At 34.6% G+C, this 60,976-nt stretch overlaps 2 protein-coding genes across 2 annotated transcripts in view; both read right to left on the bottom strand.

The window, feature by feature from the left end:
• Nucleotides 1-6,125: 6,125 nt before the first annotated feature.
• LOC110106824 (la-related protein 1C) lies at nucleotides 6,126-50,484 on the bottom strand. Its single transcript, XM_020836860.2, has 6 exons — nucleotides 49,829-50,484; nucleotides 49,185-49,761; nucleotides 48,933-49,101; nucleotides 48,766-48,856; nucleotides 7,175-7,246; nucleotides 6,126-6,862 (listed from the first exon to the last, which is right to left on the bottom strand). The coding sequence occupies exons 1-6, from the start codon at nucleotides 50,234-50,236 to the stop codon at nucleotides 6,614-6,616; spliced, it is 1,566 nt and encodes a 521-aa protein (XP_020692519.1). The 5' UTR covers nucleotides 50,237-50,484; the 3' UTR covers nucleotides 6,126-6,613.
• Nucleotides 50,485-56,162: 5,678 nt separating this feature from the next.
• Nucleotides 56,163-60,976, bottom strand: part of LOC110106830 (mitochondrial phosphate carrier protein 1, mitochondrial) — a 15,197-nt gene continuing 10,383 nt past the window's right edge. Inside the window, exons 2-6 of the mRNA XM_020836866.2 lie at nucleotides 59,397-59,746; nucleotides 59,099-59,142; nucleotides 58,523-58,737; nucleotides 58,309-58,433; nucleotides 56,163-56,579 (exon numbers count right to left, since the gene is read on the bottom strand). Coding sequence (XP_020692525.1) covers nucleotides 56,543-56,579; nucleotides 58,309-58,433; nucleotides 58,523-58,737; nucleotides 59,099-59,142; nucleotides 59,397-59,746 — 771 coding nt within the window. The 3' untranslated portion in view covers nucleotides 56,163-56,542. The remainder of the gene's footprint in view (nucleotides 56,580-58,308; nucleotides 58,434-58,522; nucleotides 58,738-59,098; nucleotides 59,143-59,396; nucleotides 59,747-60,976) is intronic.

The following is a 60,976-nucleotide window of genomic DNA, read 5'->3' as shown; positions in this document are numbered from 1 at the left end:
AAAAAAAACTGTGTAAGGGCCACTGCGTCGGTGCCCAAATGCAATGCTAAATAGGTAAGGATTCCCACATCATCCGACCCCAAATAGAAGAATAAAAGCTTGATGATGATGATGTTGTTGTATAGAATATTCTCATTCATATTTCTCTTCTCTCTCTTAAGACATTGCAAAAATGATAAATGTAAAAGTTAATTTATTATTTTGTTTTAAAATTTAATATAAAAAAATTTTAGCTATGTTATATGCATTATAAAATTAATTTAATAATATTGAATTGTTATCGAAACATCATTGTCTGCTCTCTAACATTCAGAACTGAGCTGTCGTTGTTGAATCGGCCTTTCTAATGTCTATTTTGAATAAGAGAAGAAAAGAGACGTGCAGATTTGGATTTAATAAGATGAGGAAATTTGGTAGCTTATGCTGGAAAAAATCCCTGTTAGAGTATTATAATCAACATTTTGATCATCTTGGGATGTATTTAAAAGCGTATAATCCATAAATAAATTATCTAATAACGAATAAGTTGGTGGCTGGACAGAAGTCCGGCGTCTGTCAGTGACCGGGCGATGGTCGGTGGTCTAACGGTGGTCGAGAAGGAATTTGGTGGCAAGAGAATTCTAATTTCTCTCTTTTCCTTTTCTTATTTATTTTTCTTGCTTCCCCACTTTCCGTAAGGAATGATGGGTATATTTATAGCTTTTTGAGAGTCATGCTAGTAAATATCAAGGAGGTCAAAGGTTTGTTGGGAGTGGTTTGAGTGGACAGCTGATACTGATCCCCTTGATCTTGGACCGTTAACTGGGCATTTGAATGCCTTAATGATGGTAGAATTCAAAGATCTTGGGCTCGTTGGATTCGCCATGTCGAGCCGCTCAATTCAACTTTAAGCATGTTACATTTAGAAACCATTTGGTCATCGAATTTATGGTTTAAACCTTCCAAAGGCGCTTCGGGTCTTTGATTTAGACTCATTTTGGGTTCAGATTGGATCGAATTTGGTGTCGTTGGGTTCGTCTTTTTGAGACATACAGTTATAAGTTTGCTGAAATTGGAGTTCATATGGCCTCTAATTTAATTTCTGAAGTTTCCAACTCAAATTACCTCGAGATTCATACCTGATCAAGATAACTTTTTTATGATTGGTGAATTATAAAGTTTAAATTACTTTGAAACCATTAAACAATTATTATTTAGGGTTTTATATTTATGGATTGATTATTAGGAAAATTTTGAATCACAATATTCAGATCAAAATTTATTTGTAATAAAATTTTGTAATTTTAATTTATTTTAAGAAGAATATAATTTATGAATAATTAATTATTTTTTTTATGTTATATTCATATTCACATAGAAATTTTTTTTAAAAAAATTATTAGAATATTCTCAGAACTGAGCTGTCGTTGTTGAATCGGCCTGGCTGGCTTCCGCGCGTTTCTAAAGTCTATCTTGAATAAGAGACCTGTTTACCCAAAACAGAAAAAAAAAAAAAAAAAAAAGGGCTGGGTTTACCCAAAACAAAAAAAAAAAAAAAAAAAACGTGCTGGTTTGGATTTAATAAGATGAGGAAATTTGGGAGCTTATGCTAAAAAAATTTGGTTAGAAAATATTAAAAATAATATTTTTTTATTATATTTAAATAAAAAATTGACTTTTAACGGAACATGATAGAGAAAAAGTATTTATATAGTCGACCCCACGTAGTAAGACAAAGGCTTAATGTTGTTGTTGACAACAGGCGCTAGTGGGGCGATTATGGGTGAGGCAACGATAGTGACAACAATCCTTGGATGATCATTATTGATCATTACTGTGATAGTTGCCGACAAGAGGTTGACGAAGAACGACAATTATGATTGCCATGGGCAGATCCCTCTTAAGCTCGGAGACCAATTGTAGAGAAAAAGTATTTATGTAGCCGATCCCACGTAGTAAGAGAAAGGCTTGATGTTGTTGTTGACAACAGTTGCCAGTGGGAAGATTACGGGTGAGGCAACGATAGCGACAACAATCCTTGGATGATCATTATTGATTATTACAGTGATAGTTGTCGGCAAGAGGTTGACGAAGAACGACAATTATGCTTGCCATGACAGATCCCTCTTAAGCTCGGGGGCTAATCCTCCCGAGATAAATAGTAAAGAGAATTAATCATTTTATATAAAAGTTTGAATTCCAAAAATATCCTTACAACCAAAATTTGTTCTGGGAGAGCTGCCTCCGAAAACCCCCGCAAGGGGGCGCTACCCCCTTGAACCCCGACATATATGCGAAGCATACAATGATCAAGGATATGAACAAATAAGGATCGAGTCAAATTCAAGACAACTTCAACATACATTTTGTAGAAATTGAATGCTTAATCATATTTAGCAACCAGTTTATTTTTATCTCTATTTTTTAGTCGCTATTGACCATTTTTCTTGTAGCAAGGGGTCAAGCCAAATTTGAGGCAACACCAATAGCTACACCAATAGTATTTATGTAGCCGATCCCACGTAGTAAGAGAAATGCTTAATGTTGTTGTTGACAGCTGGCGCGGTGGCGCCAGTGGGGAGATTATGGGTGAAGCAACGATAGCGACAACAATCCTTGGATGATCATTATTGATTATTACAGTGATAGTTGTCGGCAAGAGGTTGACGAAGAACGACAATTATGTTTGCCATGACAGATCCCTCTTAAGCTCGGAGGCTAATCCGTGCCCCCCCCCCCCCCCCCCCCCCCCCCCCCCCCCCCGAAAATTAAGGTCGGGCCTACCCCTGATATGTTCTTAGGGATTTAAGCGAACCAAACGTTTGTCGAGCTACTTGTTGCTCGGTTTAATTAAAGCTTGTTTGTTATCGATTAACTAACTAAACAAACAAACTTGAACAACATTTTTAATACTCGGTCCTTAAATAAACAAGCTTGAACACTAATGTGTTAGGTTCGTTTATGTTCACGGACAACATCATTTGAAGCTCGTGAACAAGCTCAACATTAAGCTCAATTCGTGATCGTTTTAGAACTAGTGAATAAGCTCGATAAAAATATTCATATAGATTAATCATATTTTCATTTTAAATAGACAACTGCTTTTATTATAAATTTCATTTCATTTTATTTTATACCTTTAATAGAACGATTTTGTTCAAGAACAAAAGACATTTCACATATGTCAATGATTGCTAAATTGTTTGTTTAAGACGTTCATAAGCAAATTTAGGATGAATCATAGATCGTTTGTTCGTGAACAAGCTCATTTAGTAGTTAGAAAATACTAGTTATTTATATATTCAAGATATTGCTCATTTAATAACTCAAGAATACTCATTAGATTTGTTCATGAACATGCTTGTTTGATAGTGTAAAAAAAATCGCTAAATATATTCACGAACATAGCTCGTTAATTAAAGCTTGTTTATTTAAAGCTCGATAAGAACTAAACAAATCGAACATGAACCAGACATGAACTCCATTAATTTAAACAAATAAAATACACACAAACAATAAAACCCGAATCAAACGGTTATTTTAGAAACCCTTGAAGTTCTGCAAATGGTGGACCCAAAGACCATTAGCAAGTCATTTATTGTATATTTTGATATGTCTAAATAGTATTCATTTTATTATTGGTTCTCATAACAGTAAAATAGTATACACGGAATCAATAAATGCTAAATTTGCTGACAACAACATAATAAAATATACAATATTTTAAATATATTTTTATTTTTGGGAAAATATTTTAATTTTAATATTTAAAGATTGATTTATTGGTTTACTTATGTTAATGATTCCTTCATAATTAGTTAACCAATAAATTTTATAAAAAATTTAGTAGACATATTAGCATGAAAAAAAATATTGAGTAAATAACTAGATGAATAAATGAAATTTATTTTTACTTTTGAAAAATATTTAATATTAAGAATATTAAAAATAATGAATTTATACATAACAATTTGGCTTTTTTACTCTGTATTAATATTTGATAATTAAAAACTTAACAAATTAGTAGATTAATAGAAAAGGTTCTAATTTAACTACATATAAAATAAGTAAAAAAAACAATGGAGTAAATTTTTATTTTTTAATAAAAAATATCAATTCTTCGAAAAGCAATTATAGTTTTTATTTTTTAAGTTACAAAATCCTACTTAAAATTAATTAAATTCAAATAATAAGAATAAGAATATTAAACAAATATTTTGTTTATTTATTAATATTAATAATAAATTATACCAAACCAAGCCTTGGCTTCGTTTGGGACAACTCTTCTTCCTGCTTCTTAAAGCAACTTCCTGTACTAAAAAGCTGTTTTAAAAAATAATAAGAAAGTTGCAAAAGTTTTGTATTCGATAGCTGCTTTAAGAAATAGTAAAAATTCTTCCATTCAAACAGCTTTCTTATTAGTTCTTAAAACAACTTTTTAGTATTAAAATTTTATTTGTTATACTACAAATCTGTTTTACGAATCACTACCAAAACACATGAACTCAAGAATTTTGACAAAAAACACAGCGTAGACATTGAAACTACATCATAATTCAATACCTTAAAACACTTTTAAAACCAAAACATAATCAATGACATGGTAGAAATTGAAATACATACCACAATTCACCCCTTAATCTCTATGGCATGACCTTACTCATTTCGTACTTCCAAAGTTTGAACAACAACAACAACATCATCATGATCAAGTCTTTATCACATTATGTGGGGTCTACTACATTAATCCTTTTTTTTCTATATTGTGCCCTGTTAAAAGTTAAATTCCCATTTAAATTTAATAAAGAAATGTCATTTTTAATATTTTCTAACCAATTTTTTTAAGTTCTACCTCTATCTTTCTTAACATTAATTAAATCTAATATAACTATTTTCCTAATCAAGCCATCAGAAGGCTGTCGTTTTATATGACCAAACCGTCTAAGGTGACTCTATCTAATCTTATCTTCCACTGGAGCTACTCCACTCTTTTCACGTATATGTTCATTTCGTATCATGTCTTTAAGAATAAAGTCACTCATCCACATGAGCATCCTCAACACTGCAACACTTATCTTAATATTATGCTTCTCTTTTAATGGAACATTCTACATCATAAAGCGCTGTAGGTCTAACCACCATCTTATACAATTTTTTCTGAAGTTTGAGGAAGACTTTTCTATCACACAATAAGCTCAATGCATTCCTCCACTTTAATCATCTAACTTAAATTCTATTAATAATATGCCCATTGATTTCACAATTACTCTAAACAATAGACCTATGATATTTAAAATATTTACTCTTATTAATGATTTGATCACTCAAAGTCACAATCACCTCACAAGAACTAATATTACTAACATTATACTTAATATATTCAATTTTAGATCTAATCAACCGAAAGCTTTTAGACTCTAAGATTGCCCTCCATAATTCCCACTAAGAGTAAAACCACCCATAATATAAGCATATCCTTAATGACTTGAATATAAGCATTATTAACCTCTTTCTTTTCTAAAACTCTTCATTGCACTTCTCTTGAAACTTTATAATATGCTTTCTCTAAATTAATAAATATCATATGCATAAACTCATTCTCTTCGAACTTTTTTTGAAAAAATAATAAAGAAATTAACTAATTTACATAAAATAATTGTAAATAACAACAACAGAAATAGTAATAATAATAATAATAAATGCTTCCCGTTAAGAGTAAAGCTTCATTTAAGACGACTTTCTTAATGTATTTTAAAACAATTTTATAATAAAAAACTACTTTAAGAAAGAATAAAAAAGCCGTCCCAAATGAAATCTTTCGTAACCATATTTGAAATTTTTTTGCGTGAAACAAACTAGAAAATAAAATAAAATATATCATTCTTTGAAATTCATACAATAGAAAAATTCAAAATAATATATTAACAATAACAAAACACCGAAACCAATAGATAGTATCTAGTCTTTCCAATTTAACATGCTCAAAATTATTAAACATAAAATGCAGATTCAATATTTATTTTCCATCACCACATAATCCCTATAATTATAGTTTAGGGTATCTCTCAAAATAAACAAAAAATAATCACATACAAAATCCATCCATAAAATTAATCATATAAATCTACAAAAAATACAAAACTATATTAACAAATATTGCATAATAATATTAATTTAATTGATTATGCACTTTGCTAATAAGATTAGTTTTTGCTATTACAGCCTCCAAAGCACACATACGTAATTTCTAAATAAGAATGGTGAGAAAAAAAATTGTAATATAGGCGCAAAATAAATGTCAATGTACTCAGCTCGAACAAAAATTGCAATAAACTCCCCAAAATTCATCCCTGATTCTAACGATATAAAACTTAGTAGAAATGCATATACTAACAATTCAATACCATCTGCTGAGCCAAATCTATACAAATTCAAAACCATTTACTTTCTTTTTAGATTTTATTTTTTTTTAATTTTTTTTTTAATTTTGTAAACGGAAGAAAATCTAGCAGAAACTTTTTTTTTTCTTTTTTTTTTTAATAAACTGATTGAAAATATACCCTCAGCTCCATTATAGCTCTTCGAACCAAAAAAAAAAAAAACAGATCCGCCAAAATCAAAATTTATGTCACCTCTAGCTCTGACCGTCCACTGATTGTTGGCTATTAAAATCCCCAGATGCTGATCCGGCAATAACTGGGTCTGCTGATCCTCTCATACTATTGTGTTTAGAACTATTCTCCAATCCAAAGTTTTGAAACTGGCTTGTCATGGCATCATAAGTGGTGGTGGTGGTAGTCGGAGATCGAGCACCAGAAGAACCAAATTGATTGGCTGCATTCAACCACTTCGACCAATCATTCCGCCGCCTTATTTTCTCACCCTACATAAAAAATAGATGCAAATTATTATTATTATTATTATTAAAAAGTAAATGCCGACTGACAATTTATTCTTCGGTTGTGACAGCTTTTTTTTTGCTTTCTAAAACTGTTTTCTAGTACATAAATATCTTAAATTTGAAATATTTACAGTAGAAAGCCGTTTTAAAAAGCAATACGAAAGATGTCCCAAACAAAGCCTTTGGCTTCTTTTAGGATGGCTTTCTTACTGCTTCTTAAAGCTGGAAAATTTTATTTTAAGAAGAAATAAAAAAGCTGTCTCAAACGAAGCCTTAATCCTCCTTTCCTCATACCTGAACTTCCACAACACTGGACAAGCGCAATGTGTCAATAATATACTGAATGTTGTTAGTTAACTGCTTGACCTGCTCAACATTGCAGGAGAAAATTTTGTGCACGTTAGTAAATAGATAGATTGTGACTTCTTAAAGTTCAAAGAGATATGAACTGATAGGCAAAGCACAATTATAAGTTATAATTGGCGTCAGCATTTAAAAAAATTCGTGAGGGTACTCATCATCATCATTAAAACACGTTACCTCCTTGCTCCAACTCCATAGCATTCTTTGTATTTGATGTGAAAGATACACGTACACAAGAATTGATTTGGAAATTAATAACAATTTGAACCTTACTTCGCTAGTGGAAAACTTATGCTTCACCAAGTAATGATTTTGGAATTTGTCGTTACAAGATTAAGTAAAAGTAAACGATTACAACGGAGATTAATGAAGTACTTGCAAGAGATTAGCAAAAGTAAGTAGATAAACTAATGACGATGAAACAATAATCCACGGTGCAAAATCAAGATGTTTCACCTTGAGTTCCTTCTCTCTTACTTGTAGCGGGTTTAGCGGAGAAAGAGTATAAGCAAACCAAGTGATGTTATCACAAGACAAGTGAAGCGTAAGGCCTTATCCGCCGGAGAAGTAGCCGAGGGTGGAGAATGGGTGGATCTCCCAATGAGAAGCCAAGGCGTCTTGGGTTTTTGAAGATCAATCCTTCTCCGCTAAGCAATAGAGAATACGGTTGACGTTGTCTTCCACCGATTCGTCGTACTCCCAGTCGAGCTCGTAGAAGGGGGGAGGGGAGAATGTCGATTTCTCCTAGGGCGTTGTAAGCGAAGCCGTGATCGACCTCAGGATCGACCATGCACCAATGATGAGAGGAGTTGTCTTCTTCTCTTGTCTTCCAATGCCATGATAGGCACTGGTTTCAAGAAGGAGAGGAGCAAAGGAAGGGGGTGGGGGATGGAAAATAAATCTGAAATTAATTTCACATTTTGAGAGGTTTGGGAGGGAATTAAATTTGAAATTCAATTTCAAATTTAATGTGGTGAGGGCTCAATGAGGGAACAACAAGAGCCAAGCCCAATGAGGGGACCGGCAGCATGAAGAGGAGGGAGGGGATTGTGAGGAGAGTTTTATGAGTTTCCAAAACAACACATAGGAATTAGGAAAGATATTATGAAATCCAATTTAATTTGAATTTCAAATAGATTTGAATTTATGCACTTTCCTAATTCTCATTTAAATCTAATAAAAAAGGTCATTCCTAATATTTTCTAACCAAGTCTTTTTAGGTCTACCCCTACCTTTCTTAACACAAGTCAAATCTAATACCTCTACTCTCCTAACCGGGTCATCAGAAGGTCGCCTTTTTATGTGACCAAACCATTTAAGGCGACTCTCTCTAATCTTACCTTCTACTGGAGCTAATCCAACCTTTTCACGTATATGCTCATTTCGTATCCTATCTCTAAGGGTAAAGCCACTCATCCACCTGAGCATCCTCATCTCTGCCACACTTAACTTAGGATTATGCTTCTCTTTTAATGGCCAACATTCAGCACCATAAAACATTGCATGCCTCACCACCATCTTATAGAGTTTTCCCTTAAATTTGAGGGGTACTTTTTTATCACAAAACAAGCCCGATGCATTTAAAAAAAAAATTGAGGAACCAATTCACTTGCTACGAGAGAAATGGAGAAAAGATGCTTCATTTTTATTCACAAGCAAGCTTCTTAGTCCCAAAAATGCTTATGTTCCTGCAAGATAAACAAACATGGAAAGGACAACCGGAATTCGTCCAAAAATCTAATTTCTGGAAATTCCTTTGGTTTTCTTATTGATTTTGTTTCTCCTTCTTGAAATTCGCAGATATTTTCTATCATTTCAGTATCAATTGGCCTTAAATTATAGCATTACCTATTTCATTCAAAGTGAATGGCTGGTTATTGTGACTTGTGACCTAAGCATTCTTAATTTTCCTTTGCATGAAGATATATTATGCATCATACTGATGATATATTGGAAAACCTCAAACAACAGTCACATCTCGCATCACAAAGACAAGCCTGAAGTGGTATAAGCATAGAATCTATCCTTAAATATGTCAAATCGTATGCATTCAAAAGATAACCTGTTGAAACATATCCTGATGAATAGCATTTTATTAGGAAACACTTGTAGATCTCAAGTATTTCCTATCAATCTTCGGAAAATAGTGAGAATTCTTCAAAAAAATCCGCACAAAACCACGAAAATTATTTGAAGAAAGGGAAACAGAAAATAGCAAGATACAATTGATCATCTATTCGAGAGGAGGATCGATCTCTCCCAAATCTCTAGACGCTGCTAGAGCCCAAAAGAAAACCAAAATCTAAGAGATCTCGAATTTCAGCCAAATTCAAGAGCAATAATCCTAGGAAAACAAATTATTTAGTGCATACAATCAAAAAGGAATTCTCTAAACAGTCCCTACATTCAAATTTCCCTCCCAACTCCCTCAAAAAACATTCCAAATCTACTCTACTGGCTTCTGCGGCTGGATCGGCGTACAGGAGAAGTGGAGAAATCCCACCTTTGTTCGCGTGAACCGGTCCCTATGGGACCAGCTGGACCGGTCTAACAATAAAGATCCACCTGGTCCGCAAGGTGGAAAGACAACACCTTCCTCCATACCCTTGTCATCACAAACGATAAGAACCTGAAGAGTTCGATCCTTACACCGGTGCACTGAAGTATACTTTTCGTCGCATCTAAAACAGAGCCCCTTTACCCTCTTCTCATGTAATTTTGTTTCTGTGAGCTTCTTGATGTTGCCCCAGATCTTCCACCTGTAGTCTTTTCCTTTGAAGTTCCCCGAATAGCATCCAGTGTTGGCTCCTTGGATATCAATAAGGTGGTGATCATCTTGTACGAGCCTACTGAGCTACTGCCTCCAGTTTCTCTCTCCAGTTGCCTCTGATCCTCCACCCACTGAGCTAATTTCATAGCCTCTCCCAAGTCACGAGGCCTCGTTACTCAAACCGCTACCCGGATTTCTAGTATTAGTCCATTCACGAAATTTTCCTCTAGAACTGTCTTAGGAAGGCGGTCCAATCGGCTAGCAAGGTACTCGAATCTCTCCTGATACTCCGTCACTGAATCCTCCTGTGTCAAGGAGAAAAACTGATAGTAGAAGTCTCCTCCCCTGCCAATTCGAAAATGTTCTACCAAATAATATCCTTGAACTCTCTCCAACTATGTATGAGTCGTCGCATGTCCATCCATTGATAACAAGACAAAGTCTTCCCTTCCAAATAAAGGCCCGGTGTTGTCAGTCTATCCTCTGTCAACCCATTAATGACAAAATATTTTTCTACCTTCTAGATCCACCCATGCGCATCCTCCCCCTCAAAGAGTGGCATCTTCAATTTCCTCACCCTCGGGTCACACATGTTTCCCCTAAATTCTCCATAATCTACCATTCCTTAAAGAGGAGGTGCTCCCAATTGTCACGATCTTTCCCTGGCGATCATACCCAAACCCTTCATCAAAATCCCCTCTTTTTTTTCAAAATCAACAACCCGGCGATCGAAATCATCCCCTTTCCTTACAAATTCAGTACCCCTTCTTGCATAGCCAATGCTCATCTCCTCCCTAGAAAGTTGTTCTAAAGGAGGCATTCCGTCTTCTCCCTTCAGGATTTTCACTTCTAGATTTTCTCTTCCCTTAAACGTGCTAGGGTTTCCCATCTCTTTCATGGCCGCCGGTAGTTTCCATTGCTTCTGATTTCAGCGATTTGGTTTTGGCTTCAAGCTATTTCTTCAATATGTCTTCCACCACGAAGAACTTTTCCTCCATTCTTTCATTGACGGATGTGATCTGATTTCACCTATCTTCTCCTCAAAATCTTCTTTGAGTTGCTCAAGTTCTCTCTCCAAAACTTCCACTTTCCTTCCGGTTATTGGTTCCCCTTCGATCGACATGCTCTGATTCCAATTTGTTAGGAAACACTTCTAGATCTCAAGTATTCCTATCAATCTTCGAAAAACAGTGAGAATTCTCCACAAATATTCGCACAAAACCACGAAAACAGTAGATAATTTGTATTATTTGATGAAAGGGAAATGGAAAATAGCAAGAAACAATTGATTCTTTATTTGAGAGGATTGATTCCTCCCAAATCTCTAGACGCTGCAAGAACCCAAAAGAAAACCTAAATCTAAGAGATCTCAACTTTCATCCAAATTCAAGATGCCCTAATCCTAGGAAAACAAACTATTTAATGCATACAATAAAAAAGGAAACCAATCCCTACATTCAAATTTCCCTCCCAACTCCCTCAAAACCTTCCAAATCTGCTCAGTTGGCTTCTGCGGCTGGATCGGCGTACAGGAGAGGCAGAGAAATGCCGCCTCTGTTCGCGTGAACCGGTCCCTATGGGATAGGTCTAACACATTTCTATCAGAAGTAGAATGGTTTTGCCCATACAAAAATGAAAATGATAATAGTTCTAGAAAAATTGCAAATAAAAACATGTTTGATTGATTAAAATTTTGATATATTTGTAAAGGAAATTTTTATGAAAAGAATACTGCTTATAGTAAAAGAAAAGCAATTATAATAACAAGGCGAGATTAGCCTATGTCTGTAGAGCAGAAAACATCTCTTCATGAAGGATCATCGCAGTTATTGCTGCTTAAGGTTTACTTTTAAGACATTCATCTTTTCCACCATAGAAAAATCAGGTAGAATTGTGTAAATCGCACTCCTTTTACCTCAAGAATCCAATAGAAGAGAAAATATATACAATAGGAAAATAGAGAAAATAAGAATTCTGCATGGGTGAGAGGAAGAATACGAGTTCAAAAGAAACCAAGGATGGGAATTTATATAAGCATCTCATCAACTGGCTTTAAGTTGAAAAGGAACACATCCCCTTCTTAGATATCATACAAAACAAAGGAGAAAACATTCCAAAGAAACCAAGAAAGAGAAAAAAACTCTGCGTGAATCAGAAGAAGAATACGGGTCCAAAAGAAACCAATAAAGGGAATTCACATAAGCTTCTCATCAAACTAGCTTTTAAGTCAAATCTCTCTCGCTTAAGCTACTATACACACGATAAAAGAAGGGAATTTTCAAAAAATGGGATTCCAAAGTTGTGATTCTACTCATCTAGAATCATCACCTTTAATTATAAAAGAAGATTCTAGACCTTTCATTGAATTTAACTCTTACTTCATACAACAATAACAACTCTTACTTTATAAATATATAAAATATAATAAATTTTTTAAGTCTCTTATGCAAAGCTTAGATATCAAAACAAGCCAACTATGGATTTCACGCAGAAATAAATATTACATCCTTCATCTATCGAAGAAAGAGAAGTGGAATCATCGAAGTATACTGATTATGGATTCCACATAAAAATAAACCTTGTATCTTTCATCAATCAAATAGATTGGTCGGGAGAAAAGTGGAACCATCACAGGATGCCAAAGATGAATAAAATACTTGAAACTTGAATTTTTCAGATCTGTGAAATTCGAATGGCATTTCCTTGAAAATGAAAAATCCATATGTCAATAAATGAAATGCCAAGCAAATGTTAGGCCTCATAAACACAGTTGGATAGACAAAATATTGGTGGTAGGCGCGCACACAAAGGCTCACAATAACAACAACATCAGGCCTTTATCCCACTACGTGGAACTGGCTATATGGTGACTTATTAAGAGTCAAATCCTCATTTAAATCTAATAAAAAAAGTAATTTCTAATATATTCTAACAAGGTCTTTTTAGGTCTACATCTAACTTTATTAACATAGGCTAAATCAAATATATATACTCTCATAATCAGGTCATTGAAAAGCCTACATTCTATGTGACCAAACCATCTAAGGCAACTCTTTATAATCTTATATGCCACTGGAACTACTCCAACCTTTTCATGTATATACTCATTCCGCATTCTATCTATAAGAGTACAACCACTCGTCCACCTTAGCATCATTATCTCTGCAACACTTAATTTTATGCTTCTATTTTAATGGACAACATTATGCGTCATAAAGTATTGCAGGTCTCACCACCATCTTATAGAATTTTCCCTTAAGTTTGAGGGATATTTTTTATCACACAATAAATTTGATGCATTCCTCCACTTCGACCATCCAACTTGAATTCTGCTAATAATATCCTCATATATTCACCATCACTTTGAACAATAGACCCTAGGTATCTAAAACATGTACTCTTTTTAATGACGATTGCCCAAAGTCACAGTTCCCGTACAAGATCTATTACTACTTAAATTACACTCCAATACTCCATGCATTCGGTTTTAAATCTACTCAAATTAAAACCTTGACTCTAAGGTTGACCTCCATGATTCAAGTTTTCCTTCAACTCCCTCTCTAATAGTATCAACATTTATTTCATATGTATGTCATTGTGTTATTTTATAGTTCAATAAAAAGATAATGTCATTTTTTAACATATTATTTGAGTATTATATAAAATTTTACTTTTAACATTTATTTGTGCTTAGCGTAATTTTTTATTTTTGGCTCATGCCTCAAAAAGCCTTGAGGCTTACGCCTCGCCTCACAAACAAAAAACGTCTCAATACCTAATAGCGTAGTTTTAAACATTGATTTAAGGCAACTCTCTCATATTATTTGTCATTAGAGCTACTCCAACCTCTTTAGGTATATGGTAGTTTTGTATTCTGTCTCCAAGTGTAAAATCATTCATCCAACTAAACACCCTCATCTCTACAACACTCAACAAAAACTTCAAAATTATTACATTCAAGAAAATAAATCACATCGCTATAATATTTTAGCTATTGTCCATTATAGAAACTTCAAGGAATCTCCATTGTAGTCAGTTAGAGATGTCTGCTATAGTGGCATCCTTTTCTTTATGGATCGTTGTGCCTTGCTTAAATATGTTCACACAAGAATTCATTTTTCATAGACGGGGATGATATCCCGAGACATCGTGTTTTCTTCTTCAATTGATGAAGGTGAGGAGAACAATTCAAAAAATTGTATGCGATAATCAGCATCATTATGTGCTTATTTGATGTAAAAATTCACTAATCTATTTCTTCGTAAGATCATCTCTTCTTCAATTTTTACAAGAGAATTTGATTAAGCTTCTTGTTTGATATGGCCGAATTTTAGATTTTGTTGTATTAAAGGAGAAATTGTTGCTAATGGCTACCACTCATTCCACTTGACTTCGCACCTGTTTGGCATTTTATGGGGCAAGATCATGAGTCAACATAAAGATTACACTCTATTTTCAGTGGGTTTTACCTAGACAGCACGCATATGATGTTAAAACCTTGCATTTAGGTCCATATTTTAGTGGAAACTCATCATCAGATGATAACCTATCATTGAGTTTCATGATCTTTATTGTTTAGGCTGCAAGTCCAATGATAGGCTTCTTTTTGAGATGTGAAATAATAATCTTGCATAACCCATTTGGCCAAAGTCTGGGTCATTATTGTCAGCTCAAGGCATGTATCCTTTGGCTTCCTGATCTTTTTGTCAGCTCAATTGCATGTATCCTTTGGCTTCCTGGTCAGGAGTCCATTCGCATCTTCCTCCAAGATTGTCGTGTATAAGACCCTACAAGTTGCTTTTTCTTTTGTCAAGAATAAATTTATATGGTATCATGAGTCAAATAAGGGCATCTCACATTATTGGTTCTGAAGTGATAAGACCTCAAAAACTCAACTTAAGATATATGCCCCTTAGGAGCAGCTCTATCTCTTCATGGTAGAGTCTCGTGATCTAATTCTTCCTATCCTTCAGAGCTATCCACTTTGTTCCATGGTTATGCTCTACCAACTCATATTTAATTTTAACCTCCTCCAAACGATCCCTTCTTTACAAATCCCGAGCACACTTTAATAATTGAAATCTAATTTTTTGGATAACTTGCCCAAAGTGTAATTAACTATAAAGACTTGTCACATGGGAAACATCGACCTCCATAATTAAAATAAATTATGTCGAAAACCTAAATTCATTCAGGGGAAATCTCTAAGATATATCACTCAATATATTCAAGATCTGCCTTATTTTTTTTCTACTGTTTTTTGGCTGTTTTACTGCTGTGGACAGCAGTTTTCATCTTGGATCTATTTGTTTTTGGTGAGAGACACTTGGAAATCCAAGGGGTTCCTATCAGTATACACAGTTTCCTCTCTTCTCGTCCCATTAGAAGGTGTCTTTCAATGCCCACAATCATCTAATAATATTGATTAATAATTGTTAATATCACACCCACTTAAACTGATATCACATACTTAGTCATTGTTCTATTAATTCCAAGTCATCCATCTCTTAAATAATGTATTCATTGTTCTAATTTTTCATTTATTTTAATAAATGTCACACCAATTAAAATTGTATCATCTAGGAAAAGAACTTGCACACACACCTCACTTTGAATATATATTTTGTAAGCTTCTCCATAACTATTATAAAAGAAATTAGGTCTGCGTTAGTCCATAGTGTAAGCCTAGTATAATTGAAAACTCTTCGATCACTTTCTAGTCACTTCTAAAATTAGTTAGTGTTTGATCATAAACTTCATTTGAAATGTCAAAATAACTTTAACACATGTCTCTTCGTAATTATGCGCTAAATAAATTCTTATAATACTTAATCATATATGCCTTCTAAAAATAAATAAAAATCATATCAATATTTTTTTTTTGTGCTCTAAATACTTTACCATCAATTGACTCAACACAAAATTCATTTTGATGTTCATGACATAAAACCAAAATGGCTTTTTGAAGCTGATCTAAATTTGCTAAGCCTGCATTCTATTATTCTCGCCCATAGCTTCACTGTATGTATGAATCAAAAGTTCAACTCATATATAATTATAATAATTTTGAATATCTCTTTTTTATATATTTGTACCAAAAATACTTTTGCAATCAACTGAAATCCTCTTAGCCTTCAAAATTTCAATGAAAAAAAATTACAAATCAAAACAGTGTAATATCCCTATAACACTAAATATCATTAGGTATCTCATTTGAAACTAAAGCCATATGTTTATTCATATTCATTGAAGTGAACTATACTTTATGTCTGTGTTAGACCCGTCCACTGGACCGGTCTAGCCGGTCCATACGGGACCAGCTTATAGGCGAAACAGGCAGAGGTTTTCCGCCTCCTGTACGTAGGAGCCAACCGCCCAGGTTTGACGGAGCCGTTTTGGAAGGATTTTGGAGGCAGTTAGGAGGGAAATTTAAATGTGGGGACTATTTAGAGATTTCCCTTTGAATTGTATGCATTAAATAGTTGGTTTTCCTAGGGTTAGGGCATCATGAATTTGGCTGAAATTGGAGATCTCTTAGGTTTAGGTTTCCATTGGGCTCTAGCAGCGTCTAGAGAATCGGGAGAGATCGATCCTCCTCTCGAATTGAGGTTCACTTGTATCTTGTTTGTTTTTCTTCCGTTAGTTGATTTTTCTCAATAAAGTAGGCTATTTTTCTTTGATTTTTCCTCTACTTTTTTAGTATTCTTGTTGATTTTGTCAAGATCATTAAGTTTCTCTTGAGATCTTCAAGTGTTTCCTATCAAATTGATATCAGAGCACGTCGATCAAAGAAGAAAAAATGACCAATAGAAAAGTGAAAGTTTTGGAGGGAGAACTTGGGCAACTCAAAGAAGATTTTGAGGAGAAGATTGTTGATTTTCAAAATCAAATCGCATCCGTCAATGAAAGGATGGAGGGAAAGTTTGTCATGGTGGTATACATGTTGAAAAAATTGCTTGAAGCCAAACCCAAACCGACGACATCGTAAGCAAAGGAAACTACCGGCAACCATGGAAGAGGTGGGAACCCTAACACGTTAGGGGAAGGGAAAATCCAAAGTGGAGATGCTGGAGGGAGAAGACGGAATGCCTCCTCTAAAACCACTTTCTAGGGAGGAGATGCGCATTGGCTACGCAAGAAGGGATGCTGAATTTGTAAGGAGAGGGGATGATTTCGATGGCTGGGGTGCTTATTTTGAAAGAAGAAGAGGGGATTTTGAGGAAGGATTTGGGTATTAGCATCAAAGGGAAAAGTGTGATGATTGGGGGGCACATCCTCTTCGAGGGATGGAAGGCTACGGAGGATTCAGGGGAAATAGGGGTGACCCAAAGGTGAGAAAGTTGAAGATGCCCATCTTTGAGGGCGAGGATGCACATGGGTGGATTTACAAGGTGAAGCGATACTTTGCAGTCAACGGATTGACAAAGGAGGATAAATTGACAACGGTAGGACTGTTCTTAGGAGGGAAGGCATTGGCATGGTAACAATGGTGAGACGTGAGGCGGCCCATTCGGAGTTGGACGGAGTTCAAGGATTGTTTGGTAGAACGTTTCCGAACTGGCAAGGGAGGAGACTTCTACGAGCAGTTCTTCGCCTTGACATAGGAGGGTTCAGTAACAGAGTACCGAGAGAGATTCGAGTATCTTGCTAGCCGATTGGACCGCCTTCCTGAGATAGTAATAGAGAGAAATTTCATGAAGGGACTGACAATAGAGATCTGAGCAGCGATTAGAGTAATGAGGCCTCATGACTTGGGAGATGCTATATAGCTAGCTCAATTGGTGGATGATCAGAGGCATCTGGAGAGAGATGGGAGGAAGCAGCTCAGGAGGTCCGAACAGGAGGACCACCACCTTTCTGGCACCTAAAAGGAGCCGACACCGGGTACTATTCGGGAGACTTCGAAGGAGAAAACTGTGGGAGAAAAACCTGGGGGCAACTTCAAGAAGCTCACATAAAAGGAATTACAGAAGAAAAGGGTGAATGGACTCTATTTTAGATGTGACGAGAAGCATACACCGAGGCATAAGTGTAAGGATCAAACTCTTCAGGTCCTTACCTTTTGTGATGAAGAGGGAATGGAGGAGGGTGACGTCTTTCCACCTTGCGGACAAGGTGGGCCCCTTTGGGCGGAGAGTTATTAGACCCGTCCATACGGGACCAACTTACGGGCAAAACAGGAGGAAGTTTCCGCCTCCTTACGCAGGAGCCGATCACCCAGGTTTAACAGAGTCATTTTGGAAGGATTTTTTAAGGAGTTAGGAGGGAAATTTGAATGTAGGGATTTTTTAGATATTTTCTTTTGAATTGTATGCATTAAATAGATGGTTTTCCTAGGGATAGGGCATCTTGAATTTGGCTGAAATTTGAGATCTCTTAGGTTTCGATTTTCTTTGGGCTCTAGCGACGTCTAGAGAATTGGGAGAGATCGATCCTCCTCTCAAATTGAGGATCACTTGTATCTTGTTTATTTTTTTTTTTCGTTAGTTGATTTTTTTTCTCAATAAAGTGGGTTGTTTTTTTTTTCCTCTACTTGCTGAATATTCTCGTTGATTTTGTCAAAATCGTTAGGTTTCACTTGAGATCTTCAAGTGTTTCCTATCAGTCTGCCAAGCCTATTTTCTATTACTATCTCCCAAAGCTTTCATTGTATGTACGAATCATAAGTTTGATTCATATATAATTAAAATAATTTGGAAGATCTCTTTTTATATATTTGTACCAAACATACATCTTCTTCAATCAATTGGAATCCTAGCCTTCAAAATTTCATAGAAAAAAAAATTGCAAATAAAATCAATGTAATATCACTAAAACACTTCCAATATCATTAGGCATCGCATTTGAAACTAAAGCCATATGTTTATGCATCCCCATTGAAGTGAATTATTCTCTATATCATTAATAAGTAACATTCTTCATTATATCACTTATTATACTCTTCCAAAAAAATTTCTTAAAATGCTCATCCAATAATTTATAAAAGTAGCATTTTGTCTTTCTTTAATGTCTTCATTTTCAGTCAAGATCTCATAATATTCACATATATTGCACTTGTGCAAAGCCTCTAAATCTTTTGCTTCTTACCTTATTGGTTTTATATTTAGGCTTGATGTTGTTGTTGTTGTTGTTGTTCCGTTGGAGCTAACTTGATAAAAATTTATAATTTAATTTGCTTGCAACACTTTTTATAAAACTTCTAACTTCCTTGTAACTATTTTACGCCTCACTAGTATTCATTCTTTGTCATACTTTAAAAGCACATTTCTTTTTTTATAACTTTTATGCAACTCAATTCACTGCTTAATCTCATTATTGGCATAGGATCTATTTCAAAATTCTATAAATATTTCTATGGAAAACTTCTTAACAAGAATCATAGGGAATTAGTTGAGAATTTCATTCTAACATTTGTTTGATATTTATAAAATCCTAAGAGGGCTTCTAATAAGAAGCACAAATCAAGGTATAACAATTACAAAATAATTATAAAGTCCACACAAATTAATGAGTAGGTAGGCAGAAGGAATCCAATGAATTAATGAAGTTGAAGGGAAAGTGATGCAGAACATAAATGAAATTATGATTTAAATAAGGACTTTACACGCCTGATGATTAAGATCAAGTTAATTAAAGCTTTATGGTGAGTTAAACAATGAAATAAAACTCAAAGAGCAGTAAACACAAGCTTAGGCCAAGTTACTTGCGAAAAGTAAAAACCACATAACAATCAATTACTCTTGCATTGCATACGAGATGGGTTTCAACAATAATTCTCTAATCTAATAATAAGAGTAGTGCTATGAAAGATCTCTCACACAATTCCTACTAAACACTAAGCTTTGGCGGAGCATTACAAGATTTTGCATGAATCAATCAAAACCATAAGAAAAGATCGATCGAGGAAGGAATGAGAGAAGGCAAGAGTTCACCCTTTGTTGAGATTCAATCTTCCCGCAAGCTTGGACAGCAGTTGGTGGCTTCTAGGACAGCTCGGACAGCAACAAATCCAAGCTCAAACCTTTGGACAGCAAGTAGCCAACCTGGGACAGCGGTTCCTAACATTTCCAGGCAACAACGGTCGCTCCCAAAGGGGTTGGACAGCACTGAACTCCTGCTGGAATCACTGGACAGCAAACAGGAGATATTGGACAGCAGCTCTCTAGGGTTTGGAAGGGTTGACAGCCACTATTAGCATCCAAAATTTTCTGGACAGCAAGGAAGCTTGACTTGGAGGCTAGGGTTTGATGTGCATGAAGGGTAGAGAGAGGGAGGAGAGGGAGGGAGGAATTAGGGAATTAATTCCTTTGATTGGAGCTTGGGTTTTGGAAAGAAATTAATTGGGAAAGGGACCATGGGGTCGGCGGCATGAATAGGAGAGGAGGGGATTGGGGAGAGGGTTTTAATGCTTGCCTCTTTAGGAATTCCAATTAAGGAGGGAAGAATTAATTCCAATCCAATTCAAATTTGATTTGGATTTGATTGGATAAGTTTCCAAAAATAGAATTCTATTTTAGAAAACAATTTGAATTTCAAATATTGATTGGTGGGTTGGATTGAAAGCTTTCCCAAAATGTTTTGTATGGAAAAGGAAAGAAGTAATGGAGGGATTTGTTGGATAAGTTTCCTAAAATAGAATTCTATTTTCCTTCTATTTTAGGAAACAATTTGAATTTCAAATATTGATTGGTGGGTTGGATTGAAAACTTTCCCAAAATGTTTTGTATGGAAAAGGAAAGAAGCAATGAAGGGATTTGAATTTTGGAGGTGTGGGAAGAAGATGGTATGGCCGGCAGATAGACTAGGATTAGGTTTAGGGTTTGGGGATTAAATAGTTTGGTGGTGGGAGTAGGAAGGTCGGTTGGGGGTGAAGGGGAGGTGGGTTGGAGGGGTGGAGTTGGCCGGCGGCAATGTGGGGTTTTGTTAGGGAGAATCGTCAGCTGAGGGGGAAAGGGATTGGATGGGAATGTTGGTGGCTTAATGGAGGAGGAAGGGAAAGGAAAGGAACGAAAGAAAGGTAAGGAAGAAGAACCACGAACCCGGCCGTCTCCAAGGTTGGTGGGTGATCTGATTTCCCTCTCCTAGGGATTTCTCCAAGACTCACAAACTCTCACATCAAGAGAACAATACGCAGGAAATTTTCTTTCATATTCATCATTTACCCTCAAAGAAGAAGATGGAGGCTTTAAATAGCCCATACAATGAGAAAATACAAAGTATTACTATGCCCCTAGGGTTTACACATACCTAAGCCCTTAAGTATGGGCAAAAATGGAAAAGCATAATAAAACTTCATAAATAAAACTAATACATCAATAATACATATGAAAATCAAAAGTAGAGCGGTGTAATCGTCGTCGTAGATCGTCGGCCACGCCTCTAATAAACTTTCCATGTTTTGATGTCCTCATCAGAAAGTGGAATAAAGAGTGTGAAAGTCATGGTAGTAGGGTGGGTCCCAGCTAGCAAAAATTATGCTGGTGTTTCATACTCCCTCTCAAGCGAATGAATGAATGGCATCCATTATAAACTTGCAATATAATTTCTAAGAGGTCGCCCCTCATAATCATTAGGTGATTTACTAATTGATTATAAATTATATCAATGTCAAACTTATCCTTTATAAAGTAACTATTAATTTCAATATGTTTGCTACCTTCTTGTTGTACAAGATTGTGCGACGTGACATTTGACTTGTTATCATAACGAGTATCATAAAATCATTCCATTCAACCCACAAATTATCCAGTATAATTTTTAACCATAACATTTCATATATTCACGATGCAATAAATCTAAATTCAACTTCTGCACTAGATCTTGCTACAACATTTGATTTTTTAATTATGCAAATAACAAGATTGCATCCTAAGAATGTGAAATATTCAGAATTTTATCTCTTATCAACCATAAAATATGCATATGTATATGCTTCAACAATCAAATCCTCCTCTTTTTAAATAGAATTCATGTGTCTACGAAAAGGACACATCCATATGTATATGCTTCAACAATCACATCCACTGACATGACCGAAACCTAATTGGAGTTTACTGTACTGCATACTCCTAAGTTTCCTCCAACTTTTCCTCAACCACCAACTACCTCGAATAAGAAGGCTCTAAGTCCACCAATGACGACGATAACCCAACTAAATTCCTTGACCATATTTAAAATCGGGTGGACAAGATCAACATAATTGGGAATGAAAAGGAGGGATTTTTCTTGCTAGTCCAAGAGCACAATTTATACTGATGAGATCATCAAAGTTGAGCACGACGATGCCGCTAAGAGGGACTTTCTTGCTAAACAAGAGCACAAGCTTCACAAATGAGATTACAAAAGCTAAGCTATCTATTGATTAAATTATACAGAGCTCTCAACAGATTTGCATCCTACCCTTTTCTCTTAACAGATATGTTATATATTTTTATTATAATATGAGGATTACATATTGAGAGTGCAACTTCAATGTCAAGAGAACACTTTGGTTTGCCTAATACTCTGGCTTAAATTCTTAGAGTTTTTTTATTATTATTATTATTCTCCATTCCTTCAAATTCACTATATCAATATAAACTATTAATATGGATACTCCCCCTGAGTTGTGTGTTAATTGTCTCATTGACACTTTGTATCTCCAGTTAAAAAATACCTAGGTGAACCTGCCAAACCAAGCCTTAAAGACTACTTCAATCCATATAATGGTTTTTTTAGCTTATATACCTTTTGCTTTGTATTTGAGTCAAATCACGGTGAAACTTCCACTCATACATCCTCCTCCAAGTTATCATATAAGAAAGCATTCTTCACATTGAATTATTGTATCTTCCGATTCATAAGAAAGCATTCTTCACATATATTCGAGTGTATCCATTGGCTGTTAGTATGGAATTATATTTTACAATAAGCAACCATCCACATCCCACCAATTTCCTTCATTATGGTAACTATAATAAGTCCTATATTTTGGTAATTTGAAGGGCTTACATTTCTTCCATCATAGCATTATTTAAATTTATCTTATTTAAAATCTTAGAAACTATTTTAAAGGTAGAAATAATAATGAAGGCTAGTAAGAAAGGAGTGGTGATTATAAAAAAACTATATTATAAAAACAAGTACAAGAGATGTTTAGTAAAAGTACTTGCACTTCTATTTATAAGCTCAATGATTCATTGGATTTTATAACATGATTGATTCGGTTGATTAGACTTGCATAGATTGAGATGCTTTTCTTCTTGAGTGAACATGCATTGGTTGACTAGAAAGTGATTCTTATATCGGCAAGATTTGGGCAAGAGTCAATATGTTATAGAATAGAGCTATATGTTGGAATGAAGGATAAGAAAGAACAATCTAGAAGGAAAAATATATCTGTGAATGATTTTGTTTCCTTAATCCTTAAGATAAGTGGTAACAAAGTAGTGATCTTTCTCAATTAGTATGACATCATCACATACATATAGCTTTATCTTGGAGGGATTGTATCATTTATATCTTTTTTAGGGAGATCAGCCAATGAAATAACATTTAATTGCTTGAGGAACAATTTTTCCTTAATTCTGAAAATATGTATAAAAAAGTGCAACATTTTCAAATATTTTGGGAAAGAGGTTTTTTGAATTATTGAAATGGGTAAAGAATTTATTTAGGTCTTCTATAAGAATCTTGAACCCAAGAACATATATGGTAAATTAGTTCATGAAGCGGGCGATAGTTAAGGTTGTTTCCCCCATATTATTTTGGGAAACTTTCTAAAAAAATAAAGCTCTTAAAATAGCAAGTAGGTGGTCATTCATTTGTTCATTTGTACTATCTTACTGCACAAAGAAGCGAGCCCATGAAACTAAAATAATGATAGGATCTTGAAATATAATTTTACTTACACGCAAACTAATGAAATTAATAGATATTATGGTTCATAGAAAGATAAATATTCTATGCATTCAGGACACTAAATTGGTTGGAGATAAGGTTAAAGAGATTGATAATTTAGAATTTAAACTATGTTATTCTGGTAAGAGTCATACTAGAAACGATATAGGTGTGATAATAGATTATAGTTTGAAGGATAATATTGTAAAAATTATAGAATTGGAGATAAAATTATAGCCATAAAGATTGTTGTTGATGATATGATAATTAATATTATAAGTGCTTATGCTCCTCAAGTAGGTTTGAATATGCATTTAAAATTAAAATTTTGGAATGATTTAAAAAAAATAATACAAAAGATACATATTGAAGAAAAAAAATATTGATGGAGATTTAAAAGGACATATTGGTAGAGAGGTGAACGATTATAAAGCATTCATGGTGGCTATGGGTTTGAAGTGACTAATGACTGGTAAGATCATATTAGATTTTTTTATAGCTTATGACTTTGCAATTGCTAATACATTATTTTAAAAAAATATATAAACATCTAAACACTTATAAGAATGAATATAATAAAACTCATATTGATTACTTTCTTATAAGAAAAAGAGATCGTTTAGATTGTAAAGATTATAAAATTATTCCGAGTGAAATTTTATATACTCAACATCGCTTATTAGTTTTGAACGTTAAGATGAAGGGGTGGAATATAAAAATAAATAAAATATTATTATAGGATTAGATTGGGGCTTTTAAAGAATATTAACAAAAATATTTTTGAGTAAGTAACTAGATCTTAAGACTTTGTGCATGAGGAAGCTAATGTTATGTGTAAAAAAACAGCTAATGAAATTAAGAATGTTGCAAAAGATGTGTTTGAAGTATCAAAGAGAAAAAATCATAATATTAAAAACAGTTGATGGAATCAAAATGTACAATAAAAGATAAAAATAAAAAGATTTGTTATAAAAATTGGTTTAGATATAAAAACTCTGATAATTGAAAAAGATATAAAGAGACCCGTAAGAAGTCTAAGAAAGAAATAGATGATGCAAAGATTTTAGCTTTTAATGATTAATAATACATTAGATACTAAAGAGGACGAAAGATATATGCATAAGTTAGCCAAACAAAGAGACGGAAGTAATAGTAATTTAGTGCAGGTGAAGAGCATTAACTATGAAAATCATTAAGTACTTTTATTTGAAGAAGATATTCAACGAAGGTGGATGAGATATTTTTCTAAACTTTTCAATAAAGATTGTGAGAATACGATAGACTTTGTGGCCTTAACATCTTAAATGAAAATAAATATTTTCTTTTTTATCAGTGTAATAGTAAAACCAAAGTTAGATAGGCTTTTAAAAAAATAAAGTGCGGAAAAGCTGCTGAACTTAATAATATTCCAATAAGAGGTGTTGAAATGCTTAAGAGATGAAGGAATTTTTTGGATTACTAAATTTTTTAATATTATTTTGAAGACTAAAAAGATGCTAGATGAGTGGAGAATGAGTGTGTTGATTTCTATTTTTAAGAATAAAGGTGACACACAAGATTGTATGAATTATAGAGAAATTAACTTAATGTGTCATACTTTAAACTTTAAGAGAGTTATGGAGCATAGGTAATGACGTGATATTATTGTTTCTCAAAATCAATTTGGATTCATGTCGGGTAGGTCTACTATGAAATCTATACATATATTGAAAGGTTTGATGGAGAAGCATAGAGATAATGAGGATCTTCATATGATATTTATTGATTTAGAGAAAGCATATGATAAAGTTCCAAGAGAAGTGCAACAAAAAGTTCTAGAAAAGAAAAGAATTAATAATGTTTATATCCAAGTCATTATGGATATTTATGCAGGTGTTATTACTTGTGTTCAAACACAAGGTGGTTTGACCAAGTTTTTTCCTATTTATGTTGGATTACATCAAGTATCAACCTTAAGCCCATATCTTTTTTGCTTTAGTCATAGAAGTTCTCAATTCTCACTAGAAATTTACAAGAGGTTGTACCATGGTGCATGCTTTTTGCTGATGGTATTCTTGTTGTCCATAATACTCTAGAGAGAGTAGAGGTAAACTTGAATTATAGAGGTCAACCTTAGAGTCTAAAGGTTTTCATTTGAGTGAATCAAAAACTGAATATATGGAGTGTAATTTTAATAGTAATAGATCTAGTGGAGGGATTATGACTTTGGGTGATCAAGTCATTAATAAGAGCACACGTTTTAGATATCTTGGATATATTGTTCAAAGTGATGGTGAAATAGATGGGGATATTATTAGCAGAATTCAAGTTGGATGGTTAAAGTGTAGGAATGCATTAGGCTTGTTGTGTGATAAAAAAGTCCCCCTCAAATTTAAGGAAAAATTATATAAGATGGTGGTGAGACCTGCAACTCTTTATGGTGCAGAATGTTGGCTATTAAAAGAGAAGCATAATATTAAGTTATGTGTTGCAAATATGAGGATGCTCAGGTGGATGAGTGGCTTTACACTTAGAAACAGGATATGAAATGAGCATATATGTGAAGGTTGGAGTAGCTCCAGTAGAATATAAGTTTAGAGAGAGTCGTCTTAGATGATTGGTCACATAAAATGTAGCCTTTCGATGACCCGATTAGGAAATTAGATGTATTAGATTTGGCTTATGTTAAAAAAAGAAGAGGTAGACCTAAAAAGACTTGGTTAGAAAATATTAAAAATGACCTTTTTTTAGATTTATATGAGAATTTGACTCTTAAAAAGACACAATGGAGAAAAAAGATTCATGTAGCCGACCCCATGTAGTGGGATAAAGCCTTAATGTTGTTGTTGTTGTTATTCTATTTTATTGAAGCATACACACATAAAAGGATCTGTATATTATTCATTTTTCAAAGAAGAAAGAGAAGAGATAATGATTAAAGTAGCCTTTGGCATTGTCAGAAATAGCCTCTTTTAATTTTTAAAATCAAATTGATTGTGGATCATGTTACAAAAAATGTGAGCACAAGTGGGTAAGATGGTATCTATAACAATTTTTATTTTTAGAAAAAAAAATCAATAACATACAAGTGCAATCATCAACAAAGGACACTAACAATCAAACCCTAGTGAAGTTAGGTATAGAACATTTCATCATATGTCACTATGAATAAAAGAAAAAGAAATAAAAGTTCTTGTGTTACTCATTGCAAAATTAGTACATTTGTGGGAAAAAGTGGAAAAGATGAAACATGACCTTTTGGACTTTAACAAAAAGATCCACGCCATATGAGTGTTGTTTTGAACAAAAGGCATAACCAACAGCTTTCTACAAATGTTAGGAGTGTATTTGAGTCAAATCGGCTCATCGGACAACTTAAACTTAGCTATAGATAAATGACTCGAGCTAATGAGCTAACGAGTAAAGCTTAAGCCATCCCGACTCAACTCATTAGCATGCGAGTTGACTCATTCAAAAACTATTAATACAAAATAAGATTAAAATTTAGTAGAATTCAAAAGTTTAAGTACAAAATTATTAAAAATATTTAAAGTATATATCTCTCTCCCTTTTATTAAGTGATTTCCTACTGTATTTTTTCATAATCTTTCATTCTTTGCTTCATTTAATCATAATAGCTACTTAAATCAAATTTATTTTCCAATTTTCAAAATAAATGATTGAACTTATAAAATGACTTGAACTCATAGAGTTGAGCTTCAGATCAAAATCAAAAAATTAATCAAGCTTAGGCAAGGGATAGCTCAAACTCAATAGCATTGTCAATAATAACTTGGGATACTTAATAAATGCTCTCCAATCTTCTCTAACACCATCATAAAGTTCAAAATTGTATTATGAATCTTTAACTTAATCCAATGCTTCAATGGACTTCAAAAAATAGTGTTGCAAAGGTTGTTAATTAGAATGTTGATCAAACTCATATTTTTAATATCAAACCAACCATCAAATATGATTGTAATTACAATATGTGTCTATGTTCTTTTGATCTCCTCAACAATTTTCCTAGTGCTATTCAGTTCCTCTAATATCAAAGGCTTGAGCTCAAACATGGATGAAGGCTGATTGCCACCAACATAAGAATCTACAAAACAAATCATGTTGGCAAAAGATGAGGAAGTTGCCAAATTAAATGGATTAAATTTTCATAAAAGAATCTTCCAATGCCCATCAAACACGCCTGTGAGCCTATCTTAAATTTTAAAGAGTCATTCGATCAATCCCTTGCATAATCATTGTTATCCTATACATTCATCATATATTGACCTATAGGTCCCTTAAACCTCTAATTGACATTTGTTACAAAGTAAGCGAGGAAACTTTGCCACTAGGCACACTATCAAATTGTCATCAAGTAAATGCTTCGACATGATCGCTTTGTTCATGCAAACACATATCTCCTTTTTCACATTAGGCACTACGGTACACAGTGCAACATTCTTATGAAAATCACAAAGATATTCTTTCATTGTGATTACACCAGCTTTAAACAACTTTATCATAATAGTTGCACTTCAAACAAACGTGCAATCTGAGTTCATTTGCACAAGTATTTCAATGTCGAGCGACAACCTATGGTTGAGAAGTGGAAGGAATCGGAGATTGCGTGCATGCGAGGGCATGGTCGGAGAGAAACCTAGGGTTTTAGGAGGAAAAACTCAATTTAGATGAAGTTTTAATATATATATACACACACAAACACATGCATAATCATCATAACCTTAATACTTATTAAAGCAAATACCTGAACTTTATTGCGTAAAGATGCGCCTTAAGTAGTGCCTCAGTCATTGATGCAATAAAAAATTTAGAAAAACCTAAGATTGCAAACAAACAAACGTCTTCCTTTCAAAATTAACAAAACAACTAACAACTCATAATTTTAGAACATAAAAACATCTAAATAGCTTTTCCTTGATTGAAAATAAAGATACAAATGGGGTTGACACTTGCGGAGAGAAGAAATAGATATTAAGCCCGAGACAAAGTTATAGAAGAAGGAGAAGACGAAGAGGCATAGCTCGCAATCTATCAAAAAACCCTCAGGTTTTCTGTCCAACAATACTCGCCAAAACTGCTCTAAAATGTCACAAATCAGCCTCCATATATAGGAGAGGAGAGGGAGCCAAACAGCCGCCCAAGATATCCAATCAGCAAAGGAAAGGCGGAAGGTCATGAGACAACAGAAGGGAGCAGCACCCGAAAGGCCAGCAGGACACAACAAACGAATAGCAAGCACAATGGGGAAAGAACCGGGCTGGCAGGGGAACCGCAAGGGCAAAACAGAGGGGGATGAACCCTGCCAAGCGGAGGAACCGAAGGGCTACAAGGGGGATGAACCGAACCCCCCCCCTGCCTACATCAGATTCTCCTCCGGTTGAAAGAGCTCTTCCCCTGATGAGATGACTTTAAAATTTTCCTGACGAGTCGAAGGTGCCACTTCTAATTCTTGAATTAAGGCTGTATATTTTCTCTGAGTCACTTCTCTTTCTTTCTTAACCTGGTCTTGCAGAAGTTTCTTTTTCTTCTCGTATTTTTTCGTACACAAGTGCATTTTCATCTGAAGTTTGTATAACTCATTTTAAATGGATCAGTAAAACTACCTTGGGAAGGAACCCAGCTGTTGGTTGGAATTTGGACTTCAAGATTACCTGACTGATTTTCACCCATGGTTTATGTTTTCCCATTTTCTAAACACTTAAAAAAAAAGGAAGACATGAAAAACCTAAGCTCTTATACCAAATTAATGCAATAAAAAATTTAGAAAAACTTAAGATTGTAAACGAACAAACGTCTTCCTTTCAAAATTAACAAAACAACTCACAACTCATAATTTTAGAACATAAAAACATTTAAAATAGCTTTTAGACATGAAAAACCTAAGCTCTTATACCAAATTAATGCAATAAAAAATTTAGAAAAACTTAAGATTGCAAACGAACAAACGTCTTCCTTTCAAAATTAACAAAACAACTCACAACTCATAATTTTAGAACATAAAAATATTTAAAACAGCTTTTCCTTAGTTGAGAAGAAAGATACAAATGGGGTGGACACTTGCGGAGAGAAGAAATAGATAAGAAGCTCGAGATGAAGTCATAGAAGAAAAAGAAGACGAAGAGGCATAGCTCACAAGCTATCCAAAAACCCTCAGGTTTTCCATCAAAAAATACTCACCAAAACTGCTCTAAAATGTCACAAATCAGCCTCTATATATATAGGAGAGGAGAGGGAGTCAAACAACCCAAACAGCCGCCCAAGATATCCAATCAGTAAAGGGGAGGCGGAAGGCCATAAGACAGCCGAAGGGAGAAGCACTCGTAAGGCCAGTAGGACACAGCCAACAAACAGCCAGTACAAGGGGGAAAGAACCGGGCGGCTGGCAAGGGAACCGAAGGGGCAAAACAGAGGGGTTGAACCCGGCCAGGCAGAGGAACCGAAAGGCCATAGGGGGATGAACTGACCTCCCTTGCCTACATCAGTCATCTTGAGGATAAAAATTTTGGGAAAAAAATAAATGCTCCAACACGAGTCATACAACTCATGGTGAATTTTGGAAAAAAAGCTCTAAGACTCGCATTGCTTTTTTTTCTTTTTTATTATTTTAAAAATTAAACATTTAAAATGTAAATAAAATATTTCAAGTTATGAGAAGATAAAAAGCCAAACATAGAGAAACCCAACTTAAACCTAACATGATAAAAAAGCCAGAATACGCCAAATTTTAGCTCTACGAAGTTTGATAACATCCCATTTACAATAAATTGGACATTTTATACCTTTAAGAGTCGTGCTATTACTATGATTGCAGTTATCTTTAGCACAACTATAAATCTTTTATGGGTACTATAGAAAGTATTCATATCTTCCAAACCATCATAGTCCATAAGACTACATTATCAATGAGGCTAACTAAAAGCTAGATCTTGTTCCAAAGTCACAAGCATAAAGAATTAAAGACCATGTGATTGTCAAAAGTTGTCAATTAGCTGCAACTATTCATCTTTTTTAGATGAAGAGAACAAAGAAACACATACAGCAATACGATTTGGAAACTTCAAGTTAAGATGCATTATTTGATAGCTGCAACACCCTTAATATATGTCCATCACCTTCTTCTTTATTCAGCTTTTTCTTACTGTCCTTTCCGGAGAGGAAAGCCATTGCACCAGCCAAAAGCCATAAAAATGGCTTCGTACCAACTGTTTCCCTACTGTCAATGTACATTACATCAGCAGCCGTTTCAATAAAAATTTATAGTGGACAAAAAAAAAGTGTTTTAACCATTACAGCCAAATCAATTTTTGTCACAACCACATTGGGATCATACAAATTCTGGAACATGCACCATCCTCCAAGATCAAATGCGAACCTTAAGCAGAAACAGGATGCGCTACCTCAACAAATCTACAAGACCCTTGTTTTGGTTTAATTTGCTGCAGCAATTTAAAAACATTTTATAGATAGTTAATTAACCTATTGTCGGGATTTAGTCAGTTATCATTGGTGCACCAAAACCACGGATTTTTTTTTCTTGACCCATACTCTTCTTACGATCCAATCAGATCCATCCATGTTATAGCAATGTACTAACACATTTACTGTAATGAGAAGGTTAATCAAATGATCTAGGCTCTGCCAACTCAACTTTGTCACTGATTACACTAAGCCTCCATAACTACATGTACATCAAACCAAACCTCCTCTGGCCAGCTCTTAATAAATAATCTCTCGTGCATAGAAATTACAGAGTCACATAAAAGAAATGGCATAAACTTGAAAGCTTCTGTAGACCAAGAGGGTGAACCCCATGAATATTTGAGATCAAAACCAGAAAATGACTAGGTTCCGAGCCAATCCAAATACATCAGTAGACACATGGGCAAGTAGAACACAGCTATAAGGGATTGAAAGAAAGGAAATCGTTGAAAATGATAACCTTAGAAGCAGCTAGTAAAAGATTTTGCGTTGATGTGTATGGACCATAATAACTAGGTACAAGGGCTAGGCATACCCGGGATAGGCTGTATGAGGATACCCAATCTTAGAAGCAAGCAAAGTCAAATTTCTTGAATAAATCCAACTAAGTTGAACAAAGAATAAAATAAACGTATTCAGACATAATTTTTTTTTATAGAAATATAATGACTATATATTAAATATTACAACAGATCTTACATTTTTTCAATTGGTGGACAGTGTGTCTTATGCTATAATATTCATAGGCTCAATAGATCAGTTGGGCCTGATTTAGGTATTATTGTAGCATATTCTAGGCTTGGCCAAACTTAAAAATAATAGTTAATTTTCTTTTATTTGGCCAATAGAGAAACATAGGTTGCCTAATCTAATTCAGGTCAAACACTGCAATGATATCCCAAAGTCTACTATGGTCTCGAATGAGATTATTGATTTCATGCTTCTTCAAGTGTGGTAATCCTATGCTTTAATAGCAAGCAAACTAACCCAACTCAATAGAGGAGCATTCCTATGCTTATTGATGTGTGAGCTATTGTGTCATCCAACACAAATATCAATAGGCTCGTGATAGGAAACACTTGAAGATTTCAAGTAAATCCTATTAATTTAAGAAAAACAGCGAGAAAACTCTTCCAAACTCCAAAGGAAAAAATCAGGAACACATGAATTTTATTGTGATAATCAAACTAATGGAAGCCGGTTCAGAAACGTTCTATCAAACAATCCTTGAACTCCCTCCAACTCCATAAGGGTCATCACATGTCCCTCCATTGGTACCAAGCCAAAGCTTTCCCTTCCAAACATAGGCCTGCTATGTCAGTCTTTCCTCCTCCGTCAACCCATTGACGACAAAATATCTTTCAACCTTGTAGATCCACCCGTATGCATCCTCCCGCTCAAAGATTGACATCTTCAATTTCCTCAGCCTTGGATCATCTGTGTTCCCTCCATAATTTCCCGTTCCCAAGGTGGTGGTTCTCACTAAGTGTCTCAATCATCCATTCTACGTTCATACGCAAGCCTTTCATCAAATTCCCACCTCCTTTCAAATTTAGCACCCCTTGGATCATCACAACTCCTCATCTTTTCAATCCAGCCCTCCTTTGGTCAAAATTCCCTCTTTCCCTTTCAAATTCAGCACCCTTCCACTCATGTCCAAGCCCCTCACACCTCCCCACATAGCCTCTACCCGACTCCTTCCTAGGAATAGGTCCTAGGGGAGGCATTTTTTCTATCCCCTCCAAAATCTCCACATCTTAATCTTCCTTTCGTCTGATTGGCTTCAGATTCTCCCCGCTTTTGTGGTTGTCGGCGCCTTCCCTCACCTATGACAGCAATATTTTGGTTTGGCCCTTGAGCACTTTCTTCAACATGTCCTCCATAATGAAAAATTTCGAATCAAACTTATCATTGATGGCTGAAACGTCTTTTTTTAAATCTAAAACTTGAGTTTGGAGATCTGAAATTTCAGATTTCATTTGTCCAATCTCCACTTCGAGGCGTTCCTCTAACGCATCCATTTTCTTGGCCGCCATTGATGCCCGGAATTTTGTAGAAATAAAAATATGGACTTCGACATTCAAAACCAGCAACTTTCTTCTTCGAAATCCCAAGAGCAGTCGCTGAAATTCACCAAAACAGCCCACCAAAGGTCCCAAAAACAGCTTTGATACTAATTTGATAGGAAATACTTGAAGATTTCAGGTAAATCCTATCAATTTCAAAAAAAACGGCGAGAAAACTCTTTCAAACTCCAAAGAAGAAATCAATAAAACAAGAATTTTATTGTGATAATCAAACTAACGGAAGAAAAATATCAAGATACAAGTGATCCTCTATTTGAGAGGAGGGTTTATCTCTCCCAAATCTCTAGACGCCGATAGAGCTCAAAAGAACCCAAGAGATCTCAAATTTCAGCCAAATTCAAGATGTCTTAACCCTAGGAAAAACAAACTATTTAATGCATACAAGTCAAAAGAATGTCTAAACAATCCCTACATTCAATTTCCCTCCAAAACTACCCCAAAAATCCTTCCTAAATTGCTCCTTGAAACTCGGGTGGTCGGCTCATGCGTATAGGAGCCGGAGAATTGTCCGCCTATTCCCGTAATCCTTCCCGTATGGACCGGCTAGACCAGTCTAACAGCTCAATAATATGATATGGGTTTGAGGTAGGTATTATTAAAGCTTATCAAAGGTATGACCAAACTTAAAACAAGAATGGTTAAATTTCTTTAGTTGACGAATAAAGAGACAAAGAATGCTAAATCAGGAAAAAAACTCTATACGAATACAGTCCCAAATGAGATTATTGATACCAAGCTTCCAGAAGGGTGACATTCATATGCCTTATAGAAAGCAAACTAACCTAATTAATCCATATTACATGTGCAATATTGACATTTGGCCCAAAAAAGGATCGGTTGGCTATGTATGTGACGCACATCTTTTAATTGATGGAGGCGTATGATTATCAAGACATATGACCGATATAATTTAAGGATGATATAGGGTTGGCTTGCTTGGCCAATTGTATATATATATTGATATTTGGCCTGCTTTCAACCTGAATGGCTGTCAAGCTCTTGCAAGTCATAAATATTATATGGATCACTCAAGTTAGACATGAAGGAAAAAAGTATGAAGGTAGTCCCTGAAAATGGGAGAAAATAAGGGAACATAGAGGCAACTGTAGGAAATAAGGACTGCGATGACGGCATATCATTTTTCTTTCATCACATGTCATTTATATATTATAATTGCAAGAATGGATCAAGAAAGAAAACCATTAGTTCACGATAGATGAATCAATAACTGGTCAATGCTTCAAAACTTCTCGAATAATTTCCAGGTGAGCAAAGTTTAGGCGTGGAAGTCGTCTCGGGATTATGAACATAGGATGTCAGACAAGTAAAAATGGGTGGAGAACTACGAAGTAAGTTTCAAAACATAAATTAGCATCCAATTAATTGAAAGACTGCAAATATGAAAGTAAACATCATAGAAAAGAATATGTAAAAGTCAAGCATGAGTCATATATTTGGACTGAAGAAAGAAGAGCAAGACAACATATGACAAAAGCGCAAGAACTGCAATTGATTAGCAAAGAAAATTATAATATTTTACAGTCATCGCTTTCTCGGATTATATGATGCTAGTATGCATATGGTTTATGTATTATTTATGCATTTGATATCGTGTTTAACACTTTTACTAACTAGTTTCAAAGTAAGCATGATGAAAATAGTGGTTGTAAACATTGTTTAAAATTGGGCTATATGAGGCCCGCCTGATGCAGACAACTAGATAGAAAAAACCACAAGGGGAGAACACCAGGACAAGTAGAACATTTCTCGATTCAAAACTTAGAATGCCAACATCAAACAAACTTCAGAACAAACGAAAAGTAAATTAAAAAATAAAAACAACTACCCTCCGAACAACTGACTAGCGGTCACCTCACATGCAACGAAATAGTAGGTAATATAAAATATGTGCTTAAGGGCATGTAAACCAAGAGTCCACCACAGCTACTTGGGCCAACGTTCACCAAAACTCCTCCGGCAAATGCTACCAAACCGATCAACCATACCTCCAATAGCTCGAGAAGAAAGATACAAGTGGAGTGGAGCTTGTGGAGAGAAGAAAGAGATAAGAAGCCCAAGACGAAATCAAAGAGAGGAAGAGAGAAATGGAACATGCTCGCAAGCTTTTCCAAGAAGAAACCCTCCGATTTTAGAGAACTTTGCTCAACAAACAACAACCTCTAAATGTCCCAAAACTTTACATATTTATAGGAGAAAAGAGGTAGCTAAACAGTCCAAAACACTTCCAGCCGAACCAATCAGAACAGGGGAAACAGAAGGCCATCAGGCGATCCAGGAGCAACAGCCGAAGGACCACAAGGGGGACAGGAACGGGTGCTCACAGGGAACCGGAACAGGCAGCCACCGGGGGGGAGGAACCAGCCACAGGATAAGAGCCAGGCAGTGGAACCAAAGGGGCAACAAAGAGGGGAAAAGAACCAAATCTACTCCACATAATGAGCTAAAAATGAGGAGAACTACCAATAGTAATGAGCTGAAAAAGAAGAGGCAGCTCAGCAATTATGAGCTTCCAGTATAGCAGCTCCCAAAAACACAGCAAAAATCGAATAGCCAGCAGCAGCCCAAGAGCTAAGGCACCAAAATAGCTAGCACACCCAAAGTATATCAAGCCCAAAGCACAACCTACTCATGATCATTGGTTGCCTTCCATAATAGGGTAGCATAAAAAAATCAAAATTAACTATAGCATTCAAATTACAATAAAAAACTAAAAACAAAACTAAAATTTGCATGCATCAATTCCCCCCTGGTGGGAGAATCTCATCTCCTGATGAGAATGCTTCAACAACTCTCTGATAGAGTTTCAGATCAAGATTTTTTAACTCCGGCGCATCCATCCATTTACAATCGGTCAACGAACGGTTGCTCCATTTAACCAAGAACCTTTTGTGCTCTCCATGTCTAGTCTGAGTAGTCCTGATATCAATAACATCTTCAATTTGATCATCTCTGCTTAGAATTGAAGTGGAAATTGGTGAAGTTTCAACCTCCACAGAGTCATTTGAATTTCCTTCATACAAAGAAAGGTCAGAAATATTAATACAGGAGAAGTTCCAACAGTGATAGGAAGATCCAGGAGATAGGCATTTGTGCCCAATTTTCACAGAATACGAAAAGGCTCAAATTTCTTCCTGCTTAGCTTGCCAAAAGTACCAATAGGAAATCGTTGACGACGAAAATAAGCCATAACCAAATCACCCTCTTTAAAATAAAATTTCTTCCGGTGTTTGTCAGCTTCGAATTTGTATTTAACATTTGTCATACGGGGTTTTTCAAGGACTTGCTGTTGAATTGATTTGAAATGATCAACAGTTCCTGTGGCTTCAGCACTAACTTTCTTAGGCAAAGGTAAACAGATTCTATCCAAAATGTGAGGTATAAGCTGACCATAAATAATTTCAAAAAGAGTTTTCCAGTTGATCGATTAACGTAATTGTTATATGCAAACTTAGCTTGGGGTAATATCAAATCCCATTGGGAAGGTTTCTCACCAGCAAGGCATCTCAGTAAATTCCCTAAACTTCGATTGACAACTTCAATTTGTCCATCAGTTTGTGGATGATAAGCACTACTAAATTGAAGAGTAGTTCCCAACTTAGCCCAAAGTGTTCTCCAAAAGTGACTCAAAAATCTAGTATCCCTATTAGATATAAATGTTCGAGGAATGCCATGGAGACAAATAATTTCTTTAAAAAACAAATCAGCAACATATGAAGCATCAGAAGTTTTCTTGCATGCAACAACAAATACAGAATCATATTTTCGTGCAATAACAGACAACACTAAAACAAAATTAATAGAAATATCTTCCCAAGGTTTATTTGGAACAGGAAGGGGAGTATATAAGCCAGTGTTTTGAGAAGATCTGTTGAAAGCTTGAAAGATTTTACATGGTTTTACCAACTTAGTAATTTGTTTTCTCATTTGAGGCCAGAAATACTTTTCTTCCACAAAAGCAATAGTTTTTCCTTGACCAAAATGCCCACCTAGACCCCCACTATGAGGTTCTTGCACAAGTTATTCTCTTAAAAAAATTTTTGTAATGCAGCGCCTAGAACCTTTAAACAAAAAGCCTTGTTGAATGATAAATTGGATGGATTGATCAGTTCCTGAAGTGAGACAAGATTCCCAAAAATCCTTAAAATCTGGATCATTAACATAAATGTTTTTTTAAGAAATCAAAGGAAGTTATGGTTGGATATACAGTTACCAAAAGATGAGACCTCCTACTTAAAGCATCAGCCACTTTATTTAGCACCTAGTTTTATGCTTAATATGAAATGAATATTCTTGCAGAAAAGAAGTACACTTAGCATGTCTTTTGTTCAAATTTTTTTGAGAACCCAGAAACCGTAAAGCTTTGTGATCAGTGTTTAAAACAAATTCTCTTTAAATCAAATAACATCTCCAAAATTTCAAAAGCTTGAACAATTGCATAAATTCTAAGTCGTAAGTCTAATATCTAAACCGAGAATCATTTAATTTTCCACTAAAGAATGCAATGGGTTTCCCTTCCTGGCTAAGCACAACTCCTATACCAACATACGAGACATCACAATCAACTTAAAAGATTTTATCAAAATTTGGCAAACTAAGACTTGGAGCTCGACTCTTTTTTTTTTTTGATTATTTGAAAAGTTTGTTCAGCTTCAGGTGTCCATTTAAAGATTCATTTTTTTAAACAATCGGTGATATGAGTAATTAGAGAGCTGAAGTTTTTTATGAACCTACGATAGAAAGAAGCTAGACCGTGAAATCCTCTCACCTCATTGATATTCTTAGGAGTGGGCCAGTTTTAAATTGCCTCAATTTTAACATGATCAACTTTAATTCCCTTCGCAGACACGATATACCCTAAAAATGTCAAACTTGGAGTCATGAAAGAACACTTCTTCATATTGATGTACAGCTTTTATTTTCTTAGAGTTTGCAGAATTTGTTTCACCTGACTAAGATGCTCGGAGGGGTGAGTGTTGTAAATCAGAATATCATCAAAGTACACAACCACAAACTTTCCTTTGAAAGGTCTTAAAACATTATTCATTGTTCTCATAAATGTACTAGGAGCATTAGATAATTCAAAATGCATAACAAGTCATTCATACAATCCTTCCTTGGATTTGAATGCAATTTTCTACTCATCACCCGATCTAATCCTAATCTGATGATACCCACTTCTCAAATCAATTTTAGAAAAGATTTAGCACCACTTAGCATATCTAACATGTCATCGAGCCTAAGAAATGGAAACCTATATGTGATGGTTATTTTATTTAGGCTAGGCTATCCACACACATCCTCCAGGTTCCATCTTTTTTTGGTATAAGTAAAGCAGGCACAACACATGGACTTAAGCTTTCCTTAATTAAACCTTTCTCTAAAAGTTCAGACACTTACTTATGAAGCTCTTCATGTTTAGTTGAACTCATTCGGTAATGGGGAAGATTAGGCAATGTGGCTCCAGGGATGAGGTCAATGTGATGTTGGATATCTCTCATTGGGGGCAAAGCTTTTGATAGCTCTTCAAGGGTTATGTCAGAAAATTCATTGATTAGAAGTTGTATTTCTTTAGGAATTTGAGAGGTTCGATCAGATTCTTTTCCTATCACCAGATATGCTACCTCAGATTGTTTCAATTCATTTGCGTTAAGAAGCAGTTCAGGAGTGGTTGTTTTTGCAGTTTTGGCATTCTTAGCAGGTGGGTCGGGAATGTGTTTTTGAGAGTAAAGAGTGAATTCCTTATTATTTTGAAAAATGTATGTGCTCTTTACCCCATTATGAATTGTTTTATGATTGAATTGTTAGGGACAACCCAATAAGATGTGATAGACTTCAAGAGGCATAATATCACAAACAACTTTGTTATAGGAAATTCACCTCCTTTAAACTAAGAGATTTTGTAAAGTTTCGCAAAAGGTTTTGATTTCAATTTGAGCTTATCTACCATCAGGTGCAAAACAAAATTACCTGAACTCCCACTATCGATCAATAAGTGCAAAGTTTTCCCTCAACAGTACAAGTGGTTTGAAAGATGTTTCTTCTAAGCCATTTATCACCATTTTCTATTTTAGCAGTTAGGACTTGTCGGATTACTAAGAATTGGTCACCTAGGTCACCCTTTACATCAACCCTTTCCAACTCGATTTTATTTTCAGGTTCAGTTTCATTTTCTGCTTCTTCTTCCTCTAATTCTTCATCATTTTCAATGTAGTTAGTTCTGGGAAGATTGTTTTTTCTACAAGCAGCTAAAAGATATATAGCCCGCATTTCAATAGGTTGGGTGGTTCAATAGGTTTGGGTCTTATTAATCCCTTACCCTTATCCAAAGTTTGAGTTTCAAAAGTTTTAGTTCGCACACCAGATGTTCCCACAGAAGGTTGTGAAGACTAAATTTTAATCCCACCAGTTTGTCGTCGCTTATAAGTTTCAGGAACTTTGTTATGACTTAGTTAATGTTGTTTTTCAATTTTTAGAACCATTCGATAAGCCTCATCGAGTTTGATTACATGGTGTAAATTTAGTTGATCTTGGATTGTCCATTTTAATCTGTTGATGTATCTAGTGACAGTTCTCTCTGATTCATCTAAGTCGTTTCGATATTGGAGTTTATAAAAAATTTCGGTGTATTCTTCAACTGTTTGATTTCCATGATGAAGGTTGCTAAATTTTCTCTCTCTCTCTCATTTTTTCTTTCATCCTATCTCAATTTTGGATTTTTTTTTTCTTTTTCCTCGCCTTAGCCTATTATTTTAAAAGTTCTTCCACCAAGTTAATGCATGACCAGTGAGTTTTAAGCTATTTAACTTTCCTATTATAAGGTATTTCCTTCCATTCGAAAAATTGATCAATCTTTTCTACCCATTTGATGAATTGGTCGGGTTGTAGTTTACCTTCAAAGTTATGGACATCGATTTGTATCTCATGATCCCAATTTCGATGACGTCTATTTTGATTTCTAGGGACTTCCACCTCACTTTCACAATTTTGGGCATTAGGATTATTGACATTCAAATTTGCAAAGGGTTAGCCATGTTGTTAATTTGATGTCACAAATCCGCTAATTGTTACATCATTTGTTGTCAATCTCCTTGATTATTTTGATTAGCCAATTTTTTGTTTTTAAGAAAAGACACACACCAACCTAGGATATGCTAACCTAGGCTCTGATACCAAACTTGATGCAGACAACTAGATAGAAAAAACCACAAGGGGAGAACACCAAGACAAGTATAACATTTCTCGATTCAAAACTTAGAATGTCAACATCAAACAAACAAAAGCCAAACAAATGAAAAGTTAATTAAAAACTAAAAACAACTACCCTAAGAACAACTGACTAGCGGTCAACTCACATGCAACGAAATAGTAGGTATTATAAAAGATGTGCTTAAGGGCATGCAGAGAAGGGAGAAAGAACAAAATCCACTCCACATAATGAGCTAAAAAGGAGGAGAACTACTAATAGTAATGAGCTGAAAAAGAAGAGGCAGCTCAGCAATTATGAGCTGGAGCATAGCAGCTCCCAAAAACACAGCAAAAACCGAACAGCCAAGCCCAAACCGAGAAGCCAACAGCAGCCCAAGAGCAAAGGCACCAAAATAGCTAACACACCCAAAGTATGCCAAGCCCAAAGCACAACCTACTCATAATTATTGGTTGCCTTCCATCATAGTACAACATAAAAAAAAAAATCAAAAATAACTATAGCATTCAAATTACAATAAAAAACTAAAACAAAACTAAAATTTGCATGCATCACGACCTCAGCATAATTCAAGTGAAAAATGTCTCGAGGCTTACGCCTCAAACTTTTTTTATAAGGCTTATGCCTCAGCTTAGCTGAGACCCTTCTTGAGGCGCACCTCGCCTCGCCTCACCCCTCAAGCATGAGGCTTACACTTCACATAATTTATATATTTTTTTATTAAACTTATCTAAATCTTAAACTAAAGTCCTAAACAAATCACACCTTCATGCACCCCAGAGCTGCAATAACTTCCTCTCGATTGTCTCGATCTCCAGCCAACCATTTTCGCAGAAGACACCACCGTCATAGCCGCCGTCGGGAATCATTTGAAAGCTGGACACCAACACTAGCTCCTCTAAAATTTGTTAAGTATTAAGTCATCTTTATATTAATGAAAAATATTTATGAAAGAAGAAGATGACTGAAATAAATAAGTTACTGGACTTCGCATGATGAGGCAGGAGAGAAACCAATTTGTTATAACAACTCAAATAAAGATCACCTCAGTGATGGGAGTACAGATGCTTTCAATTTTTTTGCCAACTATTTAAACTTTCTTTAGAAATTAAATGTGGATGAGTAGGAAACTGAGAAAGAACAAATTTGGAGTTAAACTTGATGTTTTATGATTCTGTTATGCAATTCATGCATTTAAAATTATTTCGTTCTTGTAATATTTAGATTTAATTATATTTCATGTAATTTATCATTTGTCAATTTATGTATTGTGCAATTTTTTGTTTCATATATATTCAAATTTGTTATTTCCTAGTTCAATAGAAAGTTAATATGTCATCCTCTAACATATTATTTGAGTATTATATCAACTGACTTAACGCAATATTTTTTTTAGACTTACGCCTCAAAACGCCTTGAGGCTAACACCTCCCCTCACAAACAAAAAAACACCTTAATACTCGATTGCGCAATTTTAAATCTTGGTTGTAAAAGCATGAATTCGAAACAGTCATGCCATGAATGGCAAGGGTTATTTATGATTCATCAATTTTGGTGTTAGAAGATTTGGTTTTTAGAACATCACATTGTTAGTGTATCTATCCAAGTTAGCTTGCATCTATTAATGTTATTGGATAAATTTATTTCTAAAGCTCCCACAAATCACTGATCTAAACTATCATCAAGTTGTTTAATATGGAGTCATTCTCTATAAATATAATGGCATAATAAGTTACCCTTTTGTGCATTTGATTAAAATTTGGAGTACAAAGATGGGACTCAAGTTTAAAATTAATGCATGGATATGATTATACTTCTAAAATTAATGTAACTTTTACCAAGTAATTGCATAAGTTATACCATTTCAGTAGTTATTACATTTTTTAATAATAAGAAAGTCATCATAACTCAACACCAAGTTGAGTCGGATAAAACTTTCAAACCTTCCTAATCGTCAATGGAAGGCTGTCATTTTATGTGACCCTAAACAACAACAACAAAAGCCTTTGTCCCATTACGTGGGGACATCTACATGAATCCTTTTTCTCCATTGTGTCTGGTTAAAAGTATATTCTCGTTTAAATCTAATAAAGAAATATCATTTTTAATATTTTCTAACCAAGTCTTTTTAGGTCTACATCTACCTTTCTTAATATAAATCAAATCTAATACCTCTATTTTCCTAATCGGGTCAATGGAAGGATGTCGTTTTATGTGGCCAAACCATCTAAGGCGACTCTCTAATCTTATCTTCCAATGGAACTACGCCAGGCTTTTCACGTATATGCTCATTTTGTATCCTGTCTCAAAGGGTAAATTCACTCATCCACCTGAGCATCCTCATCTCTGCAACACATAACTTAGTATTATGCTTCTCTTTTAATGGCCAACATTCTGCACCATAAAACATTGCAGGTCTCACCACCATCTTATAGAATTTTCCCTTAAGTTTGAGGGGGACTTTTCTATAACACAACAAGCCATAAGCATTCCTCCACGTTAGCCATCCAACTTGAATTCTACTAACAATATCCTCATCTATTTCACCATCACTTGGAACAAAAGATCCAAGATATCTAAAACGTGTACTCTTATTAATGACTTGATCGCCCAAAGTCACAATCCTTCCACTATATCTATTACAACTAAAATTACACTCCATATATTTAGTTTTAAATCTACTCAAGCGAAAACCTTTGGACTCTAAGGTTGACCTCCATAAATCAAGTTTACCTTCAACTCCCTCTCTAGTCTTATCAACAAGAAGAATATCATCAGCAAAAAGCATACACCAAGGTACACCTCTTGCAAATGTCTAGTGAGAACATCCATGACTAAAGCAAAAAGATATGGGTTTAAGGCAGATCCTTGATATAATCCAACCGAAATAGAAAAATACTTGGTCAAAACCACCATGTATTTGAATACAAGTAATAGCTCCTACACACATATCTTTAATGATTTGAATATAAGCATTATTAACTCCTTTCTTTTCAAGAACTCTCCATAGCACTTTTCTTGAAACTTTATCATATACTTTCTCTAAATTAATAAATATCATATGCAGATCCTCCTTATTCTCTCTATATTTCTCCATCAAACCTCTTAATAAATGTCTGGCTTCCATAGTAGACCTACCCGGCATGAATCCAATTTGATTTTGAGAATTAGTAACACGCTGCAACCTACGCTCAAATTTGATTGCAAACACTAATTCAAAATCTTGACCACAGATTTTTGAGTTCATCAACATGATTTGATGTAAACATAGATTCAATTTCAAAAACATTAAATTTAGATTCAGGTTGCAAATACAAAACATATTCTAGTCCAATACATCCTCAAAATAATATTCATTAATCAATATTTCTTCAATTGCATAAGCTTCTACCATAAATCAGTGTTTCCTCAATTGCATAAGTTTCAACCATACATTACTCCGACATTAGTTTATTTTCCATAGACCATAGATGAGATTTTACTTGATTTCCTTAAGAAATCGACACAAGTGCAACCATCCTATCAGAAAAGTGATAGTAATATTCCTCAATATCCAAAGCTATACAAAAAGCCAGTGAAATATAGCTTTGTTCATACTTAACCTATCCCTTAAGACATATAACGATATAATGAAAAATGATAAAATGATTTAAAAATAAGTAATGGTTAGCAACAAAACTAGTAAAGCTTGCATAATACTCAAACATACCATATTTGCCTTGTTTACAAATCTTAATTGATCATGTGATCACTTAGAAGCAGAATTTCATCAAAAAAATTGAGCATATTCAACTCTTCAGAAATCAAACATATTATATTTTGCAAATAGATCTTCCAAACATCAACCAACCTTGAAAATTTTCTACAGCAATACCACCCATTGAATATAAGAATGTAATTTTACACCTCACAATCGCTTTGTTGTTAATAACTAGAAACATATTTTACTCTACCCAGTTTGAATAACATAAAAATTTCTGTAGACAAAATTAGATCAAGGAAAGAAGTTACCAAAGTAAGAAAACTAAGTTTCACACTGGTACAAGGAAATGGTTTTCCCAATAACAAAATTCTCATGCATATGCCACACTCAAAAGAATCACATATTCAAATTAAACACACTAGATTAAAAGAGGACAAAAAAAAATTAAATTCAATCAAAGATGATAATTCCTTTGCCTGAAATCATCCATTTATAGACTCTTCATTCCTAAATTAGTAGAAATGATTGGAAGAAGATCAGCTTATAGAGAAAAAAATAAGCATCAAGTTTGCATTTAAACATTATCCAAAAATAAAAAATTTAAAACAATCGCACGAAGCAATCCCACAGGAATAGAAGTCACTCACGCCAGATGAAAAACCAGTGAAACAGAAATCCCCAAAATAACTACAACCAGTTGTACTAATAGAAACAAAATCTACCGCTGTTCTCCACCACAAGTCCTCAGGATTCGTAACAAAGGTCAAAAAATCAGCACCCACAACAAACAAAGAGTATAAAGTCAAGCAACAAACAAACAAGAAGTGGCATGTTAAACTCTAAACAGCAGCAAGAAAGACATGCAAGGCAGTATACTACATTACCAAAGAACATATCGTCCACAGTGCTGCATCATCTAGCGGTTAACTAAACACAAATTTTCTGGAATAAAAAAATTTTCAAAGCCTTAATAGTAAACATTATAATAATCCAATGCATTCCTTGTGTCCATTTCTTTATATATATTTTTCATTTTCATATGAATTAATTTGGTCATTTCTTCCTAAATTCAGCCTTTAATTAATTTCCAGTGCATAAATCTCAACACATAATAACATCCACATATTAGACAGCAACAACGTATGTTAATAGGACCCATCAATTTTTAGCCTCAATGTCTAGGTGTCACTTCAATAGAAAATTTTAGAACGATACAGTAAGTTTTTTTTTTTTTTTTAATTCTCGAATTAACCATTTTAAAAATAAGTCATCTGTATACAAGATTCATCCCCTGAAATGAACACAAACATTTCTAAGCCGCTAAAAAGGAAATAGCTGGACAATGTTTTCTACAATACCACGCATATATCACCTAATGGGAGGATCAAAAATCCTCCCTAGGTCGACAAAGCAACGGAATATTTGCTCTAAAGCAAACCTCGCAATCTGTAACGATAAAGATCAAACCTTACTCCTTGATGGCTATGACCTCATTCACTAGCTAATCAAGTTTTTTTTTTTTTTCTCCAACAGCTTAATGCCCCTTTTCATGCTTTTCTCCCTTGTTATATTTCCATAAAATGAACCTTTCAGCAAAAGAACACCTCGGAATGCAAGGAAAACAGTCCAAACTGTCAGTTATAAAATTTCAATCCAATATAGTGCATCCAGATTCATGGGCCAAACAACCTATGGATTGATGGGATGGTCATGTGTAACATTGGGCAGACAACATTTATTCACCATTAACTAAGACTAGACCTTTTTAGGTGCATGAGCTGGGCTAGGTAGCAAGAGCCTTTGAAGCATTCAATCAATTAAAATATTACTCCACTGTCCTTTAAAGAGTAACAATAAAGAGCAATGAGAAAAACCTATAATAACATATGAAAAGATAGATATTAAAATTGATACACCATTTGTCCTTCGTCACAGGACAAAAAATTGAGCTTAAACAGCATCCCCAAAAGCTAAGCTACTTTCTCACATGATATATAGACTGCCTTCAATGTGTAAAAATAAGTTTACTATTATGGATGGCTCATTATTACATGTCCAATATGTAGATTTAAGTGAACATTAAAAGACAATGAGCTCGAATAGATACTGCGGTCTTTGTATATTTGACAAAATAAAATTTACATTCATTAAACATATATTTGACAGTAGTGATTTTACTGGACATATATATTAAACTTGACCAGAAATAACCGGAAGATTTGAATAAATATCACGTTCCTGAGTAAAATGGGTCTATATTTTTAAATCAGTGCGCTCTTCACGATTGTTGTCATACACATCACAGTAAGCACAGCAACGTCTCAACTATCTAAGTAGATGAAATATACAATCATTAATATTAAAAAATACAGGAGGGCAAGGTAGAGCAATATGTAGGAAATAAACATAGAATAGGCCTTGTTAAACCCAGAGGGCTAGTTTAATTTATCAGTCAAATCAGTTTGACTTGGACAATGCTAATTTGGTTCCGTATTTCTTGGGTTATTGCTACAATTGCCGTAACTCAGGGTGTATTAACTGAATGGAAAAACAAGTGCAAACCAATAAGTACAAGGTAATGCTAGCCAACACATGCAGATCAGCGGGCAATGCATCCAAAAAAGCAAAATATTTTGTGGTTGTTGGGATTATGCCTGAAATATCAAGGTGCTAAACTAAGCAACTTACGAGCAAAAAAATTGTGTGTGTGTGTGTGTGTATATATATATATATATATATATATATATATATATGTATAACATCAACTTCGTCATCATCATCACTAGCATTATCAACTATTTGGCATCATCTTTATAAAGAAATCAGACCTAGATACATATATCTGCTAAAAATAACTCTATATTATTAAAATTTGAATTTCTAATCATCAGGAAAATTCAAATAAAAACATCCATTTTCAAACTCAAACGAACTGTAGAAATAGCAATAATTAAAAGCAGAACATACCTTATGGAACCTAGTGATAGACTATAAAAACAAGAACAAACGAGTCAACTAAGACTAAAACTATCAACTAAAACTGTTAAAACTTTAGCAAAGAGAACCAAAACCTAAAAAATTTGTGGCTTTGACTGTTGGCAAAGACCACCAAAACATGCACTCACATTATTGTAGAAACGCTTGTTTCATGACAATACATAATTGTAAGAAATGTTAAGAGTTGAATGAAAAATTCATTGGTTAAATGCCATTACAAGACTAGCAGTTTTTAGTTAATAATGTGGAATAAGGGATCAAAGATGAATGTACCAAAAGAAATAAGGGGAAAACAGAAATTGAAGAATGATAAAGATTGGAGGCATATACGCACCAAAGTTATACACTTATACATCATCTCATACAATCCTAGAAAAAAGGGGCATATGGTGACAAAAGGGAGAGAGTGGTAAAAGTGAATCAAAAGGATACAAAGCTCAAGTATTCGCTTTTCAGTGACAAGCAATCATTCCATATAGAGCACTAGGCTGAACTACTTAACTTGAGTGCATAATGGCCTGGACTTCTTCAGTCGTATGCTCACAAACTTCACATTAATATCAACTTTCCCCAAGTGTTTGCCGGTCCAAAGATTTCACAAAGATTATTCAAATGATACAAGAGAAAAATTAAACTTCAAAATGCAAAAGACAGAGACCGCACAACATATTGATGCAAACATAAAATAGATAAATTTCAAATAACTAAGAATTATTTAATAAATAATAAATGAAACAAAGGCTATTTCTTACAAATGACATTTATTTGTATAATTTATTGTAGATGTTCTGGCACTCAGATGTAAATAAAACTCCAGTAAGACATAATTAATACTGAAAAACACTTTCTAGCAAAGGAATGTTTTTGCACTGCATGCATAAAAGGAAGCAGCAGCCGAATTGAAATTAAGGCCTCTACGAACTCAGGACAGGAAAAATAACAACCAAAATACTGCAACATACATGATGATCTACAATAAAAATATCAATTATGTTAGATAATCATTGCATTCCAATTTCAGCATAAAGTTGTTGGGGATTATCACTAAGAAACCATAATAAAACAGAATTAATCAAGTTTTCATATGATAACAATGTATTATAACACTTATATATACCAAATATAACGAGCTTGAAAATAAAGATCACATGCTCTTAATAGTAAACTCAATAACTTAAGAATAATTTATTGTCCAAATCCAACATCCTAGCTCATTATATCATGCCTTCAACAACAACAACAACATCAAGCCTTTGTCCCACTACATGGGGGTCTACTTCAATACTAAAATTTTATGTTTGCAATGTATTCAATGAATCAAAATTCATTCATAACTTAATGCAAAATCTCATTAAAAAGTAAACATGGAATAGACCAGCTTACCCTATTGAAACCAGCTATCACAGATATATGAACCCAGCCTTGTTCATCCATACAGTTCCGCAAATAAGTGTCTTTACACAAGTTTTCAGGGCTGCATCAATGACAGTAGAGATTTGGTGAATTTTCATCGGTAATGGTCGCATACATTAAATCAAGCAAATTCACACCTGAAGTAGTAATCAATTTGTTTTAGTAACATTGCACGCTGGGGATCAGGAGCATGAAAAAACATCACAGGTGGAGCTGGAACTGGAGCTGGATGAGGAGCAAACGGTAAACCCCTCAGGGTCTCAGGATGTGGAGGGGCCGGAACATAATAAATGGCAGATGGCATATCTGTTCACCAGATCAAAGCCTAACAGTTAAAAATAAGATGATAAAATAGAATCCAGCGCTGGTTTAATGGATTTGTGAATTACCATGAAATCCCATATTGTGGCTGAAAGGCCTAGGAGGTGGAGGCGGAGCAATTAACTGAGCTGCAACCGGTGGAGGCCTTGAGTATGGCCGAACACCCCACTGAGGATGCAGCTGTGGCACGTGAGCGTCTCTAACAAAATTTCGATGATTCCACTCGTAGCCCCCACGTTCAGGATCCCGCCTATTACCATAGCTGTTATGCTGACCATTATTCCCCCTCCTGCCACCACCATAGCCGCGGTGATAATCATTACCTCCGTGGGTTTGGTGTGAAACTCCAGAAGCCCTCGAGGAATTATCCCAATTGTGATTGTTGTTGCTGCTGTTCTTATTTGTAAGTCCTTTGGGAGAAGGTTGCCTGTCTGGCAATGGCTGGCTTATCTGTGATAAGGCTGGTAAAGGAGATGGCGTTGCCACTCCACCATTAGGCAATCCACCACTTCCACTGCTAGTATCAAAAACAGCATTTGTAGCGACATGCTTCATGGTTTTATGGCGGGCAGAAGATGAGGGGCTTGAAGCTAGACGAGGGTTTGGGGTACTCGAAGCAGGCTTCGAGATTGGAGAGCAAGACCCCTGGTACAAAACAAAAAACATAGTCCCAACTTGTTTGTATAAATTAAACGAAATTTCGAGATCTCACCAAATGAACAGATATTGATGAATCAGAGAGGCCCTTCAGGGAATCAGAAGATGAAGATTTCGGAGAAGCCCTAGCGGACTCGGAGAGCGCGGGCCAGTAGGCCGCGTCCATGACGGCTCCCCCTTCACTCGAGCCATTAGATGGCACGTTCCAGACAGTCTTCTTACCCCGGGAGGCGGCGGCGGCGGCATTGCCGTCGATGGCATGATCGGGGCTCTCAGAAGGAGGCGGCGAATGCGATTCGGGAGGTGACTTCTGCAAGGATCGTTCCGATGAATCACGCGAAGGAATCGGGTCCGCCAACGGCGCTGAAGGAGAGGCGGCGGCGATATGCGACCAGGAAGCAGACAGATTGCGGGATGGCCGAGAGGTGCCAAGGGAGGAGGTAGGATCCACAGCGGAGGCCATCGGCAAGCTAGGGTTAGGGTTTTCAATCGGAGGTGGCGGCGGACTCCGGATGACGGGATCAAGGTTTGATACGGCGGTCCAAGTAGGTCAAGCTTAGTCACCGATACATTTTTCCAAAAATGATCCGAAGAACCGAGCACGGTGTGAGCGAGAGCGGCGCTCACTCTCTCTGCCCTTTCTCCACTCTATATTTGGCGCGGTTGCTCCGTTCCTGTTGCCCACGCTTGGGAGAGCTCCTGCAAAGCGCGTCCGTCTCTAATTTTTATACGACGAATGTGGGCTTGCATGTGTTCGTTTGTGTATTACACTTCTGCCCCTCAAATCCAAGCCCTAATTTCTCGCCTTGCGTAATTGTTTAATTACATTCTCTTTTTTTAATAAATAATCAATAATATATATATATATATATATATATATATATATATCAAATATTTTAGGGAAATGTAATACCTAATAAAATGAATCAAATAAAATATATTAGTATTGGTTTTGTATTTTTCTTTGATTTAAAAAAATAATTTGTCACAATTTCTTTAAGTATAGCATAGATTATTTTAAATTTAATTATTTTAATGAAGATTGTTCTATGTTTGAGAGTTATTTTGATTTATGTGAAATTAAAGTTTCTATGTTAATTAAGAGAGCTAATAAGCCTTCTATCATGTTCATTTATCTAAAGTTTTTAATAAATGTTGGATATTGATCAAATTGATTTGATGTTAGAGAATATCTTTTAAAGCAAGATCGCTCTTCCTGCAGCTCGTCTTGATCTGTTGGTTAAAAACTTTGACTAGAAACCAAAATGTTTTGGATTCGAGACGTATGTGAATCTGACTTAATTGACTAAAATGTCCAAAAAACACAAGATATATTTAGCTAGTTTCACAAATAAGATCATTTTTTCTCTTCACAAAAAAAAAAATCATCTTTGAGATTTCATAAAAATCTTAAATCATTTCATCATAATCATTTTTCTTAATCATCCCAATAAACCTTTATTAAAGGAAAATATATTCTTGATTGTATTATCATACATCTGGCCAAGGGTAGATCCAGCATGGGGGCCTGGGAGTAGGGCTGTCAAAACCGAGTCACGGGTCGGGTTCGGGTCCAACTTGAAATTGACCCGACACTATTCAACCCGACCCGAACCCGACTTGTTTTTGCAAACGGGTCGGTTTTCCGAACTCGAGCCCGACCCGCTTCGGGTCCGGGTCAACCCGAACCCGACCCAATTCGGGTATATTTTATTAATTCTTTTATTTAATTCAATTTATTTAAATCTAAATCAAATTAAGGTAAGATTTACTTCAATTAATTTAAAATAAATCAAGATTAATTTAATTTGAGCAATAATGTTTATAATTTTTTTGAAATATCATTTACTTATTTCATAAAAATCCATTAAAATCCTCCTAAATTAATAAAAAAATGGGTCAAATCGAGTTGATTTAAAGTTTCCGGGTCAACCCAAACTCGACCCGGTTCTACAAACAGGTCAAAATCCCTAACCCGAAACTTTTAGATCGGGTTTTCAGGTCGGGTCAAATATTGACATCCCTACCTAGGAGCACGGCCCACCACTCCCATTAAATTTTCGGATTAAGAAATCAAATATATTATATTTATATAATTTCTCTAAACTTATTTTAACCTAAGCACCTTGCCTCGCCTTCACCGACGCTTATAATGTATGCTGCCTGTAGGCTGCAGGTCTCTCTTTCTCCACCCCACTTTCTATAGAAATTCTAATTATTGGCATCAAACATTCTAGCTTTACAACAATAATACAAAAATTTATGTTGAAACTTGCGAGCTTGAATTTATTTGTGTGTGAAAAGATTGGTGAAGCAAATTGATATTGGTGGAGAATTCTATAGAAGCTTTATGATTATAAATGCATAATTTAATTGCTCCTTTTAAAGCAAATTTATATTGGTGGACAATTCCAAGCAGAAAGACTGACCAGCAATAATTAAAATTAAGCCATGCATTAATTTTCATATTTTATATAATCTAAGTTAAAATATATAGCTATTGATTTTCATATATTTTTTTTCATAGGATATTTATTGAAAAATGAAACAAATAAATTTGATCAACGTCAAGTAAGATTTTATTATCTAAATAAGATAAAGTCAAATAATTTAGTATTAATTTTTCTTTTATTTCGAAGGTGAATTTTGAGAGGGCTTTGAACTACTAATATCAAGATTTTATATTTAATAATCTTAAGGGAGACATTTTTATTCGATATAAAGCTCGTAAATAAGCTCATTAAAAATTTGATTAATATTTGATTATAAAAAATGATGAACATACCTAATATAGATATTTAATATTATAATAATTTAATGAAACTATGATTATTATTAATAAAATTTAATATTAAGTAAATAAATTAGTATATATTAATTAAAATAAATTATAAATAATCATTAAATCAATATTATATACAATTTAATTACAATAGCTTTTTTATTACATTATTTAGATATGTTTTACAGGCTCGTTTGATAGCTCAAAAACTCTCACTAGATACATTTGTGAATGGACATATTTGATAGTTTGATTTAAAAAAAAAAATTGATAGTTTGAGAACCGTTGCCACATGTTCACGAACAAACTCATTTGTTAGCTTGAAAACACTTACCAAATATGTTCGTGACGAGCTCAACTGATAGTTTGAAAATGCTTGCTAGAAATATTCATGAGTAGGCTTGATGTAATTGTTTGTTAGTAGGCTTGATAAGACTTGTTTGTTAAGCTAAGGAATATTTTAAAGTAGAGCTCTTTAATAGCTTGATAAATATTATTTATTTAAATCTCAATAAGCTCAAAACAAATTGAATATGAACCAAATATGAACATTTGTTATCTTGAAATACTAATTCCTTCCAAATCTAAAGCACTGCTAAAACAGATTTGAACTCCTATTATTGATAAAATTCAGAGAAGGCTTAGCTTCCAAACAAGAAAAAAATGGCGAATTCTCTTTTAAAGATGAAAGGCATATTCTAATTAACTCAATATTATATTTTATTTCACTTAACTACTCTTTTATCTATTACAAATTGGGTCATCAATAAAATTGACAACATAGTAAGTTTCATGTGGAAATAATGTTAAAAATAGAGGCTTCTGCTTGGTCAACTGGAAGAACATATAAAAACCAAAAAAAAAAAAAAAAAAATTTCATGGATTCGATGTCAAAGATCTACATGCAATGAATGTATCTCTCCTTCTATTTAAAGGGAATCAAATCCCTGATGTCATTCAAAGCCACTATTTAAATAATTCTTCGCCAATCGCCAACAAATTTAAGATGGATAAAGGTATGTGATTCACATTTTATTAAGATCACCTTTAAACGAACTCCATACCACCGTATGTCGTCCGTCATTTGCTCCATTCGAACTCCAAATCGCAATGCAAATGCAGGTAGGTGAACAGTGCAACGTCAATATTGGCATCGGACTGTTCACCCATGCCAAAAAAATTTGCCGCAGGATTTGCCAAAGAAGGGAGCAAAAGAGGAGAAAAGCGTGTCAAAGATGGTTACCTTCGCAGAAAGTGCACGAAAGAAGAAGAAATGACATTTGATTGGAGAAGAATGACTGCATTTTGAAAATTTACTGCATTTTGGAGTGGAAAATGGGCTTTTCGGTTGGAGATATCATAAGGCTGTCAAAAAACTTTCTTTATCTTTCTTTCATCTCATCATTAAGAATACCAATAATTTTGAAAAAAAAAAAAACAAAAAAAATTGATAAGATGTTTGTCTCCATAACTTGCCTTTAACTGAGCTTCATCCAATATTTTTAAGTTGGCTTGGTATCCTAACCACTTACCAAAAAAATTATTTTGTTCTGATCTTGGTTGTCATTTCCACTATAAAGGGATTACTTATTTTCTTAAAAAAAAAAAAAAATTTAGATATAAAAAAAAATCACTACCCGCATTAGCCAAAAAATTTTCTTAATCTCAGCATAGTTTTTTCATAATTTTCATTAGAATGGCCCTTTTGATCTGAAATTGCAATGAAAGCAAACTATGAACTTTATTTCCAAAATTTTAGCATTACATTCTCTTCAAATATATTAGACAAGGAAGCTACTAGCAAGGCAGTGAGCATTAACAATCTCAGAATTTCTATTAAGAGTCATCAATGAAATCCAGAGCATGTGTAATGTTCAGATGCAACAGAAGAACATAAAAGATAGACATGGGCGGAACCCAATAGGTTCCAGGGGGGGCAGTTGCCCCCCCTCAAAAATTTTTTAAAATTTTTTTATATGATTTTTTTAGGTAATTTACCCCTTTTTATTCATTTTTTAGTTTTTATTACAAGGGTTTTCATGCAATTGCCCCCCCTAAAAATTTTAAAATACTATGGTCTTTAGGTAATTGCCCCCAACAGGTCGAACCTCGCCAGAAGACACTGCCCCTTGGACCCCGACATATATGTCTTATAAGTTTGCCCCCCCCTGAAAATTAGGGCTGGTTCCGCCCCTCATAGAGGCGGGGGAGAAGTCCAAATAGAAAAACTTCCATTGGGGGCCTGCGGTCCAATAGCTAAGGCTAGGGTCGGTATTCAACTTCCTCGCTCCTTTCCTTCCTAGGTGAAAGAAAGACAAACTCTTTTACGACAAGTTGATATTCGATTTAGTCGATTCAGGGGTCATGGGCAGAAGTTCCTCTACTTTTCTTTACAGGGAGAATGCTACTTAGGAGATTGTAAAAAAAGTTGCATTCAAAGAACGAGAGAAGATGCAAATTGTGCTTACAAAAATGTTCCTATAGAGAAGTGCATCTGCATTTTTTAGACCAGTAATATTTCTAATCTTATATATTGAATTAGACAAAAGAAGATTGAGTACAAACATTGACTCTACAAATATCTTTCTTATATTTTACAAATGTCAACCCTTATCTTGTATTTGCCATTTGGAATCAGCTCTCTTCCTGTGATTTATACTATGTCTTCCTCTTAACTCTTTGGAAAAAAAAATGTAAATATTTTTCAAATATTGTGGAGGAAGATTATAAACAAAATCATGTTCAACACTATATCTCAAGCCTACCTTTGAATGGTAAACACTCAAAGAACAAGATAAAAACTCTTTTTTTTTTTCAAATCATTATTGATTTCACAAATAAGAATTTGAATAATCTATCAAAATTATGGAATAGATGAGTTTTTTTTCGTACTCTATAGAGGATCTGCTCCACCAAAGAGTATTGATGCACATCTAATAAGTCCTGGTTAGGAGAAATTATTATGTGCGGACATCGAACCGTTCGGAGAAAAATGAGAACGCGCTACATCACCCGGTATATAATATCAATACACAGTAAAAAAATGATGTGACACACTCTCATTCATCTCCGAACGCCGTCTGGTATCCGCACAGAATAATTAATCTTGACACTCAATAGAAAAAATGCAAAATAAATTGAGTGAGAATATTATGACAAATTTAGTAATTTAAAAAAATATTGAATTTCTTTTAAAAAATGTAAATTTCAAAATTTATTTTAACATGAATTTAATGTAAAAAATAATTAATTATTCATATACAATATTTATTTTAATTATTTTTTTAAATTAAATTCATGTTTAAATAAAATTTGAATTTTACATTTTAAATTCATGTTAAAATATTATTCCAGTCACAGGCTCCTAGCAAGCTTGCCGTTAGAGACAATCATCAATTATGAAATGCCAAAATGATCTAACCTTACCAAAATTAAAAAAAAATAAAATAAAATTCTTGCACATAAAGCTTAAATTTCGTGTGGCATAACTTTCTTACTGCTTTATGAAGCAATTTTTTAATAATTTTTTTTTTACTAGAAACTGCTTCGTAAAATAATAAGAAAGTTGTACCAAACGAAACCTTAAACTATGAAATTACCAACCAAGTTGCAGCATAATAATATTGTAATTCATGAATTGGCTATGAAAGATTATAATGTCATTATATACATTCAGATACCAGTAAAAAAAAGTTCAATTATTCTATGCATGGCATCACTGCTAGAAAGAAATATTACATCTTTATCCTAAATTGGCAGGGTACAGACCCTCTCTTAATTCTGCTGAGCGTTTTGGAAAATTTGAAGCAGAATGAAGAAGTTGTATAAAAAGCAGGCTGCATGCCAATATATGAAGCTTAGGCAGGTACTGGCTTAAAGAGACTGGAGTGTTAATGAACACCTGGAAGGGCACATCGCTGTAAGAGAAAGGTAGAGAAGGAGAAAAGGAACACTCTTACTGTATCATATAATCTTCATAGGTCATTGTTAGTTTCGGTCATCAACGATACCTCCACTAGTGGGCCTGCAGATTATTAAAGCATAATCAAACTTATTTCAACTATATAATTAAATAATAAATCCATATCTAAGAATATGATGGCAGTTAAAAGTTTGTGGTACAGAGATGAGAGCCATTTTTTTACGAAAAATTATTCTGCGCGGAAGCCGAATCCTGTCCGGATATCTAAGCCCGTGGCTCGGTACCGAGGCTCGGTATCGCTGATGTGACTCATTCTGATTGGTATCTGGATGTATTCCGCATCCGCACAAAATAATCTCTCTTTTTTGACAAAGGTAAAAGCTAGGAATAAGCTTCGCATTCCAGGTGATAATGTGCAACTCTAACTGCGATAGTGAATAACATACAAATCTTAGAACTGATAATGCAGTAGAAAGGGTGGAGTACAATACGTAAAAGGAGTATTTCATGCAAGCACACTTTTTTTAATGCTTTTATATCAGTCCCTGGTACCTTTTAGATGTTCCGGAAAGATTCTGCAGGTAAATTGTAGATAGATATAGAGAGAGCAAGAGAGAAAAAAGTGAGCATTCTGTGGACCTGATTGACTTCCCACCGCATCTCATAATATTTGAATCCTGAGTTAGCGTAAGCATCAAAAAGAGGGACCAAGCTATAAGAGTAGGCAGTGTGTTTGTTTGTGAGAGAGAGGTGGGATGGGAGAGAACATGGAGTTGTATATTGCGAGCAAGGGGAGAGCCTTGGCCGAGGGTTGCAAGAGTTGCGAGCAAGACCAACTGGCAAACTACCTCAAGAAGAAGCATTTGTAGGAGGCACTATAAAAAAATACGGTTATTACAGCACAATTTTTGAGTTATTCCGGCAGTTATAACCGCCACTAAATTCTTCGCAGAGGTTCTAAATCCGCTGTGCTCCCGTTGTAATTAGAATCCGAGCGATTCCAAAGAGAAGGGGTATTAAACGCAAGAGAAAGGGGATCGAGAAGCGAGCGTAGAGATAGGGTTTCAGCTATACCAGCGGTTAGAGCCGGTGGTATTTGCACCGATTAAAACCAGTGCAAATAACAGCGGTCAAAACCCCTGCAAATACCTAGTTTTGATGGTGGTTTTCAAACAGCCTCTAACAAGTGCTGTGAAAAATCATATTTTTTAGTAGTAAGGTGCCAAGAGTGAGCAATAACGGGCTTGAAATTGAAAGAAAGAGGTGATGACTCGGTGGTTTGCTTAGGAAGAAGAAGAGACTAGCATACTCCCTCGGACCTTTCACTCTGCTGGAATGACATCAAATGAGTCAGCCACGAAGAATGTACATGAAGTCATTACTATATTAAATGGGAGTTTTGAGTTTTCTCCTCAAGAATCCCTACTGAATAAGAGTCGGTGATAGGTTACTCTCCTGGCATAGAACTCCTGTAACCCGTCTTTTGAATGAATATGAGAAACTGTTCACAAATAGATGGCATGATCATAAGTTTAATTCTCATGAGAATTTAGTATTATATTAATTTGATCCACAAGGCCATAAAGCTACAAAAGTACAATTTTTGTTTGGGACAGCTTTTTTTACTGCTTCTTAAAACAACTTTCTAGTACAAAAAAATTTAATTTTTTACTAAAAAAGCTGTTTTTAGAAGCAAGGAAAAAAGCTGTCCCAAATGAAGCCTTAATCAAGTGAAAACACAGGAAAATTATTCAGTAGATTGAACAGGAATCTATACTGAGAATGCTTAACTCATAAGAAGAAATACGATTGTTGGGCGTAGAACACTTACAATCCTGTTAGTAACTTGATGGAATCATAGAAGAACCACTGCAAAGTCACAACTGGTCCAACAAGAGCAATCCGAACAGGAAGGCTCCTTGTAAACAGCTTTGGAAACCCAATACTCTTCACTGCCTACAGGAGGAGGGATTTTTGTAGCTGATGTTAATAACCAAACTGAATTGAAGAACACTTTGTAATATATAAAATTAATAGGACATCACCTGCAGCACATTGTGCGCCTTTTTATTGTAAAGCGAGGCAATTATGTTATCTGCTGGAGTTGAAATTATGGTACCAATAGCGCCAGATGTGTAACCAGCTATACATGTAATGCCAAGTTGTTGAGCTCTTGAGCATTCCTCCCTTTTCTTCTGGATTATTTTACGATACAAAAGGTCCACAGAATGCTCAAACGTTGAGAACATGAGCATAGAAACTGCAGAAAATTTATTCTCAGGCAGCTTAGAGGTAAATATTCTTTAACAAAAGACAAATAGGAAAAGAAAAATAATTTTTGCTTGGAAAGAAAGAGAGACTCTTCGACTTGATATGCATTAATTATCATATCAATTATTATAAATTATGACTAGAAATAGGTATAATAAAGTTTAGGAATATAATCATAGTCTATCTTATTAGGACAAAGCTAATTGAGCAAATAATTCAATTATTGTTTTGTATGATACCTGTTTTTTTTTTTCTATATAATTCAATAATTCACATCAGTGTCTTTTTCAAACAATTTCCAGCAATTAGACATAAATGGTAATATAAGATATATGGGAAAGTGCAATTACATGGAAGATTTCGAGCCCAAAGTGGACCAAGCCCCTTGTAAAACCTGCATCAACATTAAATGGCTATTATAATTAAGCATGTAAGCATAAAAGTACTACATGAAACTACATGTAACAGAAATTATATTTTTATCCTTCGGACTAATATATCATCTTTCTTATGCCGTACTCGATCATAAAGTATGCAATCCGTTTGAGGATGACAAAGTTTCTCCAACAAAAACCTACTTTTAGAACCACTAAACAGATTAAGCTTGAATTTGAACAAAGTTGACAAAGAAAGCAGAGCAATTCTAACCCAGATAAGCCTTCATAGGCATAGAGTCTTGGTATGCCATCAAACAAACCTCGTGCAAAATGAGGTTGAGTTTGGACACGAACTTTGACGGCTTCAAAGGGACAAAGAGCAATATCTGCCAATATTTGAGCAGAAGCACTGCTGATGAAGAAGATCATTGTTTGATTATGCACTATCATTAAATCCGTATACATTTTCTTGAAGTATTCATAAAGCCCAAACTTGCAGCCACCTTGAACACCATATCCAAACAATTTTCCAGACCACCCTCTCCATAGGAATGAGAGACCTTGCTCCTTTACTAAAATATTTAAACCTGAAAAGATGCTATTGTACTTCACAGGATTCACCTAGGAGAATCAAACATATTGTCAGTCCAGATTCACAATAGAATACCTTACATAGACTAAATAGCTAACAGAAATAATGAAATCTATTTATCTTCAACCATGAAAATTCTGTGCACGCACGCGGTGTACGTGTGTGTAAGAGAGAGAGAGAGAGAGACTCAAGATGAAGGAAAAAATAAGAAAAAAAAAGGCAAATGGCTTATGTCCAAGCAAAATTATAGAGAGCAAAGTTTGTTGCACTTCGGTTATGAAATAAACGGTGTAACTAGGAATTACCGAATTTCTTCAACGTTAGTTTAAAATCATGACTAAGATTGTAAAGTAATTGAGAGTAAACAGTTATTAGTTATTATCACAACAATTTTATGCTTCTAGTAAAGCAAGAAAGCAAAAGTGACGGGAAAGGATTTAGTGGAATTGAGGAGAACATGCATAAGATTAATTAAAATTAGTAAAACAATTTATAAAATCCAAAAAAAAAAAGAGAAATTATATTGTAGCATAACATGGATAGTGAATAAAAGTGAGTCTGTGCTTTTCATGTAATCATAAACTTGCTTCTATTTTTCAAAACAAATCATAAATGAGTCAAAGATGCTGGTGACCCAAAAAAAGCTAAAAAGAATATATAAAACGGGTATGATAATGACTAATGTGGTAAGAGATCACTAGGCAAGATTTGTGGAACATATGAAAACTAGAGGCTCACCCATGAGAAGAGCCCATCACAGAGACTTACATGCTAGTGTGGACTTAACCTTGGATCACTATAAGTTGTAGTTTTCCCTTGAGGTCGACAATCATTTGGGACAATGAAGAGAAAACATGTGAATTGATGGGTGAATCAATTGTTCGAGCAGTGGAGGCTTGCCTAGAGGAGTTTGTCACTAGAACCAATTGTCACCCTTCTTAAAACAAGTTGAGTTATAATATGTGATGGAATACTTTCTAGTGATCATAGTCATCATGAGTTCCCAATGTCTAAGAGTAATGTGTATGAGTCTATGAGTTAGCTGATTCAGCTTGTATCATACCTAAATGATATATGGGCCTTCGCAAATCAACCCATGCTTATAAAGAGTCATTGACTTATTAATAGCTTCTACCTTTCTATAGATAGGTGCTCTTGAATTTATATATCACAGTAAACATGACTGTCATGGTACTTGTTGACTTGCAGCTTGTTGGATTCAAGTTTTTCTTTTTGAAATTAGTTGAACCCTATTGAGG

This window comes from Dendrobium catenatum, unplaced genomic scaffold (genome assembly GCF_001605985.2).
Source record: "Dendrobium catenatum unplaced genomic scaffold, ASM160598v2 fragScaff_scaffold_551, whole genome shotgun sequence".
Classification (NCBI taxonomy): Eukaryota; Viridiplantae; Streptophyta; class Magnoliopsida; order Asparagales; family Orchidaceae; genus Dendrobium; species Dendrobium catenatum.
The sequence above is the reverse complement of the archived record's forward strand: the minus strand, read 5'-3'. Positions and strand labels throughout refer to the sequence as shown.

Excerpts from the sequence above, each read along its gene's own strand:
- LOC110106824 (XM_020836860.2), bottom strand. The coding sequence starts at position 50,236 with ATGGCCTCCGCTGTGGATCCTACCTCCTCCCTTGGCACCTCTCGGCCA. Across the intron at positions 49,762-49,828 it reads CATCAATATCTGTTCATTTG|GGGTCTTGCTCTCCAATCTC; the intron begins GTGAGATCTCGA and ends GTTTTGTACCAG. Across the intron at positions 7,247-48,765 it reads TGATAGCTGGTTTCAATAGG|GTCAAGCAGTTAACTAACAA; the intron begins GTAAGCTGGTCT and ends AATGTTGAGCAG.